General features: G+C 45.6%; 1 protein-coding gene across 6 annotated transcripts; it reads left to right on the forward strand.

Moving 5' to 3' along the window:
- The first annotated feature begins 1,379 nt into the window (after positions 1-1,379).
- On the forward strand, positions 1,380-32,853 carry NR1D2 (nuclear receptor subfamily 1 group D member 2). 6 transcript variants are annotated; one of them, XM_034760779.1, is made up of 9 exons: positions 1,380-2,257; positions 5,249-5,590; positions 12,748-13,008; positions 16,351-16,439; positions 17,279-17,423; positions 18,938-19,566; positions 21,441-21,626; positions 26,323-26,533; positions 28,642-32,853. In XM_034760779.1, exons 2-9 carry the CDS (start codon positions 5,575-5,577, stop codon positions 28,836-28,838), a joined length of 1,734 nt encoding a protein of 577 aa, XP_034616670.1. In that variant the 5' UTR covers positions 1,380-2,257; positions 5,249-5,574; the 3' UTR covers positions 28,839-32,853. The 6 variants fall into 6 exon arrangements, 5 of the variants coding, with proteins under 5 accessions (XP_034616670.1, XP_034616671.1, XP_034616673.1 ...); XM_034760780.1 differs by lacking the exon at positions 1,380-2,257 and adding an exon at positions 3,249-3,487; XR_004644475.1 differs by lacking the exon at positions 1,380-2,257 and having other exon boundaries at positions 5,148-5,590; positions 28,642-29,872; positions 30,535-32,853.
- Positions 32,854-72,089: the final 39,236 nt, after the last annotated feature.

Genomic DNA, 72,089 nt, shown 5'->3' on the forward strand with positions numbered 1-72,089 from the left:
AGAGTGTCACAGCTAAAACAAGATGGAACAGAATGTATAGCATAAATAGTTAACACATTTGTCTCTCTCTCTCTTGGTTTGCTCTATTGTCTGTTTTGAAAGGTTCTGTCCTGCATGAGGATCATCATGAGGGACAGGGTTATGCGCTCACATTTGCAGATGCCATAACAGAAAATTAAGGGCTCCCATCTCACCCTCTCAGACTAGATATAAGCCTTTGGGGCCAGAATATAATTATGAACACAGCTATAATCCTCTCTGTCCCCGCACCCCTTTTGGGATGTTGTTGGTCTGGGACGTAAGGCGCTTAATTTTATTCTTTTAATTCATTTACTCTGCTGTATATTTTTATAAGTTTACATTTTTCAGTCTCTGCTTTTTTCTTGTGCAGTTTTGTAGTTGAACTAATGGTTTCTTTCTTTCTTTAGTTTCCCTCTAGGAACCAGGGATGGGAGTGGTTTTTGTGCCTTGTGTCCTGAATGCCAGCTAAAAGGGCCCAAAGGGACACCCAGGGCCCCCCAATCCCACTCCCAGTGGTTGGAGTACCCTTCGAATGAATAGGGATGGATCTGATGGGACCCCTAGGGAACAGCGCATCTGGGTTCTGATATATACCGGTGGTAGTGGACTATGCTACGTGGTACCCCAAAGCCATCCCACTACATATAACAAACGCAGCCATCCTAGCGGGCGATCAGGTCTTTGCCAGGGTTGGGATACTGAAGGAAATATGGACAGACAGGGGATCCAACTTCTTATCCAAAATGATGAGAGAACTGTGTGAGATGCTGAAGATCAACACTCTTAGATGTCTGTCTACCACCCACAGACTGTGGAGCTGGTGGAGCAGTTCAATAGGACCCTGAAGTCCAAGTTGAAGAAATTCATTGACACCGATCCATTGTGCTGGGACTGGTTGCCGTCATCATTGTTGTTCGCCACATGCGAAGTCCCCCAAGCCTTCACCGGGCTTTCCCTTTTGAGGAGGCAGCGCAGGGGGATCTTGGATCTCCTCCGGGAGACCTGTGAAGAACAAGAATCCTGAGTCGTGGACACAATGTTGTACATGCTCCAATTATGGGAGCGACTCAAAACGCTAGGGGGATTTGCTAAAGAAAACCTGTTGAGAGCCCAGCAGACACAGGAGAGCACATAAAACCAGGGGCCTGATTGCGAATATTCAGACTGAGTGACAGGGTGTTACTGCTGCTCCTGTCCTCCAAATAAAAGCTCTTGGCCCAATGGAAAGCTCTGTGTGAGGTGGTCAGGAGGGTAGTTAGGATGTATTGACTATGAGATCCAACAGCCTAGGAGATGGAAGGAGACTAAGCTCTATCACATCAACCTCCTGGAGGCCTGGAAGGCTCAGGAGACCCCATACCCCCTAGAACCAAACCTCAGGCATTGCCCCACCCCCCAGATCCAACCCCCGTACTGATGGGGCCAAAGCTCAGCCTGAGACAACAAACCCAAATAATAAAATGACTCAGGCCTTCCCTCAGTGTTCTCGGCTCTCCCAGGGAGGACACACTTAGCCCATCACCACATTGCTATGACATTTGGACAGAAGGTTCAAGAGAACCATTGACCCCTGCCAAGGAAAATGTGGGACGTCATCCATGAAGAACTCCAGGCTATGCTGGCTCTGGGGGGGAGGTCATTGAAGAATCCCTCAGTGAATGAAGGAGCCTTATCGTACTGGTGCCAAAGCTTGATGGATCAAAGACGTTCTTCATTGATTTTAGAAAGGTCAATGAGATATTGTGTTTTGACATCTACCCTATGCCCTGGGTGGACGAGTTATTGGAGAGACTGGGAAATACCAAATACATATCCATGTTGAACCTTACCAAAGGGTACTGGTAAATCCCTCTAACGAGGGCATCCCTGGGGAAGACGGCTTTCCCTACTACCTATGGCCTCTACCAATGTGTAACCATGCCATTCGGCCTGCATGGAGAGACCACCACCTCCAGTGACTGATGGATCAACTACTGTGACCTCACAAAGAGTATGCTGCTACATACATTAATGACATAGGTCATCCTCCCAGTTGGCACTATAGATGACTATGTCACCTCTCAGAGGTTACCCAAGCCCTCAAGAAGGCGGGACTGCCTGAAAACCTGGCCAAATGCTGCCTGGGCCAGAAGGGAGTAACATTCTGTGGGTACATCATGGGGCAGGGATGGCTACAACCCCTGGGGATGAAGTCCAGGTGCAAACCAACTGCCTGGCCCCCTCAACCAAGAGACAGGTGAGGTGGTTCCTTGGACTGGCGGGCTAGTATAGGTGCTTTGTTCCTGGCTTTGCTACAACAGGCGACCCCCTTTCTAACCTTGTGAAAAGTACCCGACCCATGAAAGTGCAATGGACTGGGGCATGTGAGGTGTGACAGAGCCTTCCAGGGTTTGAAGGTCTGGCTAACTTGGGGATCCGTTCTCTTTTACCCTGATTTTGCAAAACCATTTATCCTTTAGATGGACACCTCAGACGTGGGCCTTGGGACCATATTGTCCCAAGAGGTAGATTGTGAAGAACATCTGGTGTTGTTTTTGAATAGGAAGCTGTTCCCCAGAGAAACAAATTACTCTACGATTGAGAAGGAGGAACTGGCAGTGAAGTGGGCCATAGAGGTCTTACATTACTACCTGTTAGGAAAATCCTTTTTACTTGTCATGGGCTACACCCCTCTACACTGGCTAAACTTGATGAAAGACATCAACATCCAGATTCAGAGGTGGTACCTGCAACCCTATGACTTTCAAGTGCTCCACTGCCCAGGAAAGGCGCACGCTAACACTGATTTCTTCTTGTAGGAGGGAGGAAGAGAGATGAGGAATGCTCACTGCCTGGTTCTAGCCTGAGGGGAGGGAGTGTGATGGGGTGTTTGAACCCCACGCCATTGAAGTGAGGGTTAAGGGGTTGCTCTGGACACAGGAGGCATGCCCCACCCCTTCTGGGCATGATCACAGTGGAGATAGAGTTCAACGGGGAGCAGCTCAGCTCAGGCTCCCAGACAGAGCAGGAGAGCTCTTGGGTGTTGTAGCCTCCTGCAGAGAAGCTGTCAAGGCACCTCTAAGCCGGGACCAGACCCTACATTCAAGCCACAACAGACAATTCAGATGCAGGGGCTGTGTATGACAAACCACCACAGACAGAGGGAGACCTGCCAGAGAGTGGCCTGAGAGAACTCCAAGGGGGACTCCAAGACAGACTAGTGGCACCAGCAGAGGATCCAAGGAAGGAATAGGACCACGGAGCAGGCATAGGGGCACCTGTCTCCTAGGCCAGTGGTTTTCAAAGTTTGGGTCGCGACCCAATACTGGGTCGCAGCATGTCAGGCACTGGGTTGCTCTGGTCATTAAAAGTCCCGTCGACGGTGCTGCCCAGCTAAGGCAGGCCAGTGCCTACCTGTTTCGACACCGCACTGCGCCCTGGAAGCGGCTAGTAGAGGGTTCAGCTTCTAGGCAGGGAGCCGCCAGAGGTAAGTCTGCACCCCAACCCTGCGCCCCAATCTCCTGCCCCAACCCTGAGCCCCCCCAAACCTGGAACCCATTCCTGCACCCCAAACCCCTCATCCCCGGCCCCACCCCAGAACCTGCACCTCCAGGTCAGAACCCTGACCCCTCTCCTATACCTCAACCCCCTGCTCCAACCCACAGCCCATTTCCACACTCTGAACCCCTCATTACTGGCCCCACCCCGCAGCCCTCACCCCCGCACTGCAACCCTCTGCCCCAACCCTGAGCTCCTCCCACACCCCAAACTCCTCAGCCCCAGCTCCCTTGGGTCGTGGGCATCAACAATTTTCTTCAACTGGGTCCCCATAAAAAAAGTTTGAAAACCACTGTCCTAGGCCATGGGTTTTGAATGATTGTTTCTTTGGGTCCTTGACTGGATCCTGGTGGAGCAGGGAGAGCCCGAGTTCCCCTACCTCCTGGCCACAGACTCTTGCTACTAGGCGACATTGTCCAGAGTATTGCCCCTGGACTCAACCTTGCCTCCCTCTCCCAACAAGCCCCCCGATGTCCACTTTCCCACCTAATGCAATGCAGCCACAAAGGATACTTCACTCCTTAAGGGGAACTGGTGGGGGCAGCATACGGGAGGAAAGTAAGTGGATTTATTTCAGGATAGGTGGTTCATGTAACCTATGAGCCTTTTCCGATTTTTCCATCTACATGTAACTGGCTGGCAGGGGAGTAGCTTAACAGGTGAGAGAACCAGTGGGAAGGATTGCACAGGGAGGAGTAAGTGCACTCTTGCAGTCACAGTATTCACATTTCCATTCACTCTGGTGCGCTGCAGCATTACAGTGACATGGTGGCAGATGACACCGCGCTTAGCTTTGGGGCACTGTTGCAAGTACTGTTGTGTGTGGACACATGCTTCTTGGTGGAGGATGGCACTGCCCTTTGCAACAATATGCTCTGATGTAGCAACGCTTACTGAGAGTCTATGTGCAGTAGTGTTGGGGCCTAATTTGACAACCTGATATAGGCAAAGGACGGAAAGGCTCCAACACTATTTATTTACCCCTGGCCCTGGACTCTTGTTTTAACCCTTGGGCTGCTGTTTCAAATATAAACAAAGGGATGAGACTTCTTACTACGCCACAGGGAAGGGGCAAAACGAACGTTATCTTTCAGTTTGGCGTCAGGCCACTTAGGGAAAGCACAGAGGGTGTGTGTGTGTGTGTGAGAGAGAGAGAGAGAGAGAGTGTGTCCACCATCAATTCTGCTCTGCTCTCCCCGCGGCTGTCAGGACTCTTGAGTGCTGACGCCTGCTCCCTTGCCTGATCTCTCCCCCCATCCGTGACCATATATATAGCAAGTTGGGAATGGGGCGAGCAAGCAGGAGTGCAAAAAGTTCTGCAGCCGCGCTGAGAGGGGCAGTAAAGGGCTGCAGGTCGGGGGGAGGGTAATTGCTGGCCCCTATGTACCCCCAGAAGCCCGTGTGCACCACCCACGCACGTGTGTGCGGCCTGCGATCCCCGCAGCCCTCCACTCAGGACTGCAGGGAAGTGTGTCACTAGGTAAAGCGAGAGAGCCAAGGTAGGAGGAGGGAGGCAGCGGCCAGGGGAGGAGCTGCCTGCCAGGGGGAGGAGAGGGGACTGCACTGCCCAGAGCGCGAGGAGAGAAGGGGCCCGCGCAGGGAGGGAAGGAAGGGAGGAGGTGGAGGTGAGTCACATGGTCAGTGCCGCACTCTGTGACTCTCCTGTGTCTCAATCGCTTTTGTTGTAAAGGGGAGGAAGCCGAGGAGCGAAGCAGCAGCAGCAGCAGCCGCCGCCGTGCCAAGAGCCAGTCCAGCAGGAAACCTTCCCAGCCAGGCTCTTCTGCTGCTGCTGCTGCTTTGCAGACACACGCCCAGCCAGGGCTGGGGAAGAAGCGCCCCCGCTGCAGAGACAGCCGCTGTACTGTGCCGACTGGCGGGGAGCCCGGGGGCACATGTAGAGGGGCAGCGGCGGGGAGCAGGAGAGTCGGGGTGCTAGGCCTGCTTGGTCGCAGAGTACCGCGTCCCCCAGTCGGGAGTTTCAGGGTCGCTGGTGCCGTCTCGTCAGAGGAGGAAACTATGGAGGTCAATGCAGGTAAGAGACTTGCTAAGCTCAGCTGCTAGTACGGGGTGCTGGTATGGGGAGGGAGGAAGCCCCAGGGTGAATGCTTTGGGGTCACTGGGGGATCTGGGGTGGATGATCAGTGACCCCCATGTTAGTGTCGGGTGGGTGAATGCCTGATCGGGGAATGAGAAGAACAGGAGTACTTGTGGCACCTTAGAGACTAACAAATTTATTAGAGCATAAGCTTTCGTGGGCTAAAACCCACTTCTTCGGATGGGGGAATGAGGGCAGTGGAGGGCGGCTGTTGCTGTCAGGGTAGCGTATCTAGTAGAGCGTCTCGCCTGTTTGTGCTGGGCAGCTGCCCCCATGTTGTGGGGTTTGATCCCTGTTGGGGAGGGGGGGTTATTCTTATTCCTAGCCTGTGGGGGTTTAAAGTCACCCCCCCCCACACACACACAAATACACACTCCTCGGCTGCTCTGTCCCATTTGTGTGGTGGATGTTGGGGAACCTGGGTTGCTACGGCTGCCTCCCACGGACTGATACCCGCTCCCTCCCCCTGCGGAGCCTGTGGCCGGTGTCTGCCCTTCCTCACATGGACCCGCTTGCCGAGCCATGTGTGCCTTCTGTTTACGTTCCGCGCTGCGTGCTCGCTTATTGGCCGTGCGGGGCTGTGACGTAACGATTGCATAATAGGGCTGGGGCGGGCCAGCTGGGTGGCTGCCGGCTCCGACACGTGAGGCCCGCAGGAGGCCGCTGTTTTGGTGACCTACATTCATCGGGGGTGACGGGACGGGGCGCGCAGGGGACACGTGGGTCAGAGGACGCCCGATCGATGCGGCGCTTCTGACCACGCCCACCGGAGCGCCGGGAGGGAGGGGTTTGCACCGTTCTGACCCCGCCCCCAGAGGTTCCAAGGTTCTTACTGCTCGCCTTTTGGAGCGGGAGGCGCCGCCTCTAGGCGTTGCATTGCAGGAGGGGGCGGGGGGAAGGTGTTCTTTTTCCCTTCGGAAGAGGGCGTGGTTAGAACCTTGGAACACGGAGGGTGGCTCCGTCCCGATGGGGCGTGGTTAGAATGCCCGCAGAGTGGGGCTGGGGGTCGCTACCCCCTTCCATTCACCAGGTGATTGTGGCTGGGCAGGGGACCAGGAGGGGAGGGTGGGGCAGGAGAGGGGTGTTGCCCTTGTTCCCCTCTCCGACCCCCCAGTGCCTGGTGCTTGCCCAGAGCTCTGGCGAGTAAAAGTGCTAGGTATTTAGGATCCCTGAAGTACGGTGACCAGATAGTAAGTGTGAAAAATCGGGAGGAATAAGTGCTTATGTAAGCCCCAAATATCAGGACTGTCCATATAAAATCGGGACATCTGGACACTCTCCTCTGGCGTAGGGTTGGCCCCCGGGCGGCAGTCTTACTGGCTCGTTGCAGCATAGCATGTTGTATTTGTGTGCCTGCCCACGTGATTGGAATGAAGACACGTTTAAAATTCTTCTCACGTGGACAGGCTCTTGCAACAGCAGGACTATAACAGGTGAAAGAGGGGGGCAGACTCGCCTGCGCTGATGGTTGCGCTCATGTAATGAGCCCAGCAAGTCAGATGGCTGGACACGTCCAGATTACAGCATGTTACACGAAAAGATCTTGGGTCCCACCTGAGCGTATGGGAATTAGAATGTCTGTCTGGGCTTTATGGGAAGGTGGGGGAGTTCTGGCTTTACAAAAATAGCAGAAAAGTAATTGCCATGTAAGGACACAATGGCTCCTGCATCCTCCCTTAAAATAAATTGAGTGAAAAGGCTGGGTTTTATTATTCTATATATAATAGCGGCTGATTATGTAACAGCTCCTGTGGCTCTAGTGAAAAACATTGGACAGTGCTTTATGAAACAGAATTAAATTGACTTTGGAAGGACGCATTTGCTGTGCCAACAGCTAAATAACCCTTGGTGTGACTGTGCATCTATAAATTATTTCAGCAAGAGCTGATAATTTAATGTGCCAGTTTTGTTATTTTCAAGACTGTTCCTTTGCCCTAGAATGGGATGGTTCCCGTTTAATTGAACCTAAATGTGATAATCTTGTACAGTAGAAAATTCTTCATAGCAGAAAGAACAATTAGCTTTCCTTCTCTTGACTAAAGTCTTCTCTTTGTACCCTATATCATTTCAGTTATTTTCATTGTTAAACTTTTATGTTAAAGATGAAAGGCAAATAATCTAAACTATTGCAACAACAATAGAGACTGGTACTAAAATAGCATCTGGGTAGGCTGAACTCTGTTTTTTGCAAAGATTTAATAATCTGCTGAAATATAAATAACGGGAGTCATCATTAAGAAGTTATATAACTTCCTGCTCAAAATACATGTTCACCGTGAGCTGGTGGTAGTATATCATTTGGAATTCTAAATTTCTTTCAGAATCCTTTGTGAATATGACTAAAATGAACATCCAGAACTGGTTTCACATCACAACAATTCAGTTTAGGATAAAATAAAATTCCTTTGTCTTCTATATTAGCAAATTCTGTTTTAAGAGTCAAGAAGTTTGTGTCTGCAGCGCTGACTCGTCCATACAATATCAGGACCTGCTGCTTCTGTGAAATGTGTTTTTTCTGCACTGCATACGTGGGTTTTTCTGAAATGCAGCTATAACCTAGTACTTCTAGTCCAGGGGTCGGCAACGTTCGGCACGCGGCTCGCCAGGGTAAGCACCCTAGCGGGCCGGGACAGTTTATTTACCTGCTGACGTGGCAGGTTTGGCCGATCGTGGCCTCCACTCGCTGCGGTTTGCTGTCCTGGGCTAACGGGGGCGGTGGGAAGAGGCACGGGCTGAGGGATGTGCTGGCCGCGGCTTCCCGCCGCCCCCATTGGCCCGGGATGGCGAACCGCAGCGAGTGGGGGCCGCGATTGGCTGAACCTGCCGCGTCAGCAGGTAAATAAACTGGCCCGGCCCGCTAGGGTGCTTACCCTGGCAAGCCGCGTGCCGAATGTTGCCGACCCCCGTTCTAGTCAAATAGAAAAGAATATTAAAATCTGAGCAAAGGATTTCTGAGGAGCCACAGAATCTTCCAAGATAGTCTCAATTTTAATATATTTCTCAATAATATGATAAGTAACCAAGAAGTCCCTAGCATACGGAAATGGTTAGTATACCCAGTGGGTCTTAGATTTCCAGTGGGGACTCAGGTGCCTAACTGCCCAAGTCCAACATTTAGGCACAACTGGCTTTCACAGAACTAGGGCTCAGCTGTCACCTGATCCTGTAGCTGCCAAAGTCCCTAGGCATTCAAGTCTCCACTGGTAAAGTCCCCAAGGCACCTAGGTTTCTGTGGGTGGGCATGTGCAAATCTGCCTAAGGCCTGGCACTGCTGAGCAGCTCAGCACCTAATTCTGGCCTAAGCTCCAGCAGCATTCACAAACGAGGAATTCCCTTGCCTCTCTCAGCTGCTGAGCCCAATCTGGTAGCTGTGTTCTGAGTACACCTGCCCCACACCAGAAGACCAAGGAGGAGGTGTGCTTATATTCACCTGGTTCAAATTCCCACTCTGCCTGCTATGGAGCAGGGACCAGGCCTCCCCCCACCCAGATGAGTTCCTGAACACCTGGGCTACTGAGTATTCTGGGGTGTCTGTCTTTAAGTCTGTCCTGGTGAAGCACTTCCACGTTGTATAAATAATTAAATAGTCATTGGGCCAAAGAAAGCATGAGGATGACCAGCCTAGTGGTTAAGGCACTCACCTGGCTTCAAGTCCCTGCTCCAAATCATGGCTCTTGTTCAGCGTGCTGGTGTCTGTGAAACTCTTTTTAAGGGCCTCTCACTATGTGTGTACAGGGAACCTGAGAGCCTAACTCGGGCCTGTGAATTCTACTAGGCAGTAGGATGTTAGGCATTGTAATGCTAGATTGTGAATCTAGCCTTGGGTCTTTTGGTTTTGAAAACCTCATTAGGAGGGGCAAAGGTAAAATGAATTTGCTGTACAATACTCCTCGGTTAGGTCCTGTCTTCCACCTGTTCAGGGGAGAAGGTGCAGCTCAGTACCCTCTATCCTATAGGACAGTGGTGGGCAACCTGCGGCCCCTCAAGGTAATCCGGTGGCAGTCTGCGAGACAGTCTGTTTACATTGATTGTCTGCAGGCATGGCCTCCCGCAGCTCTCAGTGACCGTGGTTCGCCGTTCCTGGCTAATGGGAGCTGTGGGAAGCGGCATCCAGCACATCCCTGTGTCCTGCGGCATCCCGCAGCTCCCATTGGCCGGGAACAGCGAACTGCAGCCACTGGGAGCTGCGGACGGCCGTGCCTCCGGATGGTCAATGTAAACAAACAGTCTCGCGGCCCGCCACAGGATTACCCTGACGGGCCACATCTGGGCCTCAGGTTCCCCACCACTACTAAAGGGTGTGAGGATAAGTCTCCATCACTGGAGGAGACATGATCGTTTCTATATGGTACTGGGTGCAATTGCTTAGTGTTCCCCGCTGTGATTAAGGCGGGAGGTCTCCTTTGATTGGCATTTCACTTGCTCTGCTTGGGCTCACATGGAAAGAAGCATGCTTCCCTTCCTTTGCTAACTCAGTAATGTGACTTAATGTCAGGTACAACAGTAAGCAGGACACTCAGGGAAAACAGGGGTCTGTCCTATGAATTGCAGGACACCTGGGCCATGTCTACAGTGGCATAGCTAAGATGCACTTTTTTCCATCACTGTAGAAACTCCACCTCCCCAAGTGACAGTAGCTAGGTTGATGGAAGCATTTTTTCATTGACCTAGCTGCATCTGCCCTGAGGGGTTAGGTTGCCATAGCTGCAGCAAGCAGGTGTGTGGATTTTTCACACTCCTGGCCACTGTAGCTATGTCAAACTAAGTTTTAAGCATAGACTAGGCCTATGTGTCCCCCAACTGGTTAATATGGGGCTTATGTAATATTTTAGCGTTTCTTTGGTGGAATCTGGTGCACAGCTTCCATTACGATAACATGACTTGTGTCAAGTGCCACCTTTCTCTCTCACACACTACACTGAAAACTTACCCCCGGATGAACTGATCATTGCAGTATATATGGTTTATAATAATAACCCTACAGGAATGATGTTAAGGAATATACCATTGCATATAGCATTGCATTTCAGGACTTGAAAAGTAATCCCTGTAAGGTGCATACTTAAGTAAGCACTTGATATCGAATTCCACCTGAACAAAGTTTTGCTGAAGGACTAGGTAGAAGGTAAAAAAACTTTTACATAGTGAATGGGAGATTTAAGTTTGAATTAATGTTAATGTTTTGACACCGCTATTAAAAAGTAAAATAGGTCCAGTAAAGCTGCTACAGCAATGCTAACAGGTTTAATTAAATTTACAAAAACAATGAAATTCCAAGTTTACTATCTGTCTTTGATTCTTGTGCCAAGTATTTCAATTTGTATGTTGCAGAGGATCACTCAGTGTTCTAGAAATTATTTATGTATCACAAAGGTATAATAGAGTAGTAGGACAGAGTGGCAGCATTTATCCTCAAATGTACTATAATTAACATAAGGCACTATGACCCAGGACCCGCTGTACCGACTTAATCTGTTGAGCAAGCACTCCTTGTTATTTGTAGCTTTTACTGACTTAAGGCATATGCATCATCTTATTCTGGTCTGTAATGAGTCATATGTAAAGGGATCTTCCACAGCAGTACAAAGGGAGCAGAAAGGGAATTAAACACAGTTTTTAAATAGCTTGGGTTTTGCCAATGAGCTTTTACATTCACCGATTTTAGTGTGAAATAGCAAATACTTTGTAATGGCTTTTAAAATATTAGGTCTTGGAGATGACAATTGACTTGGTTCTCAAAAGAAGAGTAAAGAATTGTTGTGTCCCTTGCAAGATCATTCCTTGGGCATATAACCTGGGGAAGGGACCCTATGAAAAAACAAATCAGTTTCCATGCCTAAAAGAGAGCAAGAAGCTGTTTTCTCCAAAAGTATCTCAAGAGTTTAAGACTAAACAGTCTCCCGGTTCTGCAAGTGGGAGTGCAGTGCCTTGCAAAGAGCCTGGCAACTGAAACTATATTTAAATGTGCTACAAAGAGTTGTAATGCGACAAGTGGTACTTAATATAAAAACAGGCCAGGACTGAACTCCTTATCTTCATGCCCCATCCCCTTTCTCCATTACTGTGGACACCACCAACCACCTCCCTCTCTCAGGCCTGTATCCTGGGTGTCATCTTTCACTTTAAAGACTAACAGATTTATTTGGGCATAAGCTTTCGTGGGTAAAAACCTCACTTCTTCCCACAAAAGCTTATGCCCAAATAAATCTGTTAGTCTTTAAGGTGCCACCAGACTCCTTGTTGTTTTTGTAGATACAGACTAACACGGCTACCCCCTGATACTTATCTTTCACTTTGCCCTTTCTCTTACCCTTATCTAAATGATCTCTGCTTCTGTCTTCATAACACCTCTAAGATCCAGGCCTTGGCTACACTTGCGGATTCACAGTGCTGCCGCGGCAGCGCTGAGAGAGAGCGTGCAGCGCTGCAGGCGCTGATTACACTGGCGCTTTACAGCGCTGCACTCGCTGCGCTCAGGGGGGTGTTTTTTCACACCCCTGAGCACAGCAAGTGCAGCGCTGTGAATTGCCAGTGTAGCCAAGGCCCTAGTTTTTTCTCCCCCTCCAATTTGCACCTCCTACCCTGAACTCCCTTCAGAACACTGCTTCTGAGATCAGGTTTTGATTAGGTTATATCCTCCCAGCTTTGAGTCCCTCCAGTGACTCCCCATCATCCACATCAGATGCAAGCTTTTTACACTTGCTGTTGATCCCATCCCCTGCTCCCTCTTTTATCTAATCTCATTTTCCATTTTAGGAGGCAAGGGAAGATGGGGTGGAAGGGGAGGTCAGTCATGGAAAGCTAATGGAAAGAAATGAGTTTGGGGGACGGGTTTGAAAGAGGCACATGTAAAGACACATGGCATGCTGCGTCAGGTGGTGCTAGGGTGACCAGATAGCAAGTGAAAAATCGGGACAGAGAGTGGGGGGTAATAGGCACCCATGTAAGAAAAAGCCCCAAATATCGGGACTGTCCCTATAAAATCAGGACATCTGGTCACCCTAGGTGGTGCTGGCTCAGGAAGTGGATCACTTGCGAGCTGTGTACGTACATTTGGTATTTTGTCATTACAGTCTTCGCTTTCCTTCCCCCAGGGGGCGTGATTGCTTACATCAGCTCTTCAAGCTCAGCGTCTAGCCCAGCCTCTTGTCACAGTGAGAGCTCAGAGAGTAGTTTCCAGTCCTCCTCTTCGCCTGTACCATCTTCACCAAACAGTTCCGCCTCCGAGAGCAGCTGTAACAGTAGGAGCAGCGAGGGTTCTGACGGTGCACCAAAGAATGATCAGCTAGATGATGCTGTTAAAACAAGCCGGTCGAGTGCTGCTGGATTGACCAAGGGCCATGGTGGACTTACAAGTATGTATGTTTTGAGGTATTATCAGGCAGATAAACATGCACTGTCATGCTCCACTGTCTCAAACTGATGGCTGGTCTTACCTGGCCTGAGGACATTCCCAGCCTTCATTCTGGTGACCACAATTTTCCCTCCACGCTTAATCTCTAACTTCCTTCCTTCTAGACAGCGGTAGCTATGGTGCTCATCCTCTGGCCAAGATGTTAAGCAAACAGCCTCTTGCTAGACAGAAGCCACAACTTCAGCCTGAATCAGCCATCTTTCCAATCTTTTTTCAACCCTACTCCTTGAGCTCAAGCTCATCACCTCTGCTATGTGCCTGAGTTTTACTGATCCAGGATATGAAATGCACTGATGCCACTCCCAGACCTGGAACTGCTTCCTCACAGTGCAAAGTGGTGCCAACAGGCCATATTGTCCTTTGGCCCACAAGTAAGTTTAAATCAAGAACTCTCACTAATTTTTTTTTTTATAAAAAGCCCCAGCAGTTTTGAAATTATGTAAGTGCTAAAACAAAGTCTGCTACAAGTCTCTCTTTGTGCTCCTTTCACTGAAACCTGGCCAAATGTCATTTTAAAAGACAGTTTAGTCCACAGGCTCAAACCTAGGAACAAATTCTTATTTCCATCAGTGTTTCTCTTTAATGACTATAGAGATCAGTGGAATCATTTTAGAAGTTTATATTGTGATAGCACTTAGGAATCCCAGTCAGGGCCCAGGACCTCATTGCGCTAGCTACTATACATACACACAAGTTCCTTCACCAGGAACTACTCCAGACAGACACCAGTAAAAATGTGTTCAGAACGTGTGCACTAAGTTCCAGCTACAAGTGATTTTATTTTTTTTAAACCACAAATAAAATAAAATTAAAAGTTGGTATGGCCAGAACTACAGGGGTGCTGGTCATTGCAACTATATTGTAGGCTTCGACATAGGCGCCGACTCCGTGCGTGCTCCGGGGCTGGAGCACCCATGGGGAAAAAATTGGTGGGTGCTCTGCACCCACCAGCGGCCAAGAGCCCCGCCCCAGCTCACCTCTGCCTCCGCCTCTTCCCCTGAGCGCGCCGTCCCCGCTTCTCCCAGCGTAAAAAGCTGTGGGAGGGAGGGGGGAGAAGCGAGAACACAGCGCACTCAGGAGAGGAGGCAGGGAAGAGGTGGGGCCGGGGTGGGGATTTGGGGAAGGGGTACAATAGGGGCAGGGAGGGGGTGGAGTTGGGGCAAGGACTTTGGGGAAGGGGTTTGAATGGGGGTGGGGCAGGGGTGGAGGCGGGGTGGGGCGGGGTGTGAGCACCCACCTGCGCCAGGAGAAGTCGGCGCCTGTGGGCTTCGACTTGCTTTAGTTACTGTGTTTCTGCATTATATATTCTTTGATAATCAGAAGTTTAGCAATAAAGCAATTTTTTAAAGCAATCTTTACAAGTTAAAAGTGATCCCCGGTTGTTTTTTGTTTTTTTACAAGAATGTTAACATTGAATAGTGACTGCAGCGATATATGGATCAGAGGGTATTTCAATAAGCTTTTAATTTGAATTTAGATGTTTTTCTTCTACCCGAGACAAAATTATTTTTGCCAGCCAAACTTTCTGGACAACCCTCCTATTCAGGGGCGCTGGAACAATTTGTATAGTGGGGGTGCTGAGAGACATTGAACCAAACTGTAAACTGTGTATATGATGGAAACCACTTCAAGTCAGGGGATGCAGTAGCACCCCCAGAACCCCTAGGTCCAGCACCTATGCTCATATTTTGTGTTTTGATGGCATTATGAAGCCAACACTAAAGTCTGATCATTGTACTTTAAAAAGCCTTCAAATTATTTAAAAAAATATTTCTCTCCCACCCAACCCCCACCCAAAATAAATAAATCCAAGATCTTAGTAAGATCTTTCCCCTCCTCTTCTGCTTTGTACATTGTTTGGCAAACATGAAAGCACTCAACGGGACTGCTCATGTACAGAAAGCTGCTGGTGCACTTAGGTGTTTGCAGAATCAGGGCATAAGAACCTGACAGTGAAATTGGCTGTAAACAAAATTGAGACTGATTTAACTGATTTTTAGGGTGGGATTTTTCAAAGCGCTTAGCAGAGCTATGCAGAGGACAGAAATTCCCTTTCACAAAGGATTTCAAGATTGACATTTGCTCGTGTTCTCTTTAGGGACTAAATATGAACTTTAATGAAACTGCAGTCTCAGATGGCAAATGGTTCCACTGAAATTTTTCCAAGCCACTCTAGTGCTCAGCATTAGTCCAACTCTGCTCCCCTGAAGTCACTGGCAGAGTTGGCAATGCTGAACACTTTGGAAAGTCCCATTCTTTACTATCCGAGCTGGAACAAAACATGCAAAATATAAAGAAAGAGCATAAAAAGTGGCAAGCAAATTGGACTTAGAAAATCCTTTCAGCTTTAAGAATGTAAGGTCCTGTTTCTGCAAATGCATCCCAATGGGGAGGCTCTGTGTGGCTGTGGAGGACTGCCTGCATGGAGTCAATTGCAGGATGTGACCAAAGTTTTTATTAGTAAAAAGGGTAAAATAACTTATTTGTTTGCAACATGTGATTTTGAAGTTAACAGTGTCTTTTAATATTTCTGTTTTTAAGAAAAGATCTTTATTCTCAGTTGGGGAAACTGCAACATTTATATGGGCTTCCTTGTCCTGATGGGAAGACAGATTGAGCCCAAACTTTGGTGACCTAGTTTCCTAAATGATCCTTTTAAAAATTCATAAATGTAAGCAGACTTTTTTTTTCTACCATTGAGTGCAATGCTACTTTTATTAAAAATTCACTGTTAGCCCAGTGTATGTGTGTTCTCTCCATTCTATCCAGCGATTCTTCCGAAACTAATCCCTGCTGAGTTGTGCAGGGTTTTCCTGTGTTCTTGTTTTTGTCTCCTCTCTTTCTTGTACATTGAACTGATTTGCAGTATCTCATTTGCAAACCACATTTTAAGGGGCAGAGGTGTATTCTATGGGTAGGTCTGCACTTGCAGTGGCATGTCGAATACATACACTGCATGCCCAGCTAGCACAGGTATAAAAAGCAGTGGAGACAATGAGGCACTGCTTAGACAAGTAGAGTAGAGACCCGGCTGAACCTTAGGGTATATACCTTATGTGGCTCTCTACGTGCCTAAGCAGTGCCTCCCTATCTACATTGCAATGTCGTGTCCCACTGCCAGAGCCTTTCCTCACTGCAAGGAAAGGCTCCAGCAGGTGCACACTCTCACTGGGGTGTGTAGCTACATGTACCCTACATACCCTGCCACCAGTGTAGATAAGGCCTATGAGGCAGAATGTTACCATTGGATTTTCATGCCCACTGTCTTCTGTTCTATTTCTAGAATTTAATGGCATGGTCCTCCTGTGTAAAGTCTGTGGGGATGTCGCTTCAGGATTTCACTACGGTGTTCATGCTTGTGAGGGTTGTAAGGTAAAGTATAATAGTCTCCTTTCTGTTGTGGATGCTGACTAGTTTTCAGATCACTGGGGAGTTAATAATTGGAATCATGGGGTAAGCGGATGATGATGTTGAAAAGTTAAATTTATATTAATCTAATAAAACGTTAATCTGAGAAGGTTCAAAATATATGCAGGTTGCTTTAAAAAGACAAGCTGCTTGGGAACACACCATGCCTTCCCATGGGAACAACTAAACTGGTGGCCTACGTGTCACCACTGATTGATCAAAGATCTGTTCTCAGACACTGGAACACCATGAATGGCCCATTTTGTGAAGGAGCTTTTGGCAATTATGTAAAAGCCATTTTCTTGAATGGAGGAGGCTAGACATTGTGCAAGAGGTGGTCTGGTGGCTAAAATACGGGGCTGGGAGTCAGGAGAGCTGGATTCTATTTCCATCCCTGCCACAGATATCCTGTGTGATCTTGGGTAAGTCAGTTAACCTCTCAGCTCTGCTGGTTCCCCCATCAGTATAATGAGGATAATAATGGATCTTAAGTTTTGACTGCTGGGGAAACTTTTAGAATTTATTATAGTTAGAAACAACCAGTTTATTGTATTGATCCTACTGTGCACATTATGCTTCACTGTGCACATTATGCTTCCTTGCACATTATGCTTCACTGTGCTAGCAAAACTGTCTGAGGGAGTCAGACGAGTCAGTCACGAGAAGTTGTAAAGTGCCAGGAGTGGCACCTACTTCTTATGGCTCTGAAAGTGTATATGAGGAAGTGAAGCTTCCTTGCAAATGGCCGGATCTTGATAGAAGATTTGACCTGTACGGTAATGGGTTGTGGTTTTTATCGGCAGGGTTTTTTCAGAAGAAGCATTCAGCAAAACATCCAGTATAAGAAGTGCTTGAAGAATAACAACTGCTCTATAATGAGAATGAATAGGAACAGATGCCAGCAATGCCGCTTCAAAAAATGTTTGTCTGTTGGAATGTCAAGAGATGGTATGTTCCTGAATTGAATAATGACGTTGTAAAAGTGAATTGTGCTGCACATGCCTCCCGTCTCAAAAGAGAATGTGTCAAAGATCATAAGGAGGCAGAAACAGATAGTTGAATCCTGTTGTACTTGGACGCTAATGTTGTCTCTTACATGTGGATTAGCTACGTCTTCTCACTGTGTGGCTATACTGAGCACCATATATAAAGTAGCCAAGAAAGCCCTCCCTTCTCTGAGCATCTGGAGTTGGGATTAATACAATAGGACGCGCGACAGCTGCTAGATGGACGGACTTGATGTAACAGTCTTAGTTTATTTTACTAAGTTAAACAATATTTTAAACTCCTCTGTGGGTATTAGGCCAGTTTTTGATCTCAGTTACACTGGTGTAAATCCAAAATGACATTCTTGGTGGCAGTGGGGTTATTGTGGAGTTACACTGGTGTAACTGAGATAAGAATCTGAACCACCCTGTCCAGTGTATTGCATACATTTCCTAGGTTTTATTTTTAAACAAGAGGAAATAGTGCCCAATGTAGCTCTCACTGAAGTCAGTGGAAAGATTTAATAGGAGCTGGGTCAGGCCCATAGCACACTATCTTCTTATTGTCACTTCACGTAAGGCTATTACAGAGAGTAGAGTTTCAGGAGTAAGTTTTCAGTGCAAGGAGAAAGCACAGAGCTGCACAAATTTAATGGTAACTGAAACTGCACCGCTGAATCTCTGAACGCCTCACTGAAAGTCTGCCTCGTGCAATAGTTTTCAGTGAGGTGCAGAAAATATAGATTGTTTGGCTTCCAAACCACAAATTTAATTGAGCTGAGACCTTCACCCCTCCCCCCCACCTTGTTTCACTTTTTCTTTCCCTCAGATTCATACTGAACAGGAACAAATTTAACACTCATTGGGCAAATTTAACCTAGAACTTTATTTAAAAAAATTGTGCTGTCATTCTGAGTATCACTGACAACAACCTCTAAGGGGCTGTCTACACTCAGGCTGGTACCCGATTGATTTAAGTAAACCAGTTTAATTAAATGCCAAACTCCTGGGCAAGCACACTTACGTTGGTTTAAAACTGGCTATGTTGGGTGAACTAGCCCTACAAATGTAAGCTAACGTGATATAAACCAGGTTTAAATCAGTTTCAGAGTGTCCACAGTCAAAGTTGCACTGATTTAACTACATCAGTTTTAAAGCACACATTTGAGTGCAACTGTGTGTATAGACCAGACCTAGTTTGGAATAACGAAGAAAAGGGACATAGATACTTTTGTTATATTTTTCGCTGCCTTCATTTTACATATAAACGGTGCATAACATGATCTTGGACCTGATTCTAATCTGACACCAGCTTTACACTGGATTAACATTACTGCTGATATACAGCCATGCAGATGAGATCAGGATTAGTGCCCGAGCGTAAAAAGGCAAGATTATTAGTTTTGTGTGTACTGGTTTTCATGACTGAATTTGGCGTGCACCTGTGTAACTAAAACCTTTTTTTTTCTTCCTTAGCTGTTCGATTTGGCCGCATTCCTAAACGTGAAAAACAGAGGATGCTGATTGAAATGCAAAGTGCCATGAAGACCATGATGAACAGACAGTTCAATGGTCACTTGCCAAATGAAACATTAACAGAGCATCAGGAGCAAGCGCCCCTGTCATCTCAAGAAGAGCTTACATCCAAACCCCAACAAGAGCTCGAAAACATCAAAAGTCCATCTCCTCCTCCTCCCTCTGACATTGCAAAGGAAGAAGTGATTGGTATGGTGACCAGAGCCCACAAGGACACCTTCATGTACAACCAGGAGCAATCAGAAAACCCAGCTGAGGCCAGGCAGCCACAGAGCGGGGAAAGAATTCCGAAGAACCCTGAGCAATATAGTTTGAATAGTGACCATTGTAGCAGTGGGCTTAGTGACACCCATTATACCGAGAGTGAGCAACATCTTGCTGGACAATACAAAGGGAGAAATGTAATGCGTTATCCAAATGGGCGCACCGTTTGTTTCACAAATGGCCACTGTATGAACTTTATCAATGGTTATACTCAAAGAATGTGTGAAAGGATCCCAGAAGATGGGTTTTCGGCAAATGAGAACATGAATATTTACTCATGCAACACTGGAGGGAGAATGCACCTGGTACAGTAATGTCTGTTGTTGCTGGTGCAGGGAGACTTTTTTTGCCATATGTTTTTAATGATCTATAAATACAGATGGGACCAAGTGTAGCCCCAGAATCAGTGAAGTTGCACACAGATTAATTTGGTCTATAGTGGAGACCCAGATAGCACCCAACGGAGTTTAGGGCAAAGAACTACTAGATAGAGATCAACAGCTTACACTGTGTATGGGATTTGAAATCAAGCAATTGAGATGGTTCGTCTAACAATGCTTTTAGCTGCTAGATAGTCTGTTTTCAACTAAAGCACATAAAAGATATAGTTGAAAATCAGGTTACAGTAGGTTTCTTGGAGAAGTGAGCCCTATGAATCACTAAGTCCTTTTCCACCCTTTTCCTCTTAGGGATAAAACCTTTAAAATAATTTACAAAGGTAGATACACTAACTTGAAGTATATTTTAAAAAGTATCCAAGCACGAGTTCTGAGGTGCAACTTTGATCCCCGGAAGTCAGTAGGGACTTCAGTGGGGTCAGGATTTCGTCCCTAGAATCAGTCTAGTTGATTTAAGTCTGTTTTTACCAAGGTCTTTTAGTACTTGCTCATCTTGTCTGAATGGTCATTTTTTTAATTTAATTTAATTTAATTTTTTTTTAGGGCTAGGTTTATTTATTTATTTATTTGAGATCAGATGTTTTTATGGAAACTACTTAAAACATTTGGATTTGGAGGCTTCTGGGCTGTTCACAACAAACCTGTCCTTCTACCCCTACAACAATTTAAACTCTGAGCCAGTGATAGGATTTACAAGGATGGGTCCCTCCCTTTCTTTATCCCCACTCATCTAGGACTGTCCAGTAGCAGCATCATACCAGAAAGCATTTCCTTGTTGCAGCCTCTTTGATCACCTTAACTGATTTAAGTCACGCAACAATGCTGCATATTTCCCTTCCTTTGCCCCATTTTTAAATAAACCCCCCCACCTTTACCTTGCAGTAGCTGCCTTTTTTTCCCTTAAAGTAGACTCTCTCTCTCTCTCTTTCTATCTTTGCCAGATGGAACAGACTGGGGAAGGGGAACATAGGAAATACTCCAGTTCTTGTTCTGTTATGCTCCATAATTGCAAACCTTCAAGTACAAATTGGCTAAACTTTTCCACTTCCTAGTTTCTGACGATCCTTCAAGCTTTTCTCAGCTCCCTGAGAATCCCCTTATTTGTAAGCTCTTTGGGGCAGGGACTTCTTTATCGTGTGTGGCCAGTGCCTAGCCCAGTGGGGCTCAGACCTCCAGTTGTGTCTGTAGGCCCTATAGCGTTACTAATAATTCCCAGTCTTGCTAGTCTGCCTAGATTTCAGACAAGACTGGTGTATCATGGTTACTCTCCTAAACGCTGAGCAGATCTTGCTTGACACTGGTGTTTGTCTTTCTCTGGAGTTCGTCACAGCCGTCCCTGAGATGACAACAGGATGACAGCCAGTGTCTGAACATGCTTTCCCACCAGCATTCTCTTCCCCACCCATTCCAGGAGTAAAAGAGCAGTTTAGATTCTTTGATCCTGGTTTACAGTGGAGTAAGTGAGGGCAGATTCAGGGATAACTATAGGAGCCAGAGAGAGTGAGATCAGAAATGGGGTGTTCAGTTTCGATTCCCTGCATGGTAGTAGCTTTCCCTAATTTCATTGTTGGAGCAGCCAACGTTAGCAAAATTTTAAACTGATATTTAATGGAGCTGCATAAAATATCCCTGTTATTTAACTAATGAATATTCTTATTTTATCTGTTGTATGATTAGCATGATGGTGTCCTAAACAACGAGTCTGCTTCTTTCAAAGATTGGTTAAAATGTGGAATATAATTTGAAGAGGGTTTTTTTGTGTGTGTGTGTGTAAATTCTAGGTTTGTCCAATGAGCAAGACTCCCTTTGTGGACCCAAGTAAGAGTGGCCATGAAGTCTGGGAAGAATTTTCGATGAGCTTCACCCCTGCAGTGAAAGAAGTGGTGGAGTTCGCAAAACGCATTCTAGGGTTCCGAGATCTTTCCCAGCACGACCAGGTCAATCTTCTAAAGGCTGGGACCTTTGAGGTAAGAATCTCAGCGAATGCCTTGCCAACATCCTTCATGCTTTAGATGTTGGGCTGACTGTGCAGCAATCTTATGCCTTATTAATAGAGATGCATGTGTCTCAATCTGGAATCAAACTTCCCCCAGGGTATGCGATTGCTCCATTAGAGAGATGGAGCCAGATCCTCAATGGGTACAATGGCATATTAATGTCAATAAAGCTATAGCAGGTTACACCAGCTGAGAATCTTGTTCACATCTGGAGCCTGTTAACTTCACTTAAGCCCCAGCAGGGTTCATAGTTTTGTGTCAGCTCAGCAAAACCTTTCAACCAGAAACCCTTTTCCCAGACTTAGACAGCTGAGAACCTGCTCCACCTCCTCCCTCACCCCAGAACTCATCATTTATTTCTTTTAAATAGCTACCTGTTGCTTAGCCCAGAACTACGGGGCAGCAGGGAGAGGCTGCAGGTAGCAACCTTGCTTCCATGGGTCTAATCTGAATTACTCGCCCCACAGAGGCTCATGTTCTCTGTTCTGCACCTGTTTCCTCTGCTGCCTGAAGTCTCTCCTGCAGAAAGAGCTGATGGGGCTAGAGTGATTCCATTTGCACAGGAGTCCCTCCGGTGGTAACCGGGGGTACTGCAGTCACTGGAGCCTCCAGTATCCCCTAGTGTCACTAGCTGGAACTTTACTCAGTAATACAGTAGCTACACTGTAGATACTACATAGTGTCTACAACGTGGCTGATAGCTGGGTCATTAGTAGTGGGCCTTAGCACCACCAGCTCTTTATGACAAGTCATGCTTGCATATGGTCATTATGTACTGTACGTAAATTGGTATCAGCTGGTTAATAATGCAAGGACTCCTGATGTGGTGTTACAACTAGTCAGGGTCCCTCACTTGATGACCTTTATTTAGGGGCGTGTCCTTCTCTGTGTGTGATGCACACTATTATTAGTGGAGTTAAGCTTGCATGACTGGAGGAGACCTGACCCCACAGAATTCAAGGTCTCATTCAGACAGGTCTGGTTTCTATAACACTTATTTTTAAGCAGGAATATTGGACTGTGGGTTTACTTGCATTGAAGAAATCCTTTTCTCTTGAAAGTTGTTGGGTCCCTTGCTTTCTTCACTGATAATGCATTAAATTGCACAGTTCTAGAATGGTCAATTGTTGGCGTGAGAGGCACGTGTTACACTGTGAAACTCAGATCCAGGTCCTGGCATCTTCTGTGTTAGTTTCTCTTTACTTCTGACTGCTCCCCCTTCCAGTGCCCTATCTTACGTTTTCATTACCATACTTGTACTTAGCCTACACTATCACCTCTCCCCAGCACATCTTTTCCTGAAGTAACCATTAAAATTCTTGCTCAAATTATACAAAAAGACTGATTCCTGTCTGAAAAATTCTACACGTTTTAGGCTCCACAGAGCGGAGACCGTCATCAAGCTGGGGGGATAATTTAGAATCATAGAATATCAGGGTTGAAAGGGACCTCGGGAAGTCATCTAGTCCAACCCCCTGCTCAAAGCAGGACCAATTCCCAACTAAATCATCCCAGCCAGGGCTTTGTCAAGCCTGACCTTAAAAACCTCTAAGGAAGGAGATTCCACCACCTCCCTAGGTAACCCATTCCAGTGCTTCACCACCCTCCTAGTGAAAAAGTTTTTCCTAATATCCAACCTAGACCTCACCCATTGCAACTTGAGACCATTACTCCTTAAAATAGAACAACCACATTAGCAAGTTTAAACCTTCCCTCTGGCACTTCAGCACCTGAACTTGTGAACCCCATTCTTCTGTCTTCACACCAGTCCAGTGATCAACATCATCAATAAAATGTTTCCATATGCAAAGGTGCTCTCAGTGTTCAGACATATCCTTGGAAAATAATAAATAGCCCTGGCTGGCCACATGCTTACCTTTATTCCCTCGTTTATACATAACAGTGTAATGAATAGCTAGATGTCAGTGGGGCAGTGCCAATGTCAAAAGGCCTCTGGGCATCTGACCAAAATTTAAAAGCAAAACCAAAATTACAATAGTTGAAAGTGTTGAGCCAGTGAAAGACAATCCCAGGGGTCACTGGAGCTGTCATTAATATAGATTGAAACATCAGGGAGCCAAATTCTCTAAGTACAGCCTCTCTTTGTACCTGTACAATCACTTGTGTGTAGTTTTGTACATCAGTACAAATGAGATGCCTTCCAAGACACAATCACGCACAAGCACAAATGATTGAGGCCCCTTTTGAAAATACCAGTTTGACTTCCTGTCTAAAATTCCTATGTGGAGTCTAGATTTTATTTTACACTCTGGATTTTAGCTCTAGATCCTCCCCTGGTGTAAACAGGCATAGCCTCAAGCGCTTCAGTTGAACTGTGCTGGTTTACAGCAGCTAAGGAGTGGGCCATATGGTTTGAAGTCCAGAATTAACACCCTGTTCACCTAGAAGAGTCTTTATTTTAGGCTAGTGACTCCACACTTCTGGGGCTCAATCCTGTGAAGTTCTGAGCATTTTCAGTTTCCAGGGAAAATTGTGGCAGCAGGGGGTGTTCAGCACCTTGCAGTGAAATTCCCCATTGCAGAAAGCCAGGCCCAGACCTGTCCACTGTTCATGGCCCATTTAAACTATTTTGCATAAGCTTCTGCATGGTGCTAAAATTCACCACAGCATATATTTCTTGGGTGTTGAAAGTGAACCCATAATATTATAGTGCTCCTGGGCCAGATCCTTAAGGGTATTTAGGTGCCTAATTCCCTCTTTAGGCACCTGAGTCCACTATTTAGGTGCCAGTTAGAACTTGTCAAAATCAGTGCTTAGCTGTTGCCTACCCACATAGAGTTTCCACCTGTACGCGTGAGCAGAGCCACCTAGGTCCTGATGCTGTCCCACAGCTAACAAGCTGCACCGAACTCTTGCTTAAACAGAAGCCTTCGTGGGTTTCTCAGACTAGGCTCCTCCCCCCCCCCCTTTCCCCCCCGATGTCCCCAGCAAGGCCCGCTCCAAGAGGCATTCTCAGAGCACGCTTAAGATCCGCTGGTAGTCATAAGAGATAACCGGGACCGGATTAAGTTTGTGTGAGTAAGGCACTCCCCTGGGATGTGGGAGACCCAGGTTCAGATCCCTGTCCCAGTGAATAGCTGATAAGTGGAACAACTTCAAGAGGAGAGATTGAGCAAGTCCCCAGAAAAGCCAGGAGCCTGGTGTTAGGGCAAGCACCTGGGATGTGGGTGATGTTGGTTCATGCCCCTGCTCCAAATCAGACAAAGCAGAGGCTTCAAATCAGGCCTTCTGTAGCGCAGATAATTGCTCTGACCACTGGGCGATTGGCTGTGTGAGGGTGTGTCTCGTTTTCTACTAGAAAGGTCTGGGTTTGGGCTGCTGAGGCATGGGCTGACCTGGCTTAGGTGCTTAATGCCAGGAAAGGGTCCAGCTGAGAATCCTGAGCTGAAGGACGTGCCTAGCTCTAGCCTGTCAGTCAACTGCTTAAGGCCCAGATCAATAGGAGTTAGGCAGTCGAATGCCTTTGTGGATCTGGTCCTAACACCCTGACCCCCTCCTCCCCCCCAGCATTTCGCACCAGGCAGCTTCCCGGGCCTTCAAGGATCCCTTTCCTAAGGACCTAACCTTGCATTGTACAAGTGCCCTGGTGCTACCAACAGTCCCTGCCCAAAGAACTTACACACTAACATAAGACAAGAGACAACAGGTAGATACAGACAGATGGGGGGAGTGCAGGTAAATAGTGAGACAGTACTGGTCAGGATGACAGGCAGTCTCTGCACACCAGCAGCCTGTTTTGTTTTTGAGGGGCGGTGGGGCGGGCGAGGAATCAAGGCCATAACACAAAGCAAGTTGGACATTTTAAAATGAAGTTGGTTTTATTTTATCTAAGTCAGAAGGTGGCAGTTCTGTACATTATATTTAAACAATGGAACATGTCGGGAGTTATTAAACATTGAGCAAATGGAACCTTACTAACCATTCCACATGGAAAAAATTCACAGTGCAGCTGAGAACAAGGAGGCAAAGTTTGACAGTTGTAAATGCTAAAAAAGAGGTGCCGATACCAAAAATATATCCCCAGTTGGAAGCTACAGACAAGGTGTAATGTCAAGCTCTGTTGTGTTAGTCTTTCCAAGGACACACATTCTGTTCTTTTCCACTGAGGTTCACTAACATTGCCTGTGAAAACCCAGCAGTGGCATAGTACTTTTACAGACAACACACCGTGGGCTACTTCCTCAGCTGATATAAGTCACCATAGCACCATTGAAATCAATGGAACTATTCCAGTTTACTGCAGGAGAGGATATATCTTGATACTGTTACTTGCTACCCACACACATAGGGCGAAGAAAACATTTCTTCTAATACCATGAATATTTTTGTTTGTTCAGTAGCTATAAACAAGCCCTCATACTGGTGCATTTGTGAATAGTGTTTTCTTTATGGCTCGGGATGTCTGAGGCTTAAGTTTTAGCTCTGCTATCCCCCCTCCCCCGTCAAACAACAGCTAATTTTCTTTATTCTTCCAGATTTCATGGATGTACCTTGCATCATTCTTTAGCGCTAAGTGGGGTACTGTCTATTTCTAATCAAGATGCTAAGTGATAGGAATGAACTATTTGAGTGTTGTAAAATTAGTTTTATTTTCTCTTTAGATCTATACAAATCTACCTATATTTTCTTTTCTCTCTTTTGCCAGGTTTTAATGGTACGGTTTGCGTCTTTATTTGATGCGAAGGAACGTACTGTCACCTTTCTTAGTGGAAAGAAGTACAGTGTGGATGATCTGCATTCAATGGGAGCTGGCGATCTACTCAACTCCATGTTTGAATTTAGCGAGAAACTAAGTGGCCTGCAACTTAATGATGAGGAAATGAGTTTGTTTACGGCAGTTGTCTTGGTCTCTGCTGGTAAGGAAAGAAAGTTAATCTATACCTTTGCCAAACTTCGAATACACTTGTCATTAGAGCGAAGGCCCCTGTAAAATATATCCATTAAGCCAAATTAAGTGGGCTTGAAGGATTTAATGGGCCTTCTCTAAATTCCTGGCAGCCTATAGTTTAAACTTTTACAGCTCTGGCAAGGGGGAAATTGCATATGTGAAAAACAGTTCTGATTTGCAGATGTTTAGGACTTTTCTGCTATTACTCTGGAACCCAAACTTCTGTTTAAAAGAAAAGAAAAATATCTAGCTTTTGCTGCTGCTGTCTCACTGCTGTAGTAAAATATCCTTTCCGAAAAGTGTCCGCAGCCAGACAAATAATAGGTCAAGAGTGGGAACTATGGGCCTGATTTTCCCCTCACTTATCCAGTTTTACACAGGTGTAACTTGACTTGTGGGAAGTTACTCCTGACTTAGACCAGTGCAGGTAATTGGAGAACAAGGTGCCTTTTTACCTCAGAGATATCTTCAAAGCCTGGTACATAGTTTAGTAGTTTCACTTTTTTTGGTAAGGTCTCAATCTTGCAATTGGATTGGAACCTGTATTAACAATAGGGTTTAGTGAACCATACCTTGTGCAGTGGAAGAGCCCATCAAATCTTTAAAAAGATGAACAACCTCAACTATTGAAATCAGTGGGAATTGAGACACTCAATTCTTTGCTGGAGCTGACCTAGTTTTCTAAAGTTGTCACTTTTAGTCTGTCTGGAACTTGACAAAATACCTTAAAGACCATCAAATTGTGTTTTCTGCTGCCATAAAATGCTAAAATGTCAGAGTTGAGATTTGGGCCCCAAGTTGTATTCCTGCCACATCCCAAACTCTTGATGGTTTTCTTAGTATCACTGGGAGTTTCCAGGGTGCAAGGAACGCAGGACTGGGCCCTTAAACAGTTCCCAGGTTATTGATTTTTGAGTTCACCATCAGACCTAGCAATTCATTTTCTAAGGGCCACATGGTAAACTACTTACTCACATAGGTGAGCAATTATTCACTTGAATAGTCCCACTGGTGAGTAATCCCATTCTCTCCAATGTTGCTGCTGTGATACATTAAGTGTTTAAAAAACCAAAACAGCACCAGCAGGTGGAGACTGCAGGCCAGCTTCTACAGCTGTTTGGGAATGCAGCTTATTCTCTTCCTGTCCCCCATTTTGCTAGCCAATACATAAGAGAAGCTGGAGCAGGGGCCATGCCTCCCTTCCCATCCACCTTTTGATTCTACATGCCCCAGGAGCGTAGGGAGGGAGCTGTCCTTGTTCTCCCAAGTGTACAAGGGCTGCATTTTTGCCTGGTCCCATACCTGAGCCATGTGAGTGTGAGGACAAGGCTCCTTATACACTCCCACAAACTGTGCACCCACGTTCTGTACTTGAGACAGGCAGAATCTGAGTGGAATAGTTTTTCTTGAAAAAGGGAAGGAGGTTGAGAAATTTAGATAGTAAACATGTTCTAGTGCAGCAGTCTCCCGTGACGTGTTCTGTTATCAGGGCTTGCTAACTAACTGTAACTGGAGATAGGGCCCAGTCCTGTAAAGTGTTGAACTTGCTGTGCTTCCATTCATCAGGGCAACAAACACCTGGCTCAGATAGCTTCCCCAAGCCGATGATTTTCAAAAACAGGACCTGAGAGCTCGGCTCTTAAATTCTTTCTTAGACCTGATTTTCTGCAGTGCTGAGCACTTGCGGTTCCTGTTGAAGTCAATGGAAGCTGTTGGGTGCACAGCGCCTCCAAAATGTTAGGCTACTTTCATTATGCAACTAAGGTCCTGATTCAGCAAAGCACTTTAGCACATACTTTACTTCAAGCATGTGCTTAAATCCATCTCTCTTCAGTAAAGTACATAAGTGCTTTGCTTTGCTGAATATGTCTGAGCTTTGCTGACTCAGGATGTCTGAGCTTTGCTGAATCAGGGTTTAAATAGGGACGTGGGGAGACTCGCTTGAGGCACCCAGGTTTGAAAGTCTTGGCTTAAATTTTTTCCTATATTTGTTGATTTGGACAGCTGACTCGTAACTGCTTTTTATCTGCAAACTATGTCTGCCTGCCTTTTCTCTTACCCTCTTTTTCCCTTTAGATCGATCTGGAATAGAAAATGTTAACTCTGTGGAGGCGCTGCAGGAGACACTAATTCGTGCACTAAGGACCTTAATTATGAAAAACCATCCAAACGAAGCCTCTATTTTTACAAAACTTCTTTTGAAATTACCTGACTTGCGTTCCTTAAACAACATGCACTCTGAGGAACTCTTGGCCTTTAAAGTTCACCCATAGGCCTTTAGCTCTTATTTATACATGAACTTGCCTCATGTTAAGCTATATATTTTGTGCTAAAATATTTATTTATATATGTTTGTACAACTTGTTGGAGAAGAAAACCTCATTGACTCTGAGTGATTGGTAGATATTCCGTAACCCTGCAATAACACTTCAGAGGGAGTACTTTCAGTGGTTAGCAATGTGGCATTCAGAGTTTGTCAAGATACCCAGAATCATCAGTATGTTGACTGTTAAGTTTTTCACTCAACAGAAAGACCTGTCAGCTTCCGCTGGTGAAAATCAAAAGCATAGTAGCTGTGTGGGAAATGAGAGAAATGACAGTTGGGCTTTCCCATATCTAACTCATGTAGTCCTGCTTGTCTGGAAAGCTCTTACTAATTCACTCATGGTTTCACTGTTCTTACTCCATGAAATTTCATGGAATATTTCCAGTCCACGTCATCATTTAGTGGACATACACACGCCATCTGTATATAATGTAAATAGATACATAGTTGGTGTTAATGACTATATAAAGTACAGAATTGTGTGTTTGTGTATATATATTTGTGTATGTATATAAATTGTTCTACATAAAAATATAGACATAATTTCTTCACAATATTTTAAACTGTGAAGGAGTTAAACTTGCAAATGCAGCTGATCTATGGAAAGAACCAAAATAGATGCACTTTGTCTATTGCTGAACTAATTATCTGACTGTTTATAATTTTTAGAAAACAGCAAATTTGCATTGCTAGGCTCTATTGGTTAATATAAGAAATACTGTGGCACCAGAATTGCAGTCAGGTCCAACTTTATAATGAGAACTATTAACTGAAAGAGAATTGTTCAGGGTACTATTAGATTGATTATTTGTTGCAGCTAAGGTTCTTACCTTGTGCTGATAGTGGTTAAAAAGCTGTTGGACATTATTCAAGCCTTCAGTACAGCTGACTACCAGATGAGCAACAGAATCCATCAATTCCTCCTCAAGAATCAAGGACAAATTTCAGGAAAAGTGTATCCATCTAATATCCAGATTACAGGTTTGTTTGGGTTTTTTTGGTTTTTTGTTTTTTTTGCATGTGTATGTTCTGTGACCATTTCTTTCTTACACTACACCAATTTGCTACTTGACTGCTAAATAAGATTTGAATACATAATTGTGAGAGACACCTCTGTCTTTTCATGTTATTTTCCCCGCAGCATTAATATGTATATAAATATTGGAGCTGCATGCTTTTTAAAGAACATGTTTTGTGTACGCAAAACAGGTGCACTCGATTGTTGGATATCATGACTCGCTTAACAAAACAGAGGTTTGGGGCTCTATTTATTCCAGACACAAAAATTCCCAAACTTGAGGGTCTGTTTTGTATTCTGCTACTTTCCACCCTAGAAAGGGGGTTCCTCGTAGAGTTGCGTTTCTTCTGTTATAGCAGGAAGTGACACCACAGACTTGTGATTTAAAATGCCAAAGCAGTAATGTTATAAATAGTCATGTTACTGTCATATAGTGTGGGAGTGGAAAATGCTCTTTTTACCTTCATGTTTAATTGACTTATGTTCAAGTTTGACCCTCTAAGGTCTTAAAATTGTCTAACACTAATTGTTGTCAACTGATAGAGGGTTGTTGCTAAAGGGTTAATGTGATGTGTAAGGGTACAATCCCACAAACCTGATGGCAGAACTCCCATTAACCTTGCAGGTTCAAAACGCTATGGACCTGCTTCAAAGCCGGTTGAAGTCAACACGAGTCTTCCCAATGACTTCAGTGGGATTTGGATCAGGCCCTGGAGATCTGATTCTACACCATACAAGTCAATGGCAGTTTTGCCGCTAACGGCAGTGGGGTGAGAGGTTGCACTGTAGCATGAACATTGGGCCATCAGTTCTTAAGCAGAAATCTCAGTTGAAAGTGATGAGTTCTGCCCAAAAGTGAATGGCAAGGGAGCCAGACTAAAGGGTATCTGGAAAGAATGCAGCTCTATCCTTGCTTTTCCAAAAAGCAGAGGGGTGCAGCCTTTCCCAATAGCTCCCCCTCCTCCTCAGCTGGTGGGGCGAGAACTCTCCTGCTGTTTCAAACTACTTCAACCACTGGAGAACGGCCCCCCTTTTTAAAATGTTTTCAGCAGATTACATTTCTAGGGCATTTCCCCCTTGTTTCTGTAAACACTGCATTCAACCAATATTAGTTTTAGAGCTTAACTTATATTCTAAAATGCACATTTATGAAAGGACACAAGTGCATCATTTGTTTCTGCAAGGAATCAAGGTGGCTCTTTCATAAACCCTATTTCAAAAGTGACGGTCAAACTGACCCCTGATTTTGGGCTTCTTATAGAGGCCTCTTCACCATCTCTCTCTCTCTTTCTTTTAAAACTTATTATTATTAAGCCTTTAGGAATGTATAACCAGGACTGTGTAAGTATTGCTTATTCAAATTTTAGTTAGGTTCAATATATATGCACTAGATAGATATTCTGACTTGTGCAATTTCATTTGAATGAAATCTTCCTACATGTAATGCAAACAGAACTTATATCAGCTGAAAAAACCCCAGATTCATGCTGAAAGGTTTGATGAAAAAGAAAAAGCTATTCAAAATGGCTCTTATTTTGTGAGCTCTGTAACTGAACTTCAAACAAAAGTGACATTAGCCATGTCTTGTGAGCTCTTTCTTTTACTGTGTCACTGGTTATACACTTGTTAAATGCTGAGATAATCATCTTCAGGCAGGACACTGTAGATGGGACTTTTGCGGAATGATTAATATAACGTACTGTATGAATTTATTGAAATGTTCCTCTGATTTTACAGGTTTAAAAAGATTAAATATGGGCATTATGTCAGCAAACAAAGCTGTTTCCATGCTGTTATGTATTGCTATACATATAAAGTCTACATCGGGGAGGAACAGTCCATATGCCACTGCACAACAAATCAGAATGCCAGCTGGTGTAAGGTCAGTGGAGCTACACTGATTTACAGTGGCATAAGATACTGATTTTTCCTGCAAGGTGGATGAATGGTTGGTTAGTTGCAGATGATTTATTATTACAAACAGGGTAGGAATAGATTTCTATCATTTTAATGCTAATTTAAAACCTCTTCACTGCATTGTAACTGAGTAGGGTACATGGTTTGTTTTCTGTAAAACTAGTCTCAGGGAGACAAGTGCACACAAAAGCAACTGATTAGCTTTGATTTTCCAATTTAAAATTTGTAGAATGTCAATGAAGCGTTTATCATTTCAAGCTATCGGTTCTGGAGAGCTGGAAACACAATTTAAAGGGGCACTGTCAAATTTCCCTGAAAATTGTGTAGCTGCTGCTGCTAAACAAAATAATCACACACTCTAAAACCACCATTATTGAAAGAAAAGAGAGACAACTCTTGACATTTGGCTTTGTGCATTTGGCAGTATTTTGTGTATTGGCACTGCTTGCCGTGTAGCGTGGCTGTCCACCAAATCCTTCAGCCCTGCAGTGAGCTCCTCATGGTCTGAAACCTGTGCCCACAGGGAATCTTTGTGACTCCAGTGGTGTTCTGTGCTGGTGCAGGGAGGGGGTCTGAGGGGAGCTCATTGCAGACTCCCAGCCTTAAGCAGAGCACTTAAGCATGGGCCTTGGGAAGTTTCCCACTTTGTGGGAATCTCACACACAGCAGCATGGGGGAAGGGAGGAGGAGAGTGACAAAGTCCTCCAAAATAGGCAGGGAGCCAGATGAGAAATTACTTTTAATTCATTTGGAGAAACTAACAAGATTTCAAGTTGACAGTGCTGCTTCAAATGAGGATCTTGCCTTGCCTTGGTCCGAAATTCTGATTTCCAGTTGTTCATGCATTAACAGAAATAAATGGTACCTTTTACAAGGAAAACGGATCTAATATTGTAGTCAATATCTGGGTACAATGTATTATTAAAGTATAAATGAGCATGGGCATAGACAGTATCTCATCCTGTTTCTGAACCATCATCTAAAAACTGTGTGGGAGGTATGGAGAATAAAGATGATTTCTAACCAACTGCTTTGTGTTTTAATTGTTAAACACTTACTAAAAGTAAGTGGAAGTAATCATTGCATCCTTCCCCTGAAGAGCTTTCCAAGCCCTTAATCTTTGAATTCCTGTTTAGGTTGAAGTGAACACAGATGGTGACTCTCCTGAGAGTCTTCTGTCTTAATAAATTGTTCTCAAGTAACATCACCATGGTCCACTTGTGTGCTCGTAAACAGGAGGAGAGGCAAATGAAATGTGTTAAAAGAAGTTGCAATTAACATGTACAGAAGTCCTGCATCAGGGTGGTCACACTGTAGTTAAGATTGAGATAGGTACTCCTTTCTGAGCCCCTGTTTTCAAACACTCAAGTTATTTCCCCGTTTACCTTTTGTGTTGTAATTGGTCATGCTTATGCTCAACTCAAAGCCAATTTGTGTGTGTGTGTGTGTATTTATATATGGGAAAACCATAAAGGCATTTTTTAGTTACTTTTTCCCCTATGTTAAAAATATGTCACATTTTTAATTTTTTGGGGGGGGGGGGGTAAAGAGGGCCCTCTCAGGCCTCAAACCTGTCTTTAAAAAAAAAAAAAAAAATCACATTTAGCAAAATGCCCACCGCTTAAGGATTACCAAAAAATTGGTTAAGATTTTCCAAGTTGACATCACCTTCCATTTACCGGTAACAGTTTAGGGCCAGCTTCAGTGCTCGTGTGTAACAGTAAACACACTGCAGTGAGACTATGCACAAATTTGAAGTTAAGCCTCACACTTTACACTTCCTCATGGTGTGACATGAATTATTCCATGGGTGGGTTCCTAACATTCTCTTGCATCAGGATGACTCAAGCCGAAAACTCTACAGGCTGCCTTTAACTGCAGTTTCTGTTACCTACGTCTCTCAGGTGATACTAATGGGGAGGTGGCCAAAAGCTATTTATAAAATGCTGTAAAATGTTAGAGCCGTTTTCCTTGACTGGCCTTCATTTACAGGTCATGTTTTGTAAGCTGAGGACAGGGAGCACTAGAGGTGATTGCTGCATAGGGTAATTGACATCTTGTTCTTGTTATATTTTTTTAATGTAGTACACTTTACATACAGAAAACATTTTTTTAATGAGACAAGCACCATAATTCTCAATTGCCCCTTTATGCCATTCTGGAAGTTTAAATGCACTTCAGATTCAGCAGATATGGCCCATTCACACTGCCCAAACTGGTGTAGAACCACTGGAGGAAAAGCTCTGCACTGGCCCTGCTCCCAGCCTCTGGTGTACTGGAGGGCGTGGAGGCATCATCCAAGCACACTATGGCTATTCACAGGGGCCACTCTATCTTACTTTAGGGCTGGGTAGGCCTCTGTATGTCCCCAGAACAGTGGGAGCACAAAGGTGGCTTAAAGGTGCCCCTTACCCCTCAAATCTCCCACTCCTGCTCCAAGTGTAGGAGCGGCATTCCTGAGCATCATGGCCAAAGACCATAGTGTTCCAGCTAGCTTGTAAAGCCCGTGCTGCACAGGTGCCCGGGCAGGGAAGATTTCTATGTGGGCGTCTGGCTAAGGAGCTGCTTACCTAGCATGCTGTCCTGTACACTGGGCCCCACAGTTCAGCTGCACCTCATTTAACGGGGCTGCACTTACCAGCGCCTGAGCAGGTTCTTCTGAGGCAAACCCTCACTTGTGGCTGGGACTTGGAGCAGGGGCTGTTTCCAATCAGATGGCTTCTCTTCACCTTTCACCCATATTATTTCCCCCACCCACATTGCTCAGCTAGACTCCCTTGTTCATCTCTTCCCCTTAGCTCAGGACTTTTTTCTGTGGTTGCTTTATTTCTGTCTTCCTATCAGCCCTTTTCTGTACTTTCCCTTATACAAAGTCACCAGCGTAATCCATACTAGCACCTTGCCACTAGCGGTACCTTTGTAGCACTTCCTTACTATGCTGCCGAGCTATTCAGTGGCGTGTATGAGCCCCCTCTGGTGGCTAGTTTGATGCATGGACTTAAAAGTGCAAATTGGTGCCGCTCTGCTATATTTGTTTTTATATGCACTTCAGGGCAGGGAGTGGCTCTGCCTCTGTATTTGGCAGCACCTAATTCACAGTGGCCACTACTGAAGCATTAATTATCGTTTGGCAGTAGTTAATTTAATGGGTGGTCCAGCTCAGTGCTGCTCTTACAGTGAGCCCGGCCTGCACACAAGTGCCAGTTGTGATTCAGCACTGGTGCTAGTTGCAAAGGGACCAGCTGGCACGTGATAGCACAGGATCAAGACTGCCCCTCCCCTTGTTTGCAAGGCTCTTCCCCTGGATGTTCAATTAGTCTGGCAGGATGGGGCTCGCTTAACAAAGCGCAGGTCTGGGAACCACAATATTGGGAATCCTTGACATCAGCAGGAGAACAGCTATACCAGGGCAGATCTGTGCCTTCCTTCCTGTACTCCCCTACAGCCCACTCCATGGCAGCACAATTCCTGGTAGCTTTTGAATAACTCAATGATTCCCCTTCTTTTATAAATAACCTCACCTAGTCCTGACTGCTACTCATTTACCTGCCCATCTGAGTTTCCTGAAACCACTTGAGATCCCTGCAGCGGCAGATTGAACCCAGCCTTCTCAGAACCTATGCTCTTGCCTTTCTGCAGAAAAGGCTTCAAAAGGCTAGTTTCCCAAATAAGAGAGAGCCCCACAACCTGATGCTGCCAGGAAACATTCATCTACTTATGCCCCTGCCTTTTAATGAACAGCAGTAGCCCATCACAGTACCCTTACTTGGTCTGGCTAGATCCTGGGCTCAGTCTGTGCTCAACACCCTCAGCCAGCCAGGGGCTCTGTCTTAACTCCCCCAGCCTTCGGCAGCCCGCCCCAGGCTCAGCCCTGCCCAAACTGAGCTGCTCATGGTCCTGCTGCTCTTCCACCCAGCCAGAAATCCCACTTCCTTCTCTTCCAGATCCAGGCAGTAACTGACTGCTCTGCCCCTGCTGTTTCTTTTTATATGGCCCTCCTGACACCTGATTGGTCATTCCAGCAGCCCCTCTGATTGGCTGCTTCCTCTACAGACACTCTAGGCTGCCTGGAGGATTTCTCCTCTGCTCTTTTCTGGGGCAGGGTAAGGCAGGGATACAAGGCCTCCAGCAGGGGGCCTCTGGAGCTAATCCCATTCCATCACAGTCCCATTGAAATCTGGGCCAAGTGTCAAGCAGTTACAGGAGATAATGGTCAGTTCACTGCACTACCTTTTTCTGTGCTATGGCTTTTCTGCTGTAGTTTATCATTTGCTAGGTCGTACGAGTGCTATGGCAGACTGCACTGCCTCACTCTCAAAAAGCCAAAGCCAAATTCACCCAGTGACAATAGCGTTATGCCAGGGGACAACATAATTTACTGTTTAAACCTACACTTAACATAAAACACAAAGAAATTGTCCATGCTCACTATGATATTGACACTTTAACTATGGGCATGAATGAGCTGATTGCAGAAGCATGCCTATTAGGATATGCCTACACTATGGGATTAATCCGAATTTATATAATTTGAATTTTTGGAAACAGATTGTATAAAGTCGAATGTATGCGGCCACACTAAGCACATTAATTCGGCAGTGTGCATCCATGTACCGGGGCTAGCGTCGATTTCCGAAGCATTGCACTGTGGGTAGCTATCCCATAGTTCCCGCAGTCTCCTCCGCCCATTGGAATTCTGAGTTGAGATCCCAATGCCAGATGGGGCCAAAAACATTGTCGCGGGTGGTTCTGGGTACATCCCCCCTCTCCAGAGAAGCAATGGCAGACAACCGTTTTGCGCCTTTTTCCTGGGTGAACAGTGCAGACGCCATACCACGGCAAGCATGGAGCCCGCTCAGCTCAAGACAGCAGTCATGAACATTGTAAACACCTTGCGTGTAATCGTTCAGTTTATGCTGAACCAGAACCTGCAAAACCAGGCGGCGAGGAGTAGGCTATGGCAGCGCTGCGGCGAGTGTGATATGGACATGGAACTATATCAAACCGCGGGTCCCGGTGCTTTGGAGATCATGCTGTTAATGGGGCAGGTTATAGCCATGGAATGCCGATTCTGGGCCCGGGAAACAAGCACAGACTGGTGGGACCACATAGTGTTGCAGGTGTAGGATGATTCCCAGTGGCTTCGAAACTTTCGCATGCGTAAGGGCACTTTCATGGAACTTTGTGACTTGCTTTCCCCTGCCCTGAAGTGCCAGAATACCAAGATGAGAGCAGCCCTCACAGTTGAGAAGCGAGTGGCGATAGCCCTGTGGAAGCTTGCAATGCCAGACAGCTACCGGTCAGTCAGGAATCAATTTGGAGTGGGCAAATCTACTGTGGCTGCTGTGATGCAAGTAGCCAAAGCAATCACTAAGCTGCTGCTATGAAAGGTAGTGACTCTGGGTAATGTGCAGGTCATAGTGGATGGCTTTGCTGCAATGGGATTCCCTAACTGTGGTGGAGAGATAGATGGAACCCATATCCCTATCTTGGCACCGGAGCACCAGGGTACCCAGTACATAAACTGCAAGGGGTACTTTTCAATGGTGCTGCAAGCACTTGTGGATCACAAGGGATGTTTCACCAACATCAACGTGGGCTGGCCAGGAAGGGTTCATGACGCTCGCGTCTTCAGGAACACTAATCTGTTTAAACGGCTACAGCAAGGGACTTACTTCCCAGACCAGAAAATAACCGTTAGGGATGTTGAAATGCCTATAGTTATTCTTGGGGACCCAGCCTACCCCTTAATGCCATGGCTCATGAAGCCATACACAGGCAGCCTGGACAGGAGTCAGGAGCTGTTCAGCTACAGGCTGAGCAAGTGCAGAATGGTGGTGGAATGTGCATTTGGACGTTTAAAAGCGCGCTGGCGCACTTTACTGACTCGCTCAGACCTCAGCCAAACCAATATCCCCATTGTTATTGCTGCTTGCTGTGTGCTCCACAATCTCTTTGAAAGTAAGGGGGAGACCTTTATGGCGGGGTGGGAGGCTGAGGCAAATTGCCTGGCTGCTGATTATGCGCAGCCAGACACCAGGGCGATTAGAAGATCACACCAGGAAGCGCTGCGCATCAGAGAAGCTTTGAAAACCAGTTTCATGACTGGCCAGGCTACGGTGTGAAAGTTCTGTTTGTTGAAAACCCGCCCCTTTGATTGACTCATTCCCTGTAAGCAAACCACCCTCCCCCCTTAAATCACAGCTTGCTTTTAAAGGAAATAAAGTCACTATCATTTAAAAATCATGTATTCTTTATTAATTGATTATAAACATAGGGAGAGAACCGACAAGGTAACCTGGGTGAGGTTTGGGAGGAGGATAGGAGGGAAGTAAAAGGCCACTGAAAAAATGCAATATAATGACAGCCTTTTGGTTGGGCTGTCCACTGGGGTGGATTGGAAGATTGCACGGAGCCTCCTCCCCCACCCCCACTTTCTTACACGTCTGGGTGAGGAGGATATGGAACATGATGAGGGGGGAGGGAGATTATACAGCAGCTGCAGCGGCAGTCTGTTATCCTGCTGCCGTTCCTGAAGCTCCATGTCCGTTTGATCATGCAGCAGCCCCAGCGTTGCAGCCTGTCACCTCTCATCTCCAGCATCCCTCATGACCTCACATTCACTGGCATCTTTCCTGTATTTAGATACCGTGTCCTTCCACTCATTTAAATGAGCTCTTTCATTGCGGGTGCATTCCATTATTTCCGAAAACATCTCGTCTCACGTCCTCTTTCTCCGCCGCCTTATCTGAGATAGCTTTCGGGACGGAGGAGGGAGGCTTGAAAAATTTGCTGCTGTTGGAGGGAGGGTTGAAAAAAAGGAGAGAAGTTTTTAAAATGATACATTTTACAGAACAATGCTTATACTCTTTCATGGTGAACAACACTATTCACATTACATACCACATGTGATTTCAGTACAAGGTCGCATTTTCCATCTTAATATTGAGTGCCTGTGGCTTTGGTGTTAGAGATCACAGACGCAGGTCCGGGCAACAGAATTCAGCTTGCATGCGGCCATGGTAAGCCATTGTCTTTCGGCTTCTGCACCCTCCTTTCCCACATACCAAGCAAAGCCCATTGACTGCTGCAGTTTTCCTGTTAACCTTCAGCAGCAGAAAACAAACTAACCCCTCCCCATCCAATTCTCTGGGATGATCGCTGTACCCCTCCCCCCACCGCGTGGCTGGTATCTAGGGTGACCAGACGTCCCGATTTTATCGGGACTGTCCCGATATTTCCTTGTTTGTCCAGTTCCCTTGCAGGACCCGAGCGGGACGGGGGGGCTGGGGCCTGCTGCCCCCCACTCCGGGGCCGCTGCAGGATTGCACCAGCTGGACAGCAGCCCAGACGCGACTGGCCAGGAGCTGGGTGCAGCGTGCGCGCTGCTGGGTCCTCGCAGCAGGCCCGGGCTCGGGGGGTTCGGGCCCGGGCGCCAGAGCCGCAGCCACCGAGCTTGGCCATCGGCCGCTTCCTCTCCCTGCAGCAGTGGGAGCTGCTGCAACGCCTGCTCCTGAGTCCCAGGAGGGGAGAACAGCCGCCGCCTGGCCCACGGGCCGCCCCCCTACTCTCCCTACTGCCCGACTGAGTCCTGCCTGCTCGGGGCCAGGCCAGACTCTCATTCACCCTGGCCCTGCGCTTCCCCTGCATCTCCCGGGCCTCCCTCCAGCACTTGTGGAGGAAGGGTGTTGTTGTTTTTTGCCCCCCCCCCACGTCACGCCCCCACCCCCACCCCCACCCCGCGTCCTGATATTTGACTTGGGTGATCTGGTCACCCTACTGGTATCAGGGAAGATTCCTGCTAGCCAAACGTGAAAAGCTCAGGTCCAATTCTCCCCTGCGCTTGGCTAACTGCAGGGAAGGATTTCTTTTCAGCCACAGGCAAACAGCCCAGTAGGAATGGCCACCTCTGTCCCCTTAATTAAATTCTCATATTTCAACCAGGTTACCATGAGCGATATCACTCTCCTGAGGATTACACAGCGAGATAAAGAACGGATGTTGCTTGAATGCCAGCAAACACCGGGACCAAACGCTGCCAGGCTTTGTCATGCAATGATACGCGATTACTTGCTACTAGCATGGCGTGGCCAAGTGTCCTACCATGGAGGACGGAATAAGGCTGCACTGCCCAGAAACCTTGTGGCAAGGCTTTTGGAGTACCTCCAGGACAGCTTCATGGAGATAGAACAGGAGTACTTGTGGCACCTTAGAGACTAACACGTCTTCATCGAGATGTCCCTGGAGGGTTTCCGCTCCATCCCCAGACACATTAACAGACTTTTTCAGTAGCTGTACTGGCCGCGAATGCATCCCAAGTCCTCAGGGCAAAGTAATCATTAAAAAACGCTTGCTTTTAAAACAAGTTTTATATTTTAAAAGGTAAACTCACCTGAGGTCCCTTCCACTGGGTCATGGTCTTGGATACTGGCTTGGGAGGGTACTTCAGTCAGGCTGAGAAAAAGATATTGGCTGTTGGGGAGAACGGAGTGCTGTGTGCTCTCCGCAAGCTTGTCCTCCTCCTCCTCCCCATCCGCAGAATCCTCAGGTGTAGCTGATGAGATTACCCCCACCTCGGAATCCACGGTCAGAGGTGGGGTAGTGGTGGCGGCCCCCCCCAGAACTGCATGCAGCTCGGCGTAGAAGCGGCATGTCCGTGGCTCTGACCCGGAGCGACCGTTTGCCTCCTTTGTTTTTTGATAGGCTTGTCTGAGCTCCTTGACTTTCACGCGGCACTGATCTGAGTCCCTATTGTGGCCTCTCTCCATCATGCCCTTGGAGATTTTTTCAAAAGTTTTGGCATTTCGTCTTTTCGAACAAAGTTCTGCTAGCACTGAATCCTCTCCCCATATAGCGATCAGATCCAATACCTCCCATACGGTCCATGCTGGTGCTCTTTTTCGATTAATCGGCCTGCATGGTTACCTGTGCTGATGAGCTATCTGTGGTCACCTGTGCTCTCCATGCTGGGCAAACAGCAAATGAAATTCAAATGTTCGCGGGGCTTTTCCTGTCTACCTGGCCAGTGCATCCGAGTTCAGATTGCTGTTCAGAGCGGTCACAATGGTGCACTGTGGGATGGCTCCTGGAGGCCAATACCATCGAATTGCGGCCACACTAACCCTAATCGGAAATGACAATATCGATTTTGGCGCTACTCCGCTCGTCGGGGTGGAGTACAGAAATCGATTTTAAGAGCCCATTATTTCGAAATAAATGGCTTCATTGTGTGGACAGGTGCAGGGTTAATTCGATTTAACGCTGCTAAATCCGAATTAAAGTCATAGTGTAGACCAGCCCTAACTCTTACTCTTTCAGGCAAATGACCAAACTCCGATACTTTGCACTTTACAAAGCACCTTTCACTGACCTCCGAGTGTCACCCTGACTAACTGAAATGACAATGAACAGGGCTTGTCCTTGTATACACTGACCACAAACTGACCAGAGTCTGCCTCAGCTTAGGTAACTCAACTCTTCAATGTTGTGTTCTCTCATGATAAAACTGTAAAGCAAAGACAAGGCTTGAAACAGAAGAGCTGGGTTTTATTCCTGGCTCTATCACCGATTTGCTGTGGGACCTTGAGCCAAGTCACTTAACCTTACTGTTCCTCAGTTTCGCTGTCTGTATAACAGGAAGGTAAATACCATGCTATCTCCCAGCGCTGCTATGAGACTTCACTGAAAAACATTTGTAAAGTGCTTTGAGATCCTCACATGGAAGGGGTTGTAGAGATGCAAATTGTTACAAAGGTGCCTAGAAGAAACAAAGACTAACCAAACTGATTAACTACTAGATATTTTTTTCCTAAGGTCCAAAAATGAGTATTGAATGGCATAAGAGAGTCCATCAGTTCAATCTATTTATTATGCTAATAGGAGCTGTGATACGCTGTATAAAAGTGTACTATAGAGATGATATTGTTTTCTTACTTGAAGAATGTCATAATTAAGCACAACATTAAAAAAACAACACAACACGCTCTGTAATTTTCTCACTTCACCTTATCCACAGTGCCTTGGGATTAGCAGGAACAATGTAATGATGGTTTCAGGATCCCAGGTAATTTATATTACCCTTAACACAGTCCTTCTATATTGTCCCTTTGCTTGAAGACTAGTTCAGAATTATATTACTCACATTCTAGTTTCCATGGGATAAATATCTCAAAGAGCTTGTTTGGCGGAGGGTCCCTGTACTGAAGTCACAGGTCACACCATAACCTCAAATTCTCAGGCAGTTCGATCTTTCTATGCTTTAGCATACTATTGCAGACACAGTCTGGACCAAGTACCTAGAAAATGTCAACGTTAGGCTTTTAATAAGCCATTGCAAAGGATAACCTTGTTTTCACAGTTGGGGCCAAATGCGCTGCATACATTTTTTTGAGCACTAACTAGAATTCACTGGCACAGAACCCATTATCCCCAAACAGAAAGTACGCAGATACAGCCCACTGCCCAGGAGCCAGTGTTAGAAGCCATCCACTGTGCGGGCAGACAAAGTGTGTGCGCAAAGTTGTTTGCACAAAGATAATGGCTAGATTGAAGCCCTTTGCATTCTAAACCTTAAAATGTCCACTATGATAACTGGTTCCCCACTAACCTTTAAATACAGTCCTCTTGTAAATCCTCACCCTCCATGCAAGGGAACTAATACACATCCAACATCCTATTTTAACAACTTCCTTTATAGCTGGAAAAAAGGCGACATGATGTTTCCACAAGGGGTCACTCTACCACAAGGAATGCCATCAACTGGGTCAATTTATGGTGGCAAGGACATTTTCTGCTGTCTGTGTCTCAGCCCAAAAGGAAAGCTATTAGGAAAAATAAACAGATTATCAGGCTTTGCGGCAGAGACATTAGACAAGAGGGATTAAAGCACAGCTCTAGGGACAAAGATAATGAAGCATGCATTTATAGAAATGTCAGGATAAATGAGAATGACATAACCAAATAATCAAAAGCAGGGAGCAGAGGGAAAGCAGCAGCAATGATAAAAAAAATTAAAATCACAAGCACATCACAAAGAGCAGCAATTATCCCAGACTGGAGGAAGAGAAAATGCATAGCAGAAAGGGAGCACACGAGAGAGGTACAGAGCAGGAGTGGAAGAGCTCTGCTCACAATGAAAACAATACAATTCAAACCACCCAGATGCATTTAGAGTTCGGCTCAGATACCAAATTCCCGGAATAATTGGTTCCAGCTGCTCATCCATTGCTTGCTGTGCTTGTAAGCTTTTTTATGGGGAGGGGATGGCAGCCAGACTTATGCCACATACCTGGGGGGAGGCTGGTCCCAAGGCATGGAAGGGAGCACAGGAGCAGGGGGAAAAGGATGGAAAGCGTTCAGGCAGAGAGCAGTGGGTCTACAACGTAACCCTCCCATTCCTCCCACACCACTGAGAATCCCTTCCATGGGAACACAGCCTTTGGGTGGCTAATGGGAGGTGTTTCAGGGAAGAGCCAGGCAGCCAGCACCAATTTGGTCAACAATGTACTCTCTTTCTCTCAACACACGGACATCAGAGATTATTTGAAAGCTTATTATGGCTACTTTAAGATGAGGTATGACGTGGTGCTGTCAAGTGCTGCTGTTACCATAGAAACAGGGACAAACAATGACAATCAGCACATTAAAATGGCCACTTTGAAATATTTGCGTTTGTTTCTGTTAGTTTAACGACTCTATGCATTATTTCAAGACATACAAACTGGATTGCTTTGTGACCTCAAAGCATCACAACAATCTAAAGGCTAAAACAAAAAATCTAGTAATAAATTTGTACAGGTGTAATTTAAATGTAATAGGGCTGGTGACATTTTTAGTCAACATCATCATCATCATCATCTTGTTCATCATTATGAACTTTGTCAAGAGTGCATGGGTTACCACAGTCTTCATTGCCTTGGCATGTACACAATTCTGAGCAGGGAAGATTGTTCTGACTACTGACAGAGTTAACTGTGCGGCAACTTCTACTGGTACAGGTAAAAATAATGTCTTGTACAAGCTAAAATGCCATTGGGTCCTCAAAAAATACAAGAAGTAGTTCATCATCCACATTTTTCCATCCAGGTTGCAATGGTGATCTCACCAAGCTACCAGCTTCCTAGCTGCAGAAATTGCGGCTTCTCCATTACTCTCTCCCAATTTGCCAAGATCCCTGAAGCGGTAAACTCCCTTTGTTTTGACGACACAGATTCTCCCTCCCCCGACCACCACCAAATAGGGATGATACAGAGTCATATACTGTTAATGCGTGTACAACAGGAAGTATGGTGCAGAAGTCAGGAGGGAGCATGTCACAAGTTGCGTGCACAGGTATGATGAGATGCTTGTAAGGGTGCCCTTTTCAATTCACATGTTCTCTGCGTCTTCAATTTTTGGAAAGTAATGAACAGAAAGGACCAGAACATCTATATTAAGTGATCTAATTACTATGGTTCCTTTGCCACCAAGAGACCCCAAAGCCACACTGGCACATACAGCATGCAGAAACATTCGTGTGTCTGCTTCCTCTTGAGTATTATGCAAGTCTTGGGCTTCTTCCACACCTCTACTGTGATGGACTTTGCTACTTCACCACTGGAAAAGCCTCCAGCAAGGAGGAGTGTTTATGCTGGGTGCATTTGCAAAATGCACACTCCCGGGTGCATTTTGAGCTATATATTCACAGAGGAATTTTACAAGTGACTGCTGGTTAGATGCCATGTTTAAGAAGCTTTCCATGGAGGCACAAGGCATCCACCGATGAGCTGGTATTTCTTGCATCCGACCTTAGAACCTGTCCGGCCCTGTCTTTCTGAAGTTTTCGCAGTGTTACTGTTGTCGTATCTGTCATAGACTTTGATTACAGCATTAGCTTTGCCAAATCCTTTTAGGATCTGCCTCAAATACACGGCAGACAATTCATTCAACGTGTGGAATTCATCTCCAGGCATCATTGGTATGACAGTTATGGCATCTCTGATCTACGCTATGATTTCTTTGTTGCATGCTCTTAGTTCATGGATTTTTTTTAGATTGAGTTTCCAGCTGATGCTCTAATTCAGCTTTGTCTGTTCTTCTTGCTGTTCCATCAGCATGGAAGAGGGACATAGACACAGGTCCTATTGGGTGACTAATAAGAGTTGCCATTGAAACTTCATCTCTGCATTTTGCTAAGAACAGGGCTCTGAGGAAAACAAATTCTATATTGCTGGCTGCTGTGATTGCCCCTCCCTTGTCAGACTTAAATTTGGTTTCTTGCTGATGTCAGCAAATGTTTTGATGCCAGATTTCTTGTCTGGGCTGAAGAAGCTACATGTCCCATCACAATCAAATACACCTCTCACAGATTTCTCCAACAATCTGCTATTTTCAGCAGAAACTCTTGTACATCTGATATTACATACATTCCAATAGATATGTTGATGTGATGTGATCAGGGTCAAATGGGTTTGTCATATTGTTGATGACATGGTTGGTAAGAGCTGTAACACACTCTTCAGTGCAGGGGCAAGGACTTGTTTGTGGATTTTTGTCTTCACTACTTCTTGTTAGGCCACATCTTTCAGAGCTTTTGCTATTCATAATACGAAGTTGTGTATTGTCATCTCTAACACTAATACTGACCTGTGCGTAAGTGTTATTGAATTAAAAAGCTAGTTTCTAGAATATTTCAAAGGCGAGTACTGCATGCATTGGCAATCACAAATTAAAACCTTCTACCAGGCAGACTAGATGCTACATTGTATGTACAAAAGGACAAACATTACATTAGGAAAGCACATATATTCATATCTACTGACTATGCAGCACAAATTATGGGCACGCAATCTACTGGTACTGGTGCACAACCTTCACTGAGAGACTCATCTGGGGAGGTGGTGGTCCTATACTGGCAGAAAAAGCCCTTCTGTCAACACACACTGCGTCTACACTAGCAGGCTATGGCATAGTCTCTTTAGTGTAGCCATAGCCCCGCTCCACGAGGTGGGGAATAATAAGGGTGCAAAGGTGTCTTCCAGATGGGGAGCTCAAAGTACTTTACCACCTTGAATGCAGCCTCAACCCCTTGAGTCTTGGACAGACTTCCATAAACATACACTAGGGCCTCTCCTTCTTTAAGAAGCTGCTTCTGCAATCATTCCACCTCCAAGGACAACAGACTATACTGTGGCGGCATACATGGTATGTGTTCCATATTTTTAGAGCCTGCATACTAGTCATGTTTGCTTGGGTGTCTGTACCCTAATTAGGTGCAGTATGTGTGCTCATTTGTGTGGCACACTCAAGCTGCGGAAAGGTCCATGTGCACACAAGGCCCCAAACCCTGACTTTCTTACATGTGCAAAAAAATGAGCACAAGAGTTTGTGCTTACATGTGTATGTGCAGTTACCTCTCACCGATGTTCATGCACAAATACCCAGTGTGCACAAAGGTGCTAATCAAACATATGATATAAATGGTTATTTATTTGCATGTAAAGGTGCAGACAATCCAGGCACACCCCCTTGCAGCCTGGTGTGGTGCTGCAGGTGTGCCTCACCTCAATTTCTCCTGGTTCGGGGTGGTAACAGATTCGCTTTGACACCTTGAGGGGATGGGAGAAGAAGCCAACACATGCTAATACAATAGCATGTCCTTTTTATATAAGGCTTCAGGCCAGGACCAGCTCAAATAAACAGTTCATAAGGTTCTCCTCTCAGAGCTTTGGATCAGCTCCCAAAGCCCACAAACAAAGCCTCGGATTAGGACGGTCTCCTAGAGCCTGATAGGAAACAACCACCACTCACTGCAGCCTACATAGCTTTTACCCCCTTCTCTCTGGTTCAGCTTCCTCTTTCTATGTGTATAGCCCAGCCCTAGGGTGGGACAGAGCCTCCTTGATTACCCCCAGGCTGTCCCAGCTATAGGCTCCAGCCTGTCCTGTAAAGGGGGCCTACACTCCTTCACACACCTGCCCTAGAAACTTGCTCAGTCCTAGGGAAAGTTCTACTGTTTGTCCATGCCTATATGTGCACTCCAACAAGACAATCTTCCTAGCTGATGGAACAGGGAGGCTGGTCTAGCCACTTCCCCATAACCATATCCTCCAACCAAAGGGGCACATCCTGCTTGGAAGCCCCAAGGATGTCTGCAAGACCCCTGGCCATATTTTTATTCTCATCACTACAATGTAGAGAGTCCTGGAATTGTGCTCCCCAATGTCCTCTGTAATTTGTTTGTCAAACAAATTGCTCCGCAGTCTTTAATGTGTCATACTTCAAAACAAACTGAACATCTTATAAGGTCAGCCATCCTGTCAGGCCACATTGGAGGTAATTAAGAACACCAGGCTCGCATCATTGGTAGATCCGCATAAGGCTGCCTCCCAGGCTTTTCGAGCACAGCCTCCCCAGATACACTCACAGGCAAATCCTTCAGAGTTATGGTCATCTTTCATCCAACTTGACTCCCTGTGAGGATTTCCAGTCACTACTGACTGCATCTTTTTTCCTGAAGGCTTCAGGAAAGGACTGAAGTGAGCCAGCCCCTTTCTGATCCTTTTGACTCATGCTACTTTGTGAGTGATCGTATCAGTTAAGGAACCACCTTTATTCTCCTCCCCTTATGGAGTCATCTTTTCTTTCGAGATGGACTTATTTGGGGAACACTAAATGATTAGGGGTTTGGAATGGGTCCCATATGAGGAGAGATTAAAGAGGCTGGGACTCTTCAGCTTGGAAAAGAGGAGACTAAGGGGGGATATGATAAAGGTATATAAAATCATGAGTGATGTGGAGAAAGTGGATAAGGAAAAGTTATTTACTTATTCCCATAATACAAGAACTAGGGGTCACCAAATGAAATTAATAGGCAGCAGGTTTAAAACAAATACAAGGAAGTTCTTCTTCACGCAGCGCACAGTCAACGTGTGGAACTCCTTACCTGAGGAGGTTGTGAAGACTAGGACTATAACAGCGTTTAAAAGAGAACTGGATAAATTCATGGTGGTTAAGTCCCATTAATGGCTATTAGCCAGGATGGGTAAGGAATGGTGTCCCTTGCCTCTGTTTGTCAGAGGATGGAGATGGATGGCAGGAGAGAGATCACTTGATCATTGCCTGTTAGGTCCATTCCCTCTGGGGCACCTGGCATTGGCCACTGTCGGTAGACAGGATACTGGGCTAGATGGACCTTTGGTCTGACCCGGTATGGATGTGCTTACATGTGTTCTAACACTGGGCACTGATTAGGGCCCCATGATGTTGGTCTGGGCCTGCAGCTGGGGAGTGGACCCTTGTCTTTTTCTTGTCTACTTTGGTTTCTTCCTACATGGGTGTTTCTACATTACTAACATGGTATCTTTTCCCTTCAGTGAATTGAAACACTTCCTCACACAGCCTCTCACTGGACATTCCCCAGAATGTAAACTTTTCTTCAGGGCTGACCTCTCTGTCTCCAGGAGTTCCACCTTTTGATCTGGGTCTCAATGATCTGGTACTGCCTGAGGATTTCCTTGTGAAGCTCTTCCAGGTCTCTCTCCAACAGCAAACACTTTTCCTCACCGTTTTCTTTTTTTTACCCTCAGGTGGGCCAACTCCTGCTTCTTTTTTATGGCCTGAGACAAAACATGGTTCCTGGAGAAGCGTCTCTCTTCCTTTTCTTGCAAGGCCTCTTATTTTTGAGCTTGTATGGTATTCATCTACGCAAGGACACCAGCCTGCTGGCAAGCTATTGCTGGGCTTTCCATCTCATTGCACATACTTGTTGTGTACCTCTGTCCTCTCCAGAGTCACCATCTTTAGTCCTCCAGTGTCTAAATTGTTCCAGGGGCTGAATGTTTTGCTATATGCATCCGAAGAAGTGGGCTGTAGTCCACGAAAGCTTATGCTCTAATAAATTTGTTAGTCTCTAAGGTGCCACAAGTACTCCTGTTCTTCTTTTTGATTTTCATAGTTATTTTCCTCTAACTGGACCTCCAGGCCTGTAAGTTTTGGTACACATTCTTCTAGTCTTTTAACTGCACTACTCATGTCCTGCAGCTCATTCTGGGTTTGCTCATTCTCAAGCTCTGGGCTTGTCCAAACCCTTCCAATTCCAACTCTTGGGGAGGTTCTCCCCTGGTATAACTCCTTTTCCACCTTGGCTTCCTGGGGGCAGGTGGCCTGGCATTTCTTGGACTCAGAGTCCAGTGGCTTTTCCAAGCAGGCTATCCTTGATTCCATGGCTGCAAAGGGAAGACTGGTACCCGGGCGTCATTGTTCTTTCCAATTCCTGAAATTTGGTCGTCAAGTCCATATTTACTTAGCTGACCTGCAGATTTATTTTCTCAGGCTGGTTATTCACTATCTGGTGGTTGTTCTGCTCCTCTTCCAGCTGAGCCTAGCCTTGCTTCGTCTTTAGGTCTTTGACCCTAAGAACTGGCCACCCCAGCCATCAGACCATCCGTGTTGTGCAGTGCCTGGCACTTGCAGGAGAAACTTACAGCTGATAAATGTGGCATTTGGACCATCTCAGTCTTCATCTGGTTGCACCGCTACTGGAGCTTCCTCTTTAACTGCAGGGCTTCTTGGAGGCTAACCCAGATCTTCCTCTGAAGAATGTCATGTTTGTTTTCCAGTGTGTTGATTCATTCCCTCATCTTAGCTGCAATCAAATGGCTTTGCTCCTTTTCTGCAACTTTCTGTCCGTCCTCTCGTTGAAATAACCCATAAAAACAGATTGCTTTTCATCAGGTCTAACAGGTTAACGCTTAACCGGTCCAATTGAAACTGGTATAGTGCCATGGTTGATGTAAAGGAGCGGAAATGGTTCAACTAGTCGTCCTGCTACTGTTCAATAGTGACCTTGCAAAATCTTAAAGAATGCACTGCTTCTGGGAGCTGAGCTGAAATTTGTGGGGCAGGTACCCCAAAGGCATTGCAAGTGAAAAGTTTAGGACAGTGCTAACATAGGCACAGAACAAAACTTCAACAGATTCACCCTGACTAGTGTGAATGTACTGCATGAAGCATTTGTGTTTAAACTGTTTCAGTACAACCAGTTCAATACTCTAGAATGCACAAGGTCTAAGGGAAAGGTCAGGTGAGTACTGTGAATGCGTGGAGTGAGTGAGCAATGCTGCATTTATGTTGCTAACATGGGTGGAGCTGCTCCAATGGGTATGTGCATTGGTGGCAGATTTTAACAAAAGGGCCAAAGAACTGTGAGTGAAGTAGGCCAATATTCCAGTAATGACTGAATCAAAAATGTAATACAGAACATGAAAGAGTCTCCATAGACATCCTTGGGATTCTGTACTGGCTTGTCATAGTAGAGTTTTCCAAGCATTCTTTGTGACTGGAGTTCTTCTTTGGGACCCAAGCAATTTTTTCACTTTGAATTATGGTCTGCCATGTTCTCAAAAGCTCCTGTACTGCAAAGCTATTTTAGGCCTTGGCTACACTTACCAGCTAGTTCGACGGCTGGAAATCGAAGTTCTGGGTTCGACTTATCGCGTCTAGTCTGGACGCGATAAGTCGAACCCGGAAGTGCTTGCCGTCGACTGCGGTACTCCAGCTCGGCGAGAGGAGTACCGCGGAGTCGACGGGGGAGCCTGCCTGCCGCGTGTGGACCAAGGTAAGTTCGAACTAAGGTACTTCGACTTCAGCTACGTTATTCACGTAGCTGAAGTTGCGTACCTTAGTTCGAATTGGGGGGGGTAGTGTAGACCAAGCCTTAGTGATTAAAGCAGTAAGGCTGGCAGTGAACAAACACAGTAAAGAACTTAGAAATCCCAAATCGCAAAGGACTTGTATATGGCTAGGAATACAAACAGAAGGTCTCAATAGAGTCTACTGATGATTGTGTCTCTGATTTGTGGTCTGCCAAACCAGCACTGAGAACCAGTTCCTCAAGAGTACTTGATTGTGTCAAAGAAAATATTAATTATTCTTATGACTGCTGCTCTCTCTAATCAATTTGATGCAGTTTTCACTTCCACTGTGATGAGCACTTGTGACGAGTGACACTCAAGAGGTAAAATAGAAAAATAAAACACACCAGTAAGGAAAATCTTGCCAAAAAAAAAAAAAAAAAACGGGGGTGGGGGGCAAGGGAGAAAAACTCCTGAAAAGATGTGTGCCAAACTTTGCCAGTGAGTTGCTTTCCTTGTGCTGTATTCCATTCCCTTTCTTCACTTGGACCTTCTCTATATAGACTGCAAGTCTCTCAGGGCAGGGTGCTGAGACTGTTTATGCGAATAAGGGCCGAAGAATCACAGCCCTTGTCTTTTTACCTCTCTATAAAGTGCCTAGAATGCTTTGTGAGCTGGTCCTACATACATTAAAAGAATTTCAAGAACAGACTTGACCAGTTGATTTAAAAATAAGCCTCAAAAGTTCAGATGCGCCTCTGAACCTGCTGACCCCCCTGAACAAAGTTGTGCTAGAATTATGCCTAGTCATGTTTTAAATGACTTAGGAACCTTAGGAGTCCCACTGACTTTCGCTGAGACTTAGACTCCAAAGTTACTTAGGCACTTTTGAAAATTTAACTCCATGTCTACATTACGAAATTAGGTCGAATTTATAGAAGTCGGTTGTTTAGAAATCGTTTTTATAAGGTAGATTGTGTGTGTCCCCCACAAAATGCTCTAAGTGCATTAAGTCAGCGGACTGCGTCCACAGTACCGAGACTAGCGTCGACTTCCGGAGCGTTGCACTGTGATAGCTATCCCACAGTTCCCACAGTCTCTGCCACCCATTGGAATTCTGGGTTGAGATCCCAATGCCTGATGGGGCAAAAACAGTGTCGCGGGTGATTCTGGGTACATGTCGTCAGGCCCCACCCTCTCTCCCTCCCTGTCGTGAAAGCAATGGCAGACAATCGTTTCGTGCCTTTTTTCAGCCCAGTCGCCATAGCACTGGGATCATGGAGCCTGCTCAGATCACCGTGGCAATTATGAGCACTTTAAACACCACGCGCATTATCCTGGAGTATATGCAGGACCAGAACCTGCCAAGGCAAAACCAGGCAAGGAGGCGACAGCAGCGCGGTGACGAGAGTGATGAGGAAATAGACATGGACATAGACCTCTCACAAAGTACGGGCCCCAGCAATGTGCAAATCATGGTGTTAATGGGGCAGGTTCATGCCGTGGAACACTGATTCTGGGCCAGGGAAACAAGCACAGACTGGTGGGACCGCATAGTGTTGCAGGTGTGGGATGATTCCCAGTGGCTGTGAAACTTTCGCATGAGTAAGGGCACTTTCATGGAACTTTCATGAGTTGCTTTCCCCTGCCCTGAAGCACCAGAATACCAAGATGAGAGCAGCCTTCACAGTTGAGAAGCGAGTGGCAATAGCCCTGTGGAAGCTTGCAATGCCAGACAGCTACCGGTCAGTCGGGAATCAATTTGGAGTGGGTAAATCTATTGTGGAGGCTGTTGTGATCCAAGTAGCCAACGCAATCAAAGAGCTGCTGGTATCAAGGGTAGTGACTCTGGGAAACATGCAGGTCATAGTGGATGGCTTTGCTGCAATGGGATTCCCTAACTGTGGTGGGGTGATAGACGGAACCCATATCCCTATCTTGGCACCGGAGCACCAAGCCAGCAAGTACATAAACCGCAAGGGGTACTTTTCAATGCTGCTGCAAGCACTGGTAGATCACAAGGGACGTTTCACTGATATCAAAGTGGGATGGCCGGGAAAGGTACATGATGCTTGCGTCTTCAGGAACTCTGGTCTGTTTCAAAAGCTGCAGGAAGGTACTTTCTTCCCAGACCAGAAAATAACCGTTGGGGATGTTAAAATGCCTATAGTTATCCTTGGGGACCAAGCCTACCCCTTAATGCCATGGCTCATGAAGCCATACACAGGCAGCCTGGACAGTAGTCAGGACTTGTTCAACTATAGGCTGAGCAAGTGCAGAATGGTGGTAGAATGTGCATTTGGACGTTTAAAAGTGCGCTGGCGCAGTTTACTGACTCGGTTAGACCTCAGCGAAACCAATATTCCCATCGTTATTACTGCTTGCTGTGCACTCCACAATATCTGTGAGAGAAGGGGGAGACATTTATGGTGGGGTGGGAGGTTGAGGCAAATCGCTGGCGCTGATTACGCGCAGCCAGACACCAGGGCGGTTAGAAGAGCACAGCAGTGCGCGGTGTGCATCAGAGAAGCTTTGAAAACCAGTTTCATGACTGACCAGGCTACGGTGTGAAAGTTCTGTTTGTTTCTCCTTGATGAACCCCTCTCCTCCCCCGGTTCACTCTACTTGCCTGTAAGCTAACCACCCTCCCCTTCCCCCTTCGATCACCGCTTGCAGAGGCAATAAAGTCATTGTTACTTCACATTCATGCATTCTTTATTAATTCATCACACAAATAGGGGGATAACTGCCAAGGTAGCCCGGGAGGGGTGGAGGAGGAGGGAAGCGCCGGGTGGGGTGGGGGAGGAGATAAGGACAAGGACACACTGCAGTTTAAAACTTATTGAATGCCAGCTTTCTGTTGCTTGGGCAATCCTCTGGGGTGGAGTGGCTGGGTGGCCGGAGGGCCCCCCCCCCACGTTCTTGGGTGTCTGGGTGAGGAGGCTATGGAACTTGGGGAGGAGGGCTGTTGGTTACACAGGGGCTGTAGCGGCGATCTGTGCTTATGCTGCCTTTCCTGCAGCTCAACCATATGCTGGAGCATATCAGTTTGATGCTCCAGCAGCCAGAACATCGACTCCTGCCTTCTGTCAGCAATCTGACACCACCTATCCTCTTCAGCCCACCACTTGCTCTCTTCAGCCCGCGATTCAGCCCACCACCTCTCCTTGCGTTCATATTGTGCTTTTCTACACTCTGACATTGTCTGCCTCCATGCATTCTGCTGTGCTCTGTCAGCATGGGAGGACATCTTGAGCTCCTAGAACATGTCATCCCGAGGGCGCCTTTTTCACCTTCTAATCTTCACTAGCCTCTGCGAAGGAGAGACATTTGCAGCTAGTGTAGGAGAAGGGAGAGGTGATAGTTAAAAAGACACATTTTAGAGAACCATGGGTACACTCTTTCACGTTAAATCTTGCTGTTCACATTACACAGCACATGTGCTTTTGTTACAAGGTCGCATTTTTCCTCTTATATTGAGGGCCTGCCGATTTGGTGTGAGAGATCACTCACGCAGTGCCAGGCAACAGAATTTGGCTTGCAGGCAGCCATGGTAAGCCACAGTCTTTTGGTTTTTTTAACCTTTATAACATGTGGGAATGGTTTCAAACAGCAGCACCCTCATTTCCCATACCAAGCGGCCATTGGGTTGGCCATTTAAAATGGGTTTGCAATTTAAAAGGAGGGGCTGCGGTTTCTGGGTTAACCTGCAGCACAAACCCAACTAATCCCCCTCCCCTTCCTCCAACACCCAATTCTCTGGGATGATCACTAACAGGGGGAACATTTCTGTTCAGCAGAGCAGAAACGGACAGCTCTGAATGTCCCCTTAATAAAATCACCCTATTTCAACCAGGTGACCATCAATGATATCACTCTCCTGAGGATAACAAAGAGAGATAAGGAATGGATGTTGTCTGCATGCCAGCAAACACTGGGAGCATACGCTGCCATGCTTTGTTATGTAATGATTCCAGACTATGTGCTACTGGCCTGGCGTGGAGGACGGAATAAGGCAGACCTCCCCAGAAACCTTTTGCAAAGGCTTTGGGAGTATATCAAGGAGAGCTTTCTGGAGATGTCCCTGGAGGATTTCTGCTCCATCCCCATACACATTAACAGCCTTTTCCAGTAGCTGTACTGGCCGCGAATGCCAGGGCAAATTAATCATTAAACACGCTTGCTTTTAAACCATGTGTAATATTTACAAAGGTACACTCACCAGAGGTCCCTTGTGTGCCCTCAGGGTCTGGGAGCATGCCTTGGGTGGGTTTGGGGGTTACTGGTTCCAGGTCCAGGGTGAAAAATGTGTCCTGGCTGATGGGGAAACCGGTTTCTCTGCTTCCTTGCTGTGAGCTATCTTCAATGTCTTCATCATCATCTTCCTTGTCCTCAAAACCCGCTTCCATGTTTCGTGATTCTCTATTGACGGAGTCAAAGCACACGGTTGGGGTAGTGGTGGCTGCACCCCCTAGCATGGCATGCAGCTCAGCATAGAAGCGGCATGTCTGCGGCTCTGCCCCGGACCTTCCATTTGCCTCTCTGGTTTTGTGGTAGGCTTGCCTTAGCTTCTTAATTTTCACGTGGCCCTGTTATGGCCTCTGTCCTTCATGCCCTTTGAGACTTTTTCTAATGTTTTGGCATTTCGTTTACTGCTACGGAGTTCAGCCAGCACTGATTCATCTCCCCATATGGCGAGCAGATCCCGTACCTCCCGTTCGGTCCATGCTGGAGCTCTTTTGCGATCCTGGGACTCCATCATGGTTACCTGTACTGATGAGCTCTGCGTGTTCACCTGGGCTCTCCACCACGCTGGGCAAACAGGAAATTCAAAATTTTGCAGGCCTTTTCCTGTCTACCTGGCCAGTGCTGTCCAGAGCGGTCACAATGGAGCACTCTGGGATAGCTCCCGGAGGCCAATACCGTCAAATTGCATCCCCACTACCCCAAATCCGACCTGGAAAGGCTGGTTTCAGCGCTAATCCCCTCGTCGGAGGTGGACTAAAGAAATCGATTTAAAGAGCCCTTTAAGTCGAAAAAAAAGGGCTTCGTCGTGTGGACGGGTCCAAGCTTAAATCAAGGTAACGCTGCTAAATTCGACCTAAAATCGTAGTGTAGACCAGGCCAAAGACTGAACTGATTTAACTAAACTGGTTTAGAAATGGGTTTAGTTAAATTAGTGCAACCCCTTGTATGGAACACTTGGTTCAGTTCAAGAGTGCCTTGTATCAATTTAGCTTAAGTCAGGAAGGAATCAGCTTAAGGAGAGATCAGCCTCTTTCATGAGCTGACAGCACTTCAGTCTTCTGGTGAGGTCAGGAAACAGTATGTCTACACAGCACAGAGAATCAGGTCTCCCAGCCTAGGTTGACAGACTTGGGTTAGCGGGGCTCGCACTAGTGCTCTAAATAGCTGTATAGCTGTAAAAATAGCTCAGGTGCTAAAGCCTCAGGTTGGGGGTGGTCTTTCGAGCCTGAGCTCCAGCCCAGCCCGCAACTTCAAAGTGAGTCTATGCAGCTATTTTTAGAGCGCGAGTCTGTTGCCTCTGGCTGGGAGGCTCACTGCTCCGGGGCACGGACAAACACCTACAGAGGCTAATGAAATGAAATGAAATACAGTTCAGAACTCAGACAAACTTTTGGAACGGTTTGGTTCATGTTCGTCTTGGGTTTTAGGAGATGTTTGGGTCCCTTCTTTGGCATGAATACATTCAGTCATCCCCAAGGGCTATTTATTTTATTATAAACACCCAAATATGTGCTGAATATTTTACAGGGCAAACATCAGTCAAAATAATACAGTGATGCATTTTGGATTGCTAGATTCCTACCATGAGTTGCATATGGTGTGTAAGTAGCCCATGTATTTTCTGGAATGTGCGTTTTGCTCATAGACCTTTGCTCTTTTTGGCATCCTTTAAATCTCCTCATTCATTCATGACAGTTATGCTATCCCCATCCTTCTTGTTCCCAGTGGACAGGATTTAATGTGCTAACCCCTCTGAGAGTTGTCAGGGAACGAGAGATGATCAGTGTACAGCTCCATAATCTCTCACTTCAGAATTCCACTCAGCACTTCAATGACTGTATTTATGCACTGCCCAGTATGGCACAGTTCCTTCCTACATGAAGCATGAGGACTGCAGCCCAGCATCGGGTGGATAATACAGGGATAACAATTGATCTGGCTTGATGAATGAGAGGATGCATGAACTCATTCTGAGATCAGTGTGTGGTCTACCAGGGCTGTCTGCAGTCATACGACAAATCAAGACAGGCTCATTCTGATCCTCACACTTCCATTATAAACATTCTTTCCTAAGCATGTGTATGAGCTTGTAAAGCAAACACTTCAGGAAGCAACAAACAAAATATCCTGTTATCTCTACGTTCAGCTTTCACTTGACCCTGGGAAGACCATATAATGAGTGCAGCAGAATGAAGAGCAAAGATTCCGATTACCCACGGTCATTATTTTAACTGACATATGCTTCCTGCTCAGGCACATTGAGATGTGTACACATGAAGCATGCAGCAAGAACCCAGGTGCTGCAGACACATTTACTACTATGCAGCCAGTGTGCAGAAGACACTATTACTACGCAAGTCACAGGCAAAGAGCTAGGCCTAGAAACCCGTCGCTTCAACTCAGACAACAAAGGCCTCGGCTACCTGAGCTTAAGGAGAGCACCTCTAGTTTGCACTGCTGGTAATTCCCTTAGCTTCCCTTAGTCACAGGACACCACCACTCACTCAGACAACACCAGGAAATTGGAGCAGGAAAGTTTTTGCACTTCCTGAGGGCCTCATTCATCACAATGGTCTGTCAGTTTTACTAACTTTACCGTGGTGACTCAGGTCCCGGATCTTTGAGTGAGATTATTCAATTAGAACAATTGATTCATTTGGAACAGGAGACACAGGGAACACAGTAAAAGGTTTTGGTGTGTTGCTGTAAGTTAGCTCTGAAGAATCTGATAAAAGGAGCCATGTTTAGCACACCTTCCAGGGCTATTCATTGAAACAAACCAATCCGATTCTGAAGCCTAGCTCAACACATTATACACAAAGGGTGATGTTCATATGAGGTGAGCCTGGCCGGTGAGATGATCTTCTGCACCATGCAGAGGGGCTGTGTGTGGGCTCTGCAGGCAGAGTGGCCGCACAGAGGTGTGTATGCATCCCCTATGTCTCACACAATGGGCATCTGGGACAGCCTACATCAACTAAACAGAACTAATGCTCCCAGTATCCTACTAATCTGGTATAGAAGGGCTGAGATTACCTTTGTAGGTACGTACATGTCCCTCATCACTGCAGTATCCAAGCACCTCACAATCATCAGTGCTACCATGAGGTAGGGAAGTATCATCTCCATTTTACAACGAGGAACTGAGGCACTGATTACAGTAGAACCTCAGCGTTACGAGCACCTCGGAATGGAGGTTGTGTGGAACTCTGAAATGTCTGTAACTGAACAAAACGTTATAGTTGTTCTTTCAAAAGTTTATAACTGAACATTGACATAATACAGCTTTGAAACTTTACTATGCAGAAGGAAAATGCTGCTTTTAATCACCTTAATTTAAATGAAACAAGCACAGAGACACAGGAGCGGCACCAGGGTTTTTGTCACCCTAGGCGGCAGCGCTCCTCCTCTGAGCATTCAGGGGGCCTGGGATCTTCGGTGGTGGGGGTCCTTCTGCTCTGCGTCTTCGGGGCACTTCGGCGGCGGGTCCCGGAGTGAGTGAAGGACCCGCTGCCGAATTTCTGCCGAAGACCCGGAGCGGAAGGACCGCCCCTCAAATCCTGCCGCCCTAGGAGACTGCCTAATGTCACCTAGTGGAAGCGCCGGCCCTGCAGAGACAGTTTCCTTACCTTGTCAAATCTTTTTTGTTTGTTTTTTTTGGTTTTAAACCTTTCCCTTTATTTTTTAGTAATACTGTATTTGTGCTTTTTTGGTCTTTGCTGCTGCCTGATTGTGTACTTCCAGTTCCAAATGGGGTGCATGGTTGACCGGTCAGTTCGTAACTCTGGTGTTCATAACTCTGAAGTTCTACTTGTAATTAAGTGATTCACTGAAGGTCAGACTAGGAGCCCTTGGCTGAGCTAGAAATTCAACCCCGACCTTCCGAGTTCCAGGTCAGTACCCCATCCACTACAACATCCTTCCCACCTCCGCGCTAGTCCAGTATAGGTGGATACAGCAGTCACAGGAGTCTGCGCAGCATGACTCAGGGTTGGGACCGCGCATCCCTATCTGCTCGACACTCCATCTTCAGGGAGCCAGAATACCGAGCTGTAGGTGGGTGGAGTGAATTTCACCCATAGCAAATTCCTTCTCACCATACCACAATGAGCCTTGGGCAACAAAGCATTCATCCGGCACCTTCAACACATGGAGAGGAACCTGTGCTTTAATTATGCTGTATATTACATAAAGTGTGTTTCACAAAGGCCAAAAGTACTCTGCTATAGTGAATCAAATAAGCGAGGCAATGAATAATACCCAGTAACAAGATTAGCTTAGTGTACTGAGTATTATTTACCTTGAATGGGGCATTTTATATGGGAACAATTCACAACAAATCCATTAAAAAAGATGATTGGGATTAGAGAACGTGTTCCACGTTTGATGCTGATCAGATTGTTCCCTAGTCTTTCTAGTTCAGTTTCCACTGTGACTGAGGGTAGGAGGAAGCAGATACTCATTTATGCTACCCCAGGAGGCTTTTCTTCGTGGCAATCAGCACACCTCTTTGGAAGAGGTGCTAGGGTTCAGAGTGCATTCTGCTGATCATCACCACGCTCAATGAACTCTATCCTGCTGGATTGTTAGAGGGGTAGAAGACTGGATGATTGCAGAGACAACTTGTTTCCAAAATGTGATCGATGAGCATAGAAGTGCAATTATAAGGCCCAAGGAAATGAAGCTCTTACTATTGCCATTACAGACTTGTCCTTACCAGGGGGAAATCTAAACGAGGGGCTTTGAGGGAAACAATGGCCATTAACATTTAAAACGCTGAGTCTTGGAGGTCTAAGTTTCTCAGTGAAGCTCTGTTATGGGATGATCATTGCTTTGATAAATGCACAAGTATGAAGGGAAACATTTGGATAGTTAAACATCTCACAAGGTCCCGTGAGGGAGGGGGAAGGAAGAACTATTATCTCCACTTTGGAACTGAGACACAAAGAGATGAAGACCCAGATCCTCACAAGGTATATGATTCCAGTGGAAGTTAGGAGCCTGAATGCTCATGAGGAGCCTGGCCTAACTGACTTGCCCAAGGTCTCACACAAAGTCTATGGAAAAGCAGAGAACTGAACATCTCAGCACATAGCTTAGGTCCTCTGTCTCTACAGAGTCACTCTCATTTTCTTTACATCCAGGTGGGTTAGCAAGGTACCCGCAAAAATGAGTCAGCAAAACACACAATGCTTTTCAGCAGGCTAATCACAAGAGGTTTCCAAGCCAACAGTATCATTCTGTTACAAAGTTAAGCCAACTTTTGCTTCTTGAAAAAGATTTGCATTTTAAAACATAAGAACAGCCATACTGAGTCATTCCAATGGTCTATCTCTTCCAGTGCCCTATCTTGACTAATACGGTGATGGACCTAACCTCCATAACCTTATCTAATTCTTATGTGACTCCAGTTGTACTTTTGGCCTTCACAACGTCCCCTGGCAATGAGTTCCGCAGGTTGACTGTGTGTTGTGTGAAGAAATACTTCCTTAGGTTTGCTTTAAACCAGCTGCCTAGTAATTTAATTGGGTGGCCCCTGATTCTTGTGTTATGTGAAGGGGTAAATAACACTTCCTTATTCACTTTCTCCACACCGGTCATGATTTTATAGACCTCTATCGTATCCCCCCCTTCAGGCATCTCTTTTAAAAGCTGAACAGTCCCAGTCCTTATAATCTCTCCACAGATGGAAGCTGTTCCATATTACTTAGGCAGAGGTTCACATCAGTTCTTTCTTCATCCAATCCAATTCACTGCAGTGAGAGCCAGGACAGGCTATCTTTAACATAAATACAGCTGGCACCAAGCTAAATGTTCTCATACCTGGGGGAAGTTTTGAATGGGACTGAGGCCAAATCTTATAGTTCAGCCCCATTGCTAGACACAGCTAGGGGTGCAAAGTGGATGTACACTGAGTGGAAAGCTTTTAGGCCAGAACTATTTCCTGGCTTGGACTTGTTGATATGTTTGTTCTATATGTCTATATTCTGTACCTAGCAGGTACAATATTAACATTATACAGTATAACACACCATCCTGTAAGGGGTGGGAGAGTCACAACATTTTATACAACTGAGCTGTAAATACACTGCTCCTGTGTTAGACCAAGCACAGTTCTGAGTGTAAGTTAACAAAACCACCCAGATTGCTTTGCACTCTCTTTTCCAGACAAGCACATGGCTCGTTAGTTGCTATGCTTGCCTCCATTTCTTTTGTTTTTTAGAAGAGACACCATTATGCAGAGTCTATACAGTAGGGTTGCCAACTTTCTAATTGGAAAAAACTAAATACCCTTGCCCAGCCCTCTGCCCCGCCCCTTCTCCGAAGCCCCGCCCCTGCCTACTTCATTCCCCCTCACTCTGTTGCTCACTCTCTCCCACCTTCACTCACTTGTACTGTGCTGGGGCAAGAGGTTGGTGTGCAGGAGTGGGTGAGAGCTTCAGGTGGTGATGCAGGCTCTGGGGTGGGACCAGAAATGAGGGGTTCAGGGTGTGGCAGGGGGTTCTGGGCTGGGACAGGGAGTTGGGGTGTGGGAGGGGGTGAGGGCTCTGGCTGGGGGCGCAGGCTCTGGGGTAGGGCTGGGGATGAGGAGTTTGGGGTGGGAGGAGGCTCAAGACTGGGCATGGGGTTTGGGTGCAGGAGGGGGTGTGGGTTCTGGGAGGGAGTTTAGGTGCAGGGGATTGGGGTGCGGGAGAGGGTTTGGGCTCCCGCTGGGCGGTGCTTACCTCAGGCGGCTCCCGGAAGCGGCCAGCGTGTCCCTGTGGCCCCTAAGGGGAGAGGCCCGGGGGCTCTGTGTGCTGCCCACACCTGCAGGCACCGCCTCCACAGCTCCCATTGGCCGTATTTCCTGGCCAATGGGAGCTGCAGAGCCTGTGCTTGGGGCAGTGGCAGCGTGCTGAGCCTCCCTACGCTGCCGACTGGGACTTTTAGCAGCCTGGTCAGTAGTGCTGACTGGAGCTGCCAGGGTCCCTTTTCGACCAGGCATTCCGGTCGAAAACCAGACGCCTGACAATCCTACTATACAGGCCAGCTGAGTGCAGTGGAGTATAAAACAAGCAGCATCAGCTTCCATTCCTGTGCGCACCGTCAGATGCAAACACTTTTCTCACTGTTGAGTTTCCAGCTGTGTCATCTATAACAAACACAATTGAACTCCAACTGCTGCTGTTTCCCTTTTCTGGAAAAATAGGCAATTTTCAGTAGGTCCTTTATAAATTAGATTATTTTATGTGCAGAGTTAATCCTATTCCCATTTAAGCACCTTAATCCTGCCTCAGCATGGAGAGAGTGATGAGATGACCTCTTGAGGTCCCTTCCAGCCCTATATTTCTATTATCTTTATGCAGAAAACAGTATAAGTGGAACATTTCTTCTTGCTACACCCCCCCCCCCAAACAATAATCATTACAACGTCCTTTTTGGGCCAGATTCTGAGGCCTTTACTCAAACTGAATAGTACTTTACTCCATGTGTTGCTGCATCACTTTCAATGGGCCTATTTGTGGAGTAAGGTGCTACAAAACTGGAGCAAGGCTACCAGAATTTGGCCCTATACTTTTGGTTTCCCAAACACCTATTGCACCCTCTCCACTATATCAAATGTAAGAATCTGTATGTCCTGCAAAATCAGAGAGGATAACTGCTAGCGCTGGCAATGCAAGATCTAGCTATACGTACTTCCAAGAAGTATGCAGGGCCTATTTCTACCACCAATATCTATTACAGGACTTGGAGCCCAATTCATGTTGCCTTGCACCTTGTATTGTCATTTAAACCAGTGCATGGCGAATGCAAAGTGGGTGTACAATGCTACAGTTAGGAGCTGGTAGTGTTTTACACTCATTTTGCACTGGTTCAGGGCAAGAGAGAATGGGACTTGTCCCCCTGCATTGTTTAGGCCTTATCTACATGCAAATTTGCACTGGTGTAGTTAAACCCCTGAGTGGGCACTCTTATTTTGGTTTAAGAGCAGCTTATTTGGGGTTATCTTAAACCTGTTTCTAATCAAGTTCAACTAAACTGAAATAAGCCTGGGTTAAACCAAAATGAGAACGTCCACACAGCCTTTTGCACTGGTTTCATGTCACACCTTAGATTACATTAGTGCTCCTTTGAAAATAGACAAGCCCTTAGTATCACAAGCGGTTCCAGTGGGACTAAGCAGGAAGTCCTGAAGTATATTTTTGCAGGATTGGGCCCTTAATTTCTTCCACATATTTAATGTGCTCCAGAAAACTACTGATGCAACACAGGCAAAAATGCCAACTTTATGTTAGTCATTAAGAAATAATGTCACTTTTCAATGCTTTTAAAAACATTTTAGAAAAAAAAATCACTTCTCTCAGAAATACGCTCATGGTAATAATTTATGGAGACTGCAGTCTGTCTGATGCAAGGAACATATTTTTCTACACACCAACTTTCTACCCAGTGCCATGCTATTGTTCTAGCAGCTTTTAGACCTGACCCCAACTCCATTATCTGCTCGTCAAGTCAATGCTGGAACCAGATGGATCTTCAGTCATCACTTGCCTCCAGGCTTGCTTGATCCGGTGTGTAATTTTAATTCAATAACTATAATCTTGGCACTATAAAAAGCTTTAAAGTAATAATTCTCCAATTCAATAGTCTGACTGTGTATCTGCATAATAAAATGAATTATTTTATATTGACAGTCAAGGGAGTGGAAAGATTTTTCTAAAGTCTTCTTGGCAAGAACCTTAAGAAGGAGACTGAGGCTCCAATTCTTTACATTGGGGCCTCCTTTCATTAATCAACAATTAACTTGGAGTCTTTAATATTCATCACTCTTATTAATAGCATTCCACTCCCACTGGAGCATGCATGGACTGCTGCAACAGAAAATTTAATGAAGACCACTTGCCGTCCAATACAAGAGCAAAGGTGAAGGATCAACAGTCCAAGAGAAGGAAGAAAAGTAGTGAATTCTCAGTACAACAAAATCAAATTAACTTAGGGCCAGGCAAACTATAGCTGAGAACACATTTCTAGGTTTAGATCTAGATCATTTTAGACCACTCCGTCTAGAAATGCAGTCCCTGCACCATCCTTCTAGCTGTAGAGAGAGGAGACCAAGTTTTTGCTGCTGATTAACTGTAACAAAAGGCAATTTCTATTCCTTTATCATGGAAGGCTCACATAGACACAAATATAATGGTCACTAGTGCATTGCTTGCACATTTTAAAAATTATACAGGTTTACATCATTCAAATTAGACACGGAACTCTGGTGAATGGCCAGAGCACCCTTCAGTTCTGCAAAGTTTAGGCAGCTGAGCTCAGATTCGAGAGTTAGTACCTGCCACAGAGAAAGAGAATAAGACAGTATGTGTGTGTGTCTGGGGCAGCCAAAAGGATAACAAAGACAGGCATCCAAACAGCAAAATTCTTCCCTAAAGGGCCTAAAATGGAGCCCTTCAGAGAAAGAGGAACTACTTGCAGGATGTACATGGTAGAGTTTGACTCCTCTAGTCTCCTGCCTGTTGTGTTATAGAGCTATGATCTTTGGGTGCTCCTCACCTGAGGAGAATGTGGCCCTAGTATTCTGGGCCATGTCTGAACCCAGGAGAAGACAACTACTTCTCCTCACTGCTGGGTGAGGCCATCTTGCAATAAGGGGACTGGCTCTGGGACTACTACTGATGTATAGCCTCCCACAGCATCACCTGGTGGGAGAAATGCAGGAAGGCAGCTTCCCACTTAAACTTAAGAGAGAATGCAAATGCTAGCTTGTTTACGCTGTGTCTTTAGCTTCTTCTTTTGCTTCATGGTGGGCGTTGCTGGTATCCCCTTGGTTGTTAGTGACCAGAGGGGATGAAGGTGTTCTGCTTTGTTGTTAAGTGTAAAACACCATCATCATTACCACCATGGGAAAAAATTGCCAGGAGAGTGAGTGTGCATGTGTGTGACAGAGCTGGAAGCTCTAGGCCAGTCAGATCCGAGTTGGGTAAAGGGTAGAGTGTCTAAACAAAAACTAGGTACTTGGTAAAGTGAAATTATTACCTGAACAGATGTATGATGATTTAATCTATTTTTTGTACAGAACGTTAACCAGGGGGTCACACACTTTGCACTGTCAGTAGGATGAGCTCATTGCACAACCCAGGGGCTCCTTGCCTCCCTGCATTCCACCTCTCAAACTCCCTGTGTGCCACCCTCCCATCCCCCTTTACTGCATGGACTCCCTAATCTCCCCCTATACCAGTTGCTCTGTGTGCACCTCCATTTCCACTCCCTGCCCTATTCCCTCCCTTTCCCCTTTCCCCCATTGCAGGGGTTCTGGGTGCTCCCTTCCCCTATATCAGGTTCCCCAGTTCCACCCCCACCCCCAGAGTTCTGTGTGCTCCCCCCCCCAGGTACCCTATTCCCCCTCCATGGTAGGGGTTCCATGTGCACCCACACATTCTTTTCCCCCCATGCTTCCCCTTTCCCCCTTCCCTCCATAACAAGTCCCCCATTCCCTTCACAGGGGTTCTGTGTGCCCCCAGTCCTCCCCTTCTCTTAACAAGGTTCTGCATTCTTTCCTTATGCCAGGGGCTCTGTGTGCCCCATCTCTCCCCCCACCCCCAGCCAGGGGCAGTATTCCACATACCCCTTCAATCAACAGTATGTGGACAGATTGCTACATTTGTACAGGTCACCATTGCAGTCAGTGGGGCTATATGTGGGTGTAGCAGTTCACCTGCTGTCTGCTGCCGGACCAGGGCCTGGATGGCCAGATTTTCAGAGGTGTTTAGCATCCACATTGAAAATCAGCCCATACAGATTTTGATTCAGGCGTGGCTCAGAAAATCTCAATCTATTCACAATAGAAACTTTTCAGTGGATTGGCCCAGCTCCAATTTTTAGCATTGTGCTTGGAGTGCAGACTTGATATACAAACACAGATTCTCCACTGAGACCAAATTTCTATTCCTGTGGCTCTAAGTGAGATAGTTCTCCCTGAGTCTTCCCTAATAATGTATGTCTAAATTATTAACCAGAGTATTCAGCATTTGTTAATAATTTTAAGTGCTCTCAGGATGGATCTGAATGAATGAAGAACAAGGGAAGATCACTATGTTTCTAGAAACTAGTAATTAGTAACTAGATGCATATGTTAATACTATAGTAATACTTTGCATGTATAGGGAAGAATAGTTTGCATATGAATGTTTAGCATATCTGGCACATAAATACCTTGCAATGCCAGCTACAAAAGTCCCATCTGAACGTCTGTTCTCACTTTCTGGTGACATTGTAAATAAGAAGTGGGCAGCATTATCTCCCGTAAATGTAAAAAAAATTATTTGTCTTAGCGATTGGCTGAACAAGAAGTAGGACTGAATGGACTTGTAGGCTCCAAAGTTTTGCATTGTTTTGTTTTTGAGTGCAGTTATGTAACAAAAAAAATCTACATTTGTAAGTTGCACTTTCACAATAAAGAGATTGCACTACAGTACTTGTATGAAATGAATTGAAAAATACTGTTTCTTTTGTCTATAATTTTTACAGTGCAAATATTGTTAATAAAAATAATAGTGAGCACTGTACACTTTGTATTCTGTGTTGTAATTGAAATCAATATGTTTTAAAATGTAGAAAAACATCCCAAATATTTAATAAATTTCAATTGGTATTCTATTGTTTAACAATGTGATTAAAGCTGTGATTAATTGCGATTAATTTTTTTAATCACGATTAATTTTGTTGAGTTAACTGTGTGAGTGAACTTCAATTAATCGAGAGTCCTAATTACTAGATTCTTCAGCAAAAGTGACTTCCACATAATGTGCTTATCTTGTTTGAACTACAGCACATCTCCTATATACAAGACGCATTGAAATAGACTCACAAGGCACTGGAACATATTATAGCAAAAATGCATCCATAATTTCACGGTTAAAGACAAAATGACCTATAATGAGATGTGTTGTAAGAATTTATATTAGTCATTCACTTAAAAAATACATTGCCTTTTGAATCACATCCATCATATGCTGGACTGAGGGTTCCACTTAAATCAAGTGCACCAATATAATCATGAATGCCATTAATTGTTCCTAGGAGCTGTGCACTCATATTGCCTTCCACTCTTATACTTTGCCTTCCTGATCTTCTCTTAGCAACATGCAAAATTTGAGGCCAAGTTTATGGGTTGCTTTTATCTGCACAGCTGCCAATAGATCTCTAATTGTGTGTACCATCACTGTAGTATCTGATTATCTACAGGGAAGCTCTACCAAGAGTGCCAATGATGGTAATTTTTTATTGGGATATTTCTTGTGTATCAACAATGGTTTATTACAACAATCAGTAGCCCACTAACCTCCCCTTTTGTCCTATGACTTCAGGGGTAGTTCACCTTGAATGGTCCCTTAGAATATGTGCTAACTACTTATGCTAAACTATCTGTTCCATCTTGTATTTAGCTACCTTTCCCAGACCTGATCTGAAGAGCTCCGTGTAAGTGCAAAAGCTTGTCTCTCTCACCAACAGAAGATAGTCCAATAAAATATATTACCCCACCCAGTCTTTCTAATATCTCTTGTACAGAATTCGACAGGATAGCTCAATGCACCTATACTATTCAATTCTTTAGGGTTTTAGATGATTTCTACAGCACTTTATTGGTTCATTAAATTCTATAGGACTGCTCTATAAGGGGGGGGGGTATTTAGTTCCTGTGAAAGATACCAGGACAACAAAGGAAGAAACTAAAGACCTCTGTTTATCTACAGAATAGGTACAGAATTTGCTGTGGCAAAGCAGAAGTCGCCCCACCGTGCCAATGTGATTTAACCCTGTTTGAAAGGGAACATTTTTAGGAGTGAGCATGTTTAAATCCAAGTGAGTAAGTAGATCCAAGGGAGCCCAATGGAGCCATGACATTGACAAGACAGCCAACAGCCGATGTAAGGAATTCAATGTCTACTCAGACACTGCGTCACCCTAACTACACCAACGTAAGCCTTATGCCTCTTGTAGAGGTGGAATTAGACTGTCGGTATTGTAGGGCACTTACATCAGTGGGAGCAAGGCTGCGGGTGTACACTGACATCATTAGGTCGATGTAAGCTTTTTACGTTGACTTAACTGTGTAGTGTAGACAAGGCTTTAATTTCTCTGTGCCTCAGTTCCCCATCTGTAGGTTGGGGACAATAGTACTTCTCTACCTTACAGGAGGATTGTGAGGATAGGTACGTTGATGATTGGGAATTGCTCAGGTACTATAGTAATGGAGGGCCACAGAAATACCTTAGATAGATCTGCTTAGGTGCGTTCCACAGAAGATGACATCCCTTGTCCAAGACATATTTGCATCTTATTCACCTGAAGGAAGGCAGCAAGAAAGAATAATTTCATTGACAACCCATTATTCTATCCCCACCTCCAAATTTTTGGTCAGTCCCTGTCTCCATCTTAGAACTGGTTTCCTTTCACATTCCCTTGACCTGCTTTGACAACCCCAGTTGGCTCCTTCTCTGACAAACATCGTTGGGCCTTCTTCCATGCTGGAAGACCCTACACCATAGGTGCTGACTTTCTAATATACTGGTAGTGCTCCCCCCGGGTACTCCCCAGAGGTGCTCCCCCCGGCTCTGCCCTAGGCCCCGTCCCTACTCCACCCATTCCAATAAGCCCTATCCCTGCCCCACCTCTTCCTGCCCTAGCCCACCCCCACCCCACCTTTTCCCATCCCCTCCACCAAGCGCGCCACGCTCTTGTTCCTCCCCTACATACTTCAGAGGAAGCTGCAAGAAACTTCACATCAGGCACATGTAGGATAATCTGCCGCTCATATTAGGTTTCCATCATTAGCAGAGATCCTAGTTTTCCGTGATAAAAAAGCCAAAATTTTCTGATAAAAAAATCCACATTTTCCACAAATAAAATGGAACGCTGAATTTTAGTTTCCCTATCCACAGTATATATAGGTATCAGTTGAACACAATGTTTTATGGCTAGAGTTCCCTACACCCCCCCTGAATTTTCCCAACACCCCTCCCAGTTTTGTGAACTAGTTACATGCCAAACCTGGTGGCTGAACTTTGCAACTTTGTCCTCACCCACAACTATTTCACATTTGGGGACAATATATACCTTCAATTCAGCGGCACTGCTATGGGTACCCACATGGCACCACAGTATGCCAACATTTTTATGGCTGCCTTAGAACATCGCTTCCTTAGCTCTTGTCCCCTAATGCCCCTACTCTACTTGTGCTACATTGATGACATCTTCATCATCTGGACCCATGGAAAAGAAGCCCTTGAGGAATTCCACCATGATTTCAACAATTTCCACCCCACCATCAACCTCAGCCTAGACCAATTCACACAAGCGGTCCATTTCCTTGACACTACTGTGCTAATAAGTGATGGGCACATAAACACCACCTTATACCGGAAACCTACTGACCGCTATTATTACCTACATGCCTCCAGCTTCCGTCCAGGACACACCACACGATCCATTGTCTAGAGCCAAGCTCTAAGATACAACGGCATTTGCTTCAATCCCTCAGACAGAGACAAACACCTAGAAGATCTCTATCAAGCATTCTTAAAACTACAATACCCACCAGGGGAAGTAAAAAAAACAGATTGACAGAGCCAGAAGAGTACAACCTATCCTGAAAGATGATCCCTCACTCTCACAGATCTTGGGAGACAGATCTGTCCTCGCTTACAGACAGCCCCCCCAACCTGAAGCAAATACTCACCAGCAACCACACACCACAGAACAAAAACACTAATCCAGGAACCTATCCTTGCAACAAAGCCTGATGCCAACTCTGTCCACATATCTATTCAAGTGACACCATCATATGACCTAATCACATCAGCCACGCCATCAAGGGCTCGTTCACCTACACATCTACCAATGTGGTATATGCCATCGTGTGCCAGCAATGCCCCTCTGCCATGTACAATGGCCAAACCGGACAGTCTCTACGCAAAAGAATAAATGGACACAAATCTGACATTAGGAATCATAACATTCAAAAACCAGTAGGAGAACACTTCAACCTCTCTGGCCATTCAGTAACAGATTTAAAGGTGGCAATTTTGCAGCAGAAAAGCTTCAAAAACAGACGCCAACGAGAAACTGCTGAACTTGAATTAATATGCAAACTAGATACAATCAATTTAGGCTTAAATAGAGACTGGAAATGGCTGAGCCATTATACACATTGAATCTATTTCCCCATGTTAAGTATCCTCACACCTTCTTATCAAACTGTCTTAAATGGGCTATCTTGATTATCACTACAGATTTTTTTTTCTCCTGCTGACAATAGCTCATCTTAATTAATTAGCCTCTTAGAGTTGGTTGGACAACTCCCACCTTTTCATGTTCTCTGTATGTATATATATCTTCTTACTATATGTTCCATTCTATGCATCCGATGAAGTGGGCTGTAGCCCACGAAAGCTTATGCTCAAATAAATTTGTTAGTCTCTAAGGTGCCACAAATACTCCTGTTCTTTTTGCGGATACAGACTAACACGGCTGCTACTCTGAAACATGACAATTTAGTGAGTGTTTGGTAATTTGAATTGAAGTTGAAACATTAATACACACTGTAAAAGCATATAGAGTGTATGATAAAATATGTGTATCTGAAAAAGTATAATAGATTTGAAAAGTAAGAACATAGACTAGTTTCCTTATACAGCTGTTGTTTTTATGACAATGTCAGTGCATTCAGTTCGGTGATGTTGGCCAACCTAATAATTTCAAATGATGATTTGTAAGCAAAGTCTAAATGAGCTCTCCCTGACAGCTAGTGATGAGCTGGGGCTGGGGGGAAAGGCTTCAGGGCCACATTGTATTTACATTCACACCGAATCTACCTAGGTATCCAGTAAACAGACCTGTGTTGCCCAAGTGATGGATTTTGGCTGGTTTTGGGTTACAAATCACGTGAATGCGGGGGAGGGGGGAGGGAGAAGAGGAATGAAATGTTGTTGTTCTTATTGTATGAGTAAAGGTCAGTAGAACTGGACTTAGCCTGTGCTGATTGAGGGCATCAAGAGCTGATTAGGCTCCATAGATAGTCTTTTGTTCTGTTAAGTGACCACTGCAGCTGAAATCACTGATAATCAGGTCTAAGTGCTTAGTCCTGCTGAGGGGACAGTGTTCCTGTGGGGACAGTGTTTCTGTGGAAGAGACAACCAGACTGCACTAGCAGCGAGGTTCCCCCCCGGAGAGCTCAGCTGAAATAACTGAGAGCTGGTGGAACCTCAAGAGACCAACTCGCAGAGATCACAGTGGCAGGTGGCAGCAGGAGGTGACGGCGCAGGGCCATTGGCAACAGAGTGGTGGAGTGAATGGTGGCACAACAAACAGCAGTGGCCAGAGCGAACAGTGAGCAGCTGGAGGAACGAGCAAGGTGCCTTCTTGCCTCCCACCTGGGAGGTGTACTCACATGAAAGCACCTCTGAACTCTGAGCCTCCACTGACCAAGGACAACACTGGTGAGTGGGGTACGGTGGAGGGAAAAGTAAGGGGCACGTTAAATAAATATTTGTTTGTTGGACTATATTTTAGTGACTTTGCTCCAGAATGCTAGATTTGTGACTGGGAATGGAAACATATATAAATATGTTTCCTAGTAGGCCAAGATTTTTAAAATGCATTATTTGCCCAGGTTATCATCTCACATCTTTGCTATATTGAGAGGTCATTATGTCGGGGAGTTTCTGTATTAAACATTTTTATTATTATAATTAATTTTTACATAAGAATGGTCATACTGGGTCAGACCAATGCTCCATATAGCCTAGTATTCTGTCTTCCGACAGTGGTCAAGGCCAGGTGCTTCAGAAGGAATGAACAGAACAGGTAATCATCAAATGATCCATCCCCTGTTGCCCATTCCCAGCTTCTGGCAAACAGGCTAGGGACACTCAGAGCATGGTGTTGCATCCCTCCCCATCCTGGCTAATAGCCACTGATGGACCTATTCTCCAGGAATTTATCTAGTTCTTTTTTTAATCCTGTTATAGTTTTGGTCTTCACAGCATCCCCTGGCAAAGAGTTCCACAGGTTGACTTTATGCTGTGTGAAGAAGTACTTCCTTTTGTTTTTTTAAACCTGCTATCTATTAATTTCATGGGGTGACTGCTAGTTCTTGTGTTATGTGAAGGATTAAATAACATTTCCTTATTCACTTTCTTCACACCAGTCAAGCTTTTATAGACCTCTATCATATCCCTCCTTACTCGTCTCTTTTCTAAGCTGAAAATTTCCAGTCATTTTAATTTCTCCTCCTGTTTCATACCCCTAATCATTTTAGTTGCCCATCTCTGTACCTTTTCCATTTCCCATATATCTTTTTTGGGATGGGGTGACCAGATCTGCACACAGTATTCAAGGTGTACACGTACCATGGATT

Source organism: Trachemys scripta, chromosome 2 (assembly GCF_013100865.1).
Source record: "Trachemys scripta elegans isolate TJP31775 chromosome 2, CAS_Tse_1.0, whole genome shotgun sequence".
NCBI classification, from domain to species: Eukaryota; Metazoa; Chordata; order Testudines; family Emydidae; genus Trachemys; species Trachemys scripta.

Excerpts from the sequence above, each read along its gene's own strand:
- NR1D2 (XM_034760779.1), top strand. Across the intron at positions 16,440-17,278 it reads ATGCTTGTGAGGGTTGTAAG|GGTTTTTTCAGAAGAAGCAT; the intron begins GTAAAGTATAAT and ends TTTTATCGGCAG. Across the intron at positions 17,424-18,937 it reads TGTTGGAATGTCAAGAGATG|CTGTTCGATTTGGCCGCATT; the intron begins GTATGTTCCTGA and ends TTTCTTCCTTAG.